The sequence below is a fragment of the Hyperoodon ampullatus genome (assembly GCF_949752795.1).
Source record: "Hyperoodon ampullatus genome assembly, chromosome: 7".
In the NCBI taxonomy this organism is placed as follows: domain Eukaryota; kingdom Metazoa; phylum Chordata; class Mammalia; order Artiodactyla; family Ziphiidae; genus Hyperoodon; species Hyperoodon ampullatus.
In genome coordinates this window covers 110,793,280-110,865,368 of record NC_136920.1, presented here as the reverse complement: position 1 = coordinate 110,865,368, position 72,089 = coordinate 110,793,280, and the positions used below count along the sequence as shown (strand labels likewise).

At 37.4% G+C, this 72,089-nt stretch overlaps 3 protein-coding genes across 3 annotated transcripts; all 3 read left to right on the top strand.

Moving 5' to 3' along the window:
* Positions 1 to 20,125: 20,125 nt before the first annotated feature.
* BIRC3 (baculoviral IAP repeat containing 3) lies at positions 20,126 to 30,081 on the top strand. The gene is made up of 8 exons (XM_079708839.1): positions 20,126 to 20,993; positions 21,105 to 21,204; positions 22,866 to 22,944; positions 23,738 to 23,786; positions 25,371 to 25,613; positions 28,757 to 29,011; positions 29,280 to 29,321; positions 29,437 to 30,081. The coding sequence occupies exons 1-8, from the start codon at positions 20,141 to 20,143 to the stop codon at positions 29,628 to 29,630; spliced, it is 1,815 nt and encodes a 604-aa protein (XP_079564965.1). The 5' UTR covers positions 20,126 to 20,140; the 3' UTR covers positions 29,631 to 30,081.
* Positions 30,082 to 44,475: 14,394 nt separating this feature from the next.
* LOC307055683 (uncharacterized protein) lies at positions 44,476 to 50,396 on the top strand (the record flags this gene model as incomplete). Its single annotated transcript, XM_079707860.1, has 3 exons — positions 44,476 to 44,501; positions 48,785 to 49,088; positions 50,328 to 50,396. The coding sequence occupies 3 exons, from the start codon at positions 44,476 to 44,478 to the stop codon at positions 50,379 to 50,381; spliced, it is 384 nt and encodes a 127-aa protein (XP_079563986.1). The 3' UTR covers positions 50,382 to 50,396.
* Positions 50,397 to 51,579: 1,183 nt separating this feature from the next.
* BIRC2 (baculoviral IAP repeat containing 2) lies at positions 51,580 to 69,705 on the top strand (the record flags this gene model as incomplete). Its single annotated transcript, XM_079707470.1, has 8 exons — positions 51,580 to 52,480; positions 52,576 to 52,675; positions 57,431 to 57,509; positions 58,085 to 58,133; positions 64,618 to 64,860; positions 67,873 to 68,127; positions 68,876 to 68,917; positions 68,997 to 69,705. 8 exons carry the CDS (start codon positions 51,580 to 51,582, stop codon positions 69,188 to 69,190), a joined length of 1,863 nt encoding a protein of 620 aa, XP_079563596.1. The 3' UTR covers positions 69,191 to 69,705.
* Between the last annotated feature and the right edge of the window lie 2,384 nt (positions 69,706 to 72,089).

Below are 72,089 nucleotides of genomic sequence, written 5' to 3'. Positions count from 1 at the left end.
CTTTAATAAAGACTGAAAGTAAAGAGACAAAGGAGGACAGTACACAGTGATCAAGGGATCAATCCAAGAAGAAGATATATCAATTGTAAATATTTATGCACCCAACATAGGAGCACCTCAATACATAAGGCAAAGGCTAGCAGCCATAAAAGGGGACACTGACAGTATCAAAATAATAGTAGGGGAGTTTAACACCACACTTTTACCAATGGTCAGATCATCCAAAATGAAAATAAATAAGGAAACACAGCTTTAAATGACACATTAGACACGACGGACTTAACTGATATTTACAGGATGTTCCATCCAAAAACAAAAGAATACACTTCCTTCTCAAGTGCTCATGGAACATTCTCCAGGATAGATCATATCTGGGTCACAAATCAAGCCTTAGTAAATTTAAGAACATTGAAATCATATCAAGTATATTTTCTGACCACAACACTATGAGACTACATATAAATTACAGCAAAAAAACTGTAAAAAATAAAAACACATAAAGGTAAATAATACACTACTAAATAACCAAGAGACCACTGAAAAAATCAAAGAGGAAATCAAAAAATACTTAGAAACAAATGACACTGAAAACACGACCACCCAAAACCTATGGGATGCAGCAAAAGCAGTTCAAAGAGGGAAGTTTATAGCAATACAATCCTACCTCAGGAAACAAAAAAAAATCTCAAATAATCATCATAACCTTACACCTAAAACAACTAGCGATAAAAGAAGAAGAACAACAACAACAAAAAAAAACCCCAAAGTTAGCAGAAGGAAAGAAATCATAAAGGTCAGATCAGAAATAAATGAAAAAGAAATGAAGGAAATGGTAGCAAAGATCAATAGAACTAAAAGCTGGTACTTTGAGAAGATAAACAAAATTGATAAACCATTAGCCAGACTCATCAAGAAATAAAGGGAGAAGACTCAAATCACCAGAATTAGAAATGAAAAAAGAGAAGTAACAACTGACACTGCAGAAATACAAAGGGTCATGAGAGATTACTACAAGTAACTATATGCCAGTACAATGGACAACCTGGAGGAAATGGACAAATTCTTACAAAAACACAACCTTCCGAGACTGAACCAGGAAGAAATAGAAAATATAAACAGACCAATCACAAGCACTGAAATTGAAACTGTGATAAAAAAATCTTCCAACAAACAAAAGCCCAGGACCAGATGGCTTCACAGGCAAATTCTATCAAACATTTAGAGAAGAGCTAACACCTACTCTTCTCAAACTTTCTAAAATACAAGATAGGGAGGAACACTCCCAAACTAATTCTACAAGGCCACTCTCACCCTGACACCAAAACCAGAAAAAGATGTCACAAAAAAGTAAACTACAGGCCAATATCACTGATGAATATAGATGCAAAAATCCTCAACAAATTACTAGGAAACAGAATTCAGCAGCACATTAAAAGAATGATGCACCATGATCAAGTGGGGTTATCCCAGGAATGCAAGAATTCTTCAATATATTCAAATCAATCAATGTGATACATCATACTAACAAACTGAAAGATAAAAACCATATGATCTTCTCAATAGTGCAGAAAAGGATTTTGACAAAATTCAACACCCATTTATGATAAAAACTCTCCAGAAAGTAGGCATACAGGGAAACTACCTCAACATAATAAAGGCCATATATGACAAACCCACAGCCAGCATCATTCTCAATGGTGAAAAACTGAAAGCATTTCTTCTAAGATCAGGAACAAGAGAAGGTTGCCCATTCTCATCACTATTATTCAAAATAGTTGTGGAAGTTTTAGCCACGACAATCAGAGAAGCAAAAGAAATAAAAGGAATGCAAATCAGTAAGGAAGAAGTAAAACTGTCAGTGTTTGCAGATGACATGATACTATATATAGAGAATCCTAAAGATGCCACCAGAAAACTACTAGAGCTAATCAATGAATTTGGTAAAGTAGCAGGATACAAAATTAATGCACAGAAATCTCTAGCATTCCTGTACACTAATGATGAAAAATCTGAATGACAAGTTAAGGAAAGAATCCCAGTCACCACTGCACCAAAAAGAATAAAATATCTAGGAATAAACCTACCTAAGGAGACAAAAGACCTGTATGCAGAAAACTATAAGACACTGATGAAAGAAATTAAAGACAATACAAACAGATGGAGAGATATACCATGTTCTTGGATTGTAAGAATCAGCACTATGAAAATGACTATACTACCTAAAGCAATCTACAGATTCAATGCAATTCCTATCAAACAACCAATGGCATTTTTCACAGAAACAGAAGAAAAAGTTTTACAATTTGTATGGAAACACAAAAGACCCTGAATAGCCAAAGCAACCTTGAGAAAGATAAACGGAGCTGGAGGAATCAGGCTCCCTGTCTTCAGGCTATACTACAAAGCTACAGTAATCAAGACAGTATGGTACTGGCACAAAAACAGAAATATAGCTCAATGGAACAGGATAGAAAGCCCAGAGATAAACCCACGCATCTATGGTCTCCTTATCTTTGATAAAGGAGGCAATAATATACAATGGAGGAAAGACATCCTCTTCAATAAGTGGTGCTGGGAAAACTGGACAGCTACATGTAAAAGAATGAAATTAGAACACTCCCTAACACCATACACAAAAATAAACTCAAAATGGATTAAAGACCTAAATGTAAGGCCAGACACTTTCAAACTCTTAGAGAAAAACATAGGCAGAACACTGTATGACAAATCACAGCAAGTTCCTTTTTGACCCACCTCTTAGAGAAATGGAAATAAAACAAAAATAAACAAATGGGACCTAATGAAACTTAAAAGCTTTTGTACACCAAAGGATACCATAAACAAGACAAAAAGACAACCCTCAGAATGGGAGAAAATATTTGTAAATGAAGCAACTGACAAAGGATTAATCTCCAAAATATACAAGCAGCTCATGCAGCTCAATATTAAAAAAACAAACAACCCAATCCAAAAATGGGCAGAAGACCTAAATAGACATTTCTCCAAAGAAGATACACAGATTGCCAACAAAAACATGAAAGGATGCTCAACATCACTAATCATTAGAGAAATGCAAATTAAAACCACAATAAGGTATTGCCTCTCACTGGTGAGAATGGCCATCATCAAAAAATCTACAGACAATAAATGTTGGAGAGGGTGTGGAGAAAAAGGAACCCTCTTGCACTGTTGGTGGGAATGTAACTTGATACAGCCACTATGGAAAACAGTATGGAGGTTCTTTAAGAAACTAAAAATAGAACTACCATATGACCAAGCAATCCCAGTACTGGGCATCTACCCTGAGAAAACCATAATTCAAAAAGAGTCATGTGCCACAATGTCCATTGCAGCTCTATTTACAATAGCCAGGACATGGAATCAACCTAAGTGTCCATCGACAGATGAATGGATAAAGAAGTTGTGGCACATATATACAATGGAATATTACTCAGCCATTAAAGGAAACAAAACTGAGTTATTTGTAGTGAGGTGGATGGACCTAGAATGTGTCATACAGAGTGAAGTAAGTCAGAAAGAGAAAAGTGAATACCGTATGTTTACACATATATATGGAATCTTAAAAAAAAAAATGGTTCTGTTGAACCTAGGGGCAGGATAGGTATAAAGATGCAGACCTAGAGAATGGACTTGAGGACACAGGGTTGGGGGAAGGGTAAGCTGGGACGAAGTGAGAGAGTGGCATTGACATATATATACCATCAAATGTAAAATAGATAGCTAGTGGGAAGCAGCGCATAGCACAGGGAGATCAGCTCGGTGCTTTGTGACCACCTAGAGGGGTGGGATAGGGAGGGTGGGAGGGAGACACAAGTGTGATGGGATATGGGGATATATGTATACGTATAACTGATTCACTTTGTTATACTGCAGCAACTAACACACCATTGTAAAGCAGTTATACTCCAATAAAGATGTTAAAAAGAAAAATAAATAAATAAATATAAGCATGAGTTTGCTGTCTGAATAGTTAGAATCCTCATAACTAATATGTCTTAAAATTTTTGATTTACTACTTGGAATGTTGTGATTTTTACTATGTCATTGTAGGAAATACCGACTTACTGCGATAATTGACCTCAGCCCCATTCAGCATTTTTGCACCTATCAGAGCAGCAGGAATAATTGCCCAACGTTGAAGCGCTCTTAATCATATCAGAGGAGAGCTATTTTCAAAACTCCTTTACTGATAAAACCTGACACCTCAAGTATTCTCAGTTTCTGAGTCAACATATTGTACTTTAACTTAATGCTTTTCATTTTATGAGAAAATGTTTCTCAATCTACCCAAAAAGCAAATTTATCTACTTTTTCCCTCCCAAATTCATGTTTTTTCAAGTATAAAAATAGAATAACATAAAGTCAGGTAGTTCTATTCAATTATTGAATAAAATTCTATAGACCATTTTGGAGAAGTCCATTGCATGAGTCAGAATTTTTTTCTTTAACAATGCCTTTTGCCATATATTAGATTAAATTGTGTTTTCCTAATTTGATCTGCAGACTAAAACAAAAGCAAGTTATATGAAATGAATAATAAGAATTTGGTTTATCTTGTAATTTCTGATCTTAATTAATCATAAATGAATATTACCTTTTAAACACTTAAAAATCATTTTATCAACATATTTGCCAAACATCCAGAGGAGTAGTCTCTTATTTATTATAAGGATTTTTCCATAGTACCTGATATGCAAATACAGTCTAGTAAAATATGTCAAAATGTTCTTCATAAACTCACTTTATCTCCACAATAGCTCCACATCTAACATTTATTCTCATTGTCATAATATACTTCTAGAGAAATCAAAGTTTTTATTGGTAGTTGTAAATGACTTTTCAAATATGTCTAAGGGATAATCTGTGATTGAATAATCACTGGTGATTCCTATTTGGTTATGGGCACCTTAAATTACTGAATCTGAGGCTAGGTGTCTTTCAACGTTTCTGGAAAAGACTCAGCCACTACCTCTCTATTGGATTTTCCTGTCTCTTTATTATCTCTTTCTGGACCTTGAATTACACAAACACAGGACCTGTACTCCATGTTTAACAACATTTTCATTTTTCCACTTCTTCATCTCTCTATGCTACAATCTAGTAGTTTCTACAGGCTGCTTATCCAGTTCACTAATTATTTCTTCATTAGCAGTTTGAGTATTTCATTAAGGTTTTAATTTCAATGATTATTTTTCAGCTTCTAGAAGTTCTATTTTGTTCTTTTACAGATATTCCTGTTTGTTTTTTTATAATCTCTTGCTCCTTACCCATGTTTTCAATTCCCTCTTTTATTTCTTTAAACATCTTAGATGTACTTCTTTTATATTTGGTGATTCTAATATGTCTTGTGACTTTTATGTGTAAGCTCATATTCGTTGGGGCTCCATCAATGGTTTTGTGAGACCTGGTATGAGGATGAATTCCTCCAGAGAGAAATTGAGTTTGCTCCTGCTTTGCAATTTATTATTTTTATAATAGATATGTAATGTTTCATGGTCTTAACATATAATTTATTCATCACTTCTCTACTGGCAGAGATCATGGGGTGGGGCATAAAAGTATTGTGTATTTCTTCTTCTTAGTATGGATTACATTTTGAGGTTTCTTTTTTCCCTCAGTTGAAGTGTTAGATGACTGTGAAACACTGATACAACCTAACACATTCCTGTGACTAATGATGTAAGATACTATCTTAGCCCGAGAAGCATCATTCCCCAAACTGTACTAATTACCCATTCTGAAAATGTAAAGAACTGTCATATCTTTATATCAGACAGCATCAACCTCTCATAAGAGCTAAACTTACTGACTCTATGTATCAGAAACTTTTTGAAGTACCCATAAGTATCAAATCATTTAATCTTCACAACACTCTTAAAAAGTGTGTACTATTATCCCAATTTTACAGCTGAGTTGTAATGGGTAATTTGCTCTAGACACTACTGTGTTAGGCTTTCTGGAAGCAGAAGCTAGCACAGGGATTCAGGAACATAATCTCCTGAGAGTGTACTTACCACTCTTCAAGAAAGCCTGTAGCAAATGTGGGCAGGGGGAATGAGCTGAGTCTAAGCTTGACCCACAGGCGAAGGGCAGGGGATGGTAATGGTAGCAGCTGTGGTAGTGGTCTCAGAGTCATGTCAACCAAGGGTAATGGTCTAAACTGGGTCACAGGTGTAAGCTGTTAGCAGCTCTGAACCATCTGGGGTTTAGGTGCAGAGGGACATAATGGGGATCTGGGTTGAGTACCAGCAGTGTCTGCTGCAGTCACATAGCTGGGAAGGGGAAAGTGGGGTTCAAAGCCAGATCATCTGGCTCCAGTTTTGCACTATTGCCGCTACAGGGCCTCCTGCAAACTCTGCTTCTGCTGCCTTCAAACACCTCAATACTGTCTACCAAGAAGCCTCTGACTTGCCAAGCCAAGCACTGCCTCCAATTTCCTAGACAGATAAGAGCTTTTTGACTGGAGAAAATTTTGTGCCCATTTAATTCAGAGGTTTCAAGACCAATTCAACAAGAGCCGTCTTGTTTCCATTGCTCCCAATTCAGAAAGGCCTATTAAATGCACATTTTGCCCTTGCCCAGGGCCAGGACTAGGGTACACAAACCTGAGAGGAGTGCCTCCTTAAATTTTGTGTCCTACGTGCCTCTCTTGGTTTGCCCCAGTGCCACTGAGAGAGGAGCTATGATCCTACACCCTCTCTTCAGACAACAAAGAGTCTACTAGACCATAAGTATCCTGGTACTTCCCTATGTTCCCTTCCTATACTTTATCCGTGGGGAAAATGGTAGAATGAGGGAGGTAGGCATCTTGATCACTTCAGTTTTTAAAGCTTCTGGGACTTAGGAATGTACTCAAACTTACATATGTACGGAGTCAGCCATGGAAGGCTGGAAAGCTTTCAGAATGGGGAAACAAGGCAACACCAGAGTCCTCCTATATTATCTCTCTTTGGATATCATCTCTCTCCTGCAACCTCTTCTGGTCTTCTTAGCCTGGTTCCTTTGCGCTAAAGAAGCTCCCCCAGGTCTGAGAGTGCTATTTCCTAGCTACCATAGGGAACTGCCCGTCCCAACATTTTCACCCTCAGAGGGATTATGCATTCAGCTGGTTTGGCTCCTGTAATAACTGGTCAGGTCCTAGGGCAGACACCTAGTGGTTTTCAGCCTTTGATCATGAATTGGCCTGCTTTATCTCTCCATGCACCAAACCCCAAATGCTGTGGTAGCTGTGAAGTGCTTTTTTACCTGTGACCTACTCCAGAGCTTGGCTGATGTTTGTCTGGGCCCACTACCACAGCTGTTATGGCTCTAAAACTCTGCTAGTAAGTAATATTTACTTCATGGGATCAAATGTAATAAGTATATATTATCATGTGTTTCTCTTCATTCAGCTACACAGTAATAGTAATTAAAATAAATTGTTGACTTTTAATTAGTTCTTATCTTCTCTACCAAATTTAAATATTTTGTTGTAGTTATATCCTACGTTCTCTTGGTATCTCAATTATCTTATTTCCATTTTTCCCCCTTATTGCTCTTCTTTTCCAGCCTCAACTCAAAAATCCTAAACAAAATACTAGTAAATTAAATCCAGGAATATATAATAAGGATATTACACCATGATCAAGTGGAGTTTATCTCAGAAGTGTAAGGCTTATGTAATACTTATAAATTAATGTATTTCTCCATATTAATGGAATAAAGGACAAAAATATATGGTCATATCTATAGATACAGCTTCCATTTTTGATTTTAAAAGACTCTTAGTAAACTAAGAATAGAAAAATACTTATCTATGAGAAATCTATGGTTAACATCACTTTTTCCCTAAGATCAGGAATAAGGCAAGGAGGTTGACTCTAATCAAGCCTATTCTCCATTGTACTAGAGGTCTTAACTTATACAATAAAGCAAGAAAAAAAAATAAAAGGAATAAAAATAGGAAAGGAATAAATATGATTGTTTCTATAGATGACATTATAATTTACTGAAGAAAATATAGAAGAATCTAAGAAATGACTACAGTATGTGAATTTAGCAAGGTAGATCCTGATACTAAAATCAATTTTATTTCCACATACTGACAACAAATAACCGAACATGGAATTTTAACATACTATTAACAATTCAAAATCTAAATTTAAAAAATAGTATTTAAAATAACATCAAAAATATGAAACACTTAGGAATAAACAACAAAAGATGAGAAGGATCTTTGTACTGAAAACAAAACAAAACAAAAAATTAAAGAAGACCAGATGGAGGGATATACCATGCTCATGGATTAGAAGACTCAATAATATTAAAATATCACTAATTCTCAAACTGATCTATAGATTAAATATAATGCTAATCAAATTCCCAGGAACTTTAAAAAAGATATTCACAAAATAATTCTAAAAATTATACGAATATTTAAAGGGCTTAGAATAGCCAAGACAATTTTGAAAAACAAAGTTAGAGGACTTATTCTATCTGATATCAATGCTTACTATAAAGATACAGTAATCAATACAGTATGTTATTAGCATAAGGACAGATGGATTAATAGACCAGAATAGAGAGTCCAGAAAGAAACCTCCACATGTAAGTCCAATTGATTTTTGATAAAGACATTAATGCAATTCAATGAGGAAGGGGGTCTTTTCAATAAATTGTGTTGGGACAATATTTAGAGGAAAAAAATGAAACTTGCCCTGAACTCACACCACATGCAAAAACTAACTCGATATAAATCATACTGCCAAGTATAAAAGCTAGTATCACAAAGCTTCTAAAAGAAAACACAGAAGAAAATCTTTATGATCTTGGGGTAGGTAAAGATTTCTTAAATGGGATATAAAATGCACTATACATAAAAGAAAAAATGTTAAATTAGATTTCATCAGACTTAAAATAGTCTACTCATTAAAAGAAACTGGTAAAAAATGGCAAAAGGCAAGCCACCAGCTTGGAGAAAATATGCACAATGCACATATCAAAGGACTCATATTGAGAATATATAAAGAATTCCTTTAAATCAATAATAAAGTCAATTGATTCAATTTTAAAATGTACAGAAGATTTGAACAGGCATTTCACAAATGATGATGTCTGAATCATCAAAAACATATGAAAATATATTTAAAATCATTAATCACCAGGGAAATGAAAATTAAAAGTATAGTGAGATACTGCTACATACACAAAAGAAGAGGTCAAATTTAAAAGGTTGGCAATAGTAAGTCTTAGAAAGGATGTTCAGCAACTAGAATTCTTATATATTGCTGGTGGGAGTGTAAGATGATGCAAACACTTTGTAAAAGTTTTTGGCAGTTTCTAATAAAAATAAATATACGTCTACCCAATGGCAATTACATGTCCAGATATTTATGCAACAGAAATGAATCCATAGATTCACAAAAAGACTTGAACTGAAATGTTCATAACTTCACTCTTCATAAGGAATCAAACCAGGAAATAACCCAAATGTTTATCAGCAGGACAGTGGATAAACAAACTATAGTATATTCAGCCAGTGGAATAATATTTGGCAATAAAAAGGACAAATTACTGGTACACACTACAATGTGGATGAAACTAAAAATACGTAAGTAAGCCACCATTTAAAAAGGGGCAAACTTCATCACATTGAGAACAGTCCTGTCTATATTAAATGATATTTCTTTGTAAATTTCTTCATCAGGACTTTTTCAAGGATGATCTAATTGTATTTTATTTGCAAGAAATGAAGTTGTCAACAGTCTAAGAAATTACCAGAATTTACAATGACTCTCATATTTACTTTGGAATTAGAATGGCATGTTCCCTTTGTTAGATTTCACTTTTACTTTCAGTTCTAGGTTCCTGGTTAGAAGCTTTATGTATTTCTTTAATTAAAAATGTAAAAACTTACAATAGCAGTAGGCTGGAACTGAAGTTGTTACATTAGTATTATGTGGAATTCCTTCCAGAGAAAGAATGTTTTTTATCATGATTACCCTCAAGGAAAAAATACTTTAAAGCTGATTATTTAACAATAGGATATTGAGAACACACCACTGTTAAGAATTATCAAAGTTCCAAACCAGGAATGGGATGGAAAACTCTTTCACACACTTCTCATACCTTGCTTGCACATTGCAAATAGAAAACTGGCAAACAAGAGATAGTAATAGCCATATGTCTGTCTACCTTGTCACTTTCCTCAAATATTTCCTTGCTTATTTCTGTCTCTAAAGAGTATTTGGAGAGAGAATATATTTAGGAAAGTTGGATGTTGGGAGGAAAAGGGGAGTTTTTACATAAAATATTTGGGATAGTCAAAGGGTTACAGGGAAAAACTAAGGTATTAAAAATTTGGGTGAAGGTTTAGTCTAGAGAAGCAGCTAGACTGACTGCATTTTTGTCAGTCGGTCAACAAAGATTTATTGAGCACCTTCTGTTTGCAGGTTCCCCACTAGTGCTAGAATAATGCGGTTAATGAAATACATACAGTCCTTGATCATATGCAACTCAGAATTACTACAGGAAAACAACTACTTTTAAAAAATCAGGGACTTCCTGGTGGCACAGTGGTTAGAATCTACCTGCCGATGCAGGGGACACGGGTTCAATCCCTCATCCAGGAAGATCCCACACGCTGTGGAGCAACTAAGCCGAGCGCCACAACTACTGAAGCCTGCGCACCTAGAGCATGTGCTCCGCAACAAGAGAAGCTTCCACAATGAGAAGCCCGTGAACCGCAACGAAGAGTAGCCCTCCTCATGGCAACTAGAGAAAGCCCGGGAGCAGCAATGAAAACCCAACTCAGCGAAAAAAAAAAAGAATCAATAATTAAAGTTGTGCAAAATTTTGCAAAGGAGACATATTGATCCACTTTAGGCCCTGGCAGGTCTGATCCCAACTTTTATTACTAGTTTGAAGAATGTGGGAATCCTAGTTAGTTCAGGGTTTCTTAGGCCATGGTCTTTAAATTGGGATAAGTGATCCCTTGGGCAAACTTACCCAGTATTTACAAAAATTTAGCATTGGGTAAGTGGGAACTCAAATAGTTTTAAGGGAATTAACAACCTGATCCTCAATTTCTACAATGTAGTTTTTCCTAAAACTGATCTGAGTGAAAACAAGAGCTGTCACAGCTGCCAGGCTTGTTCTGTCTTCTCACCAACCTTTTCACAATAGTTCTTTCTTCTTAAAAAAGACAGGCCCACCTCTCACCCACCTTGGGTTTTCAAATGGTATAGTATTGGCCATGGGTATAAAATATTCCTGGACAATTAGAAATAACTGGTGTTAATGTTGAGAAAATGAATGACTCTAATACCTGGGTATAGAGTTATCAGAGAAAATATAGGTCACCCAGTTAAATTTGAATTCTAGCTAATCAATGATTAATGTATTCAATGAATAATATATTGCATGGAACATACTTATACTAAAAAGTCATTTGGGGCTTCCCTGGTGGCGCAGTGGTTGAGAGTCCGCCTGCCGATGCAGGGGACACGGGTTCGTGCCCCGGTCTGGGAAGATCCCACATGCCGCGGAGCGGCTAGGCCCGTGAGCCATGGCTGCTGGGCCTGCGCGTCCAGAGCCTGTGCTCCGCAACGGGAGAGGCCACAGCAGTGAGAAGCCCACGTAATGCAAAAAAAAAAAAAAAAAAAAAAAAAAAAAAGTCATTTGTTGTTTATCTCAAATTTAAATTTAAGTAGGTATCCTGTATTTTAATTGCTAACTCTGGCTACCCTATCTGGGTAAAATTCCTGTGGTTTCTAAGTCACTGATTTCAACAAAATTGAGTTGTCTACTGATAACTAATTACATTTTAGGATTAAAGGTCACTAAAGAATTTTGGGGCTATAAAACAGATGTTAAAAAATTGTGAAAAAATCGATATAATAACATTTCTTCTAGGCCTATCTACTTATTTATGTGAAAAAGATTTTTCAACACTTACAATCTTTAGAAACTAAAAAAATGGAAGAGAATCTATGTTGAACCCTATAATATTCTAGTAATAGGTAATATTCATGAACACACACTTGAACAAATTGTTCAAATTCAAGCTGCCCCACTGAGATTGCATTTGTAAAATAATTTTACTTTTTATCTTGAGTAATCATTAACATTTATATTTAGATTGTTTTGATCAACTGACTTTCAATATATGTACTGAAAGTAATATATGATAATGAAATCAAGGAGAAATTTTTCTTTAAGTTACAGCCTTATGATCACAGGAAAAAAGTTAAATTTCTATTTATACATATGTTTGTTTCAGAAATATGTGCCAGAGGGATCATAAAGATGTCCATTATAAACATATATTAAAATTCTGTGGGAGAAGTAGAATGTTCAAGGACAAAAAGCATTGATATAATATTTCCGATGATTAAAGATGAGCTGATATATAATGATGGGGGGTATCAAATGGCTATGGTATTTGTAGTCCATTGAATACATTTAAAAGACTGCTGATCAATTTTATTCTAAAACATCTATGTCTACATTTTGTAGTTCTTTAGCAACTACAACAACTTTTTTGTTTTAATCTTAAGTTAAAAATATGCAGAGGAATATAGTTTTTCAAAATTATTTTGGTAGGTACATGATCATAAGTATATAAGGAGCACAAAATTTTTTCCACTATCTCAAGGGTGAGTTGAAAATGGCTTATAAGGTTTTGAACTAAGCAGGCTCAAAAATGAATTGAAATCTCCACATCAATAAACTTAATCTTTTTGATATATTTCCAATTGGAACTCTAACTGCTGTGGGCAGCCAAATCCACCTAATCCAGAAGATATCCCAGCTCATCCTGACTGTACTGCATTCTTGTTTCCATAGGATGTTGAAGTACTGAGTAATATTATGGGTTCTGCCTTTAGTGCTTGTTATCTTTGATTTACTGGAAGGCAGGAAAATCAGGTGAGCTCTCCGAAGCCATCTGTTACCCTGGCATGCACTGTCTTTAGATAATTGTGCTTAAATTTACTGCTTAGGCAGGAAATGTTGAGGAAAATATAGCAGTGCAGTTAGACTCTGACTTCAGGTTTCTATGAGACTGTCATGGCAATTTAGACATCTCCCCTGTGACACAAAAGGCTAAAAGGCGGAATTTGTTTTATAGCCACCTCCACCCTAGTTATAAAAACAAGCAACGAACCAAAAAAAAAAAAAAAAAAAAAGATTTCAATATAGCAAACTAAGATGGTAATCTCAATCTTTTAAAACACTAAAAATAAACTGAAAAGGAGAATCTTGTGATTTTTTTTACAAACCCCTACATTTCCATTCATGCTTTACAATTATAACAGAATTAGAACAAAAGGTAAAAATTATCAGAAAGAGTTCACAAAGTTTCGCGGTTTTTTTTAGTTATGTGGGAGATGGACCTTTTCCAGTCAGGCTGACCAATGCTCACCTTCCCCCTCGCAGATTATCAAGATTTCCTCTGACCCACGAACAAAGAAGCAAAGGTATTTCAGTAAATGCCACGCCGATACGCCCCGGTTAAGAAACAGTCACGCTTTTCGGCTCATGGAAATCCCCGAGTGGGTCTGCCAGGGCACTGATTAAGGGGAAGTGTGTGTGGTTATTACCGCTGGAGTTCCCCTAAGTCTTAAGAGGAAAGCACCAGAGAACAAGCAAACCGCTGGGAGGAGTGCGGGACAAATGGAGAGGGGTGGGGGTGGGGAAGGGGAGGAGCGGGGGGTGAGGGGTGGGGAGACGTTTAAAAGGCAGCGTGAGACTCCAGCCCGCACCGAACAGCGGGCCGACGGCTGTCACCCGCCAAGACTCGGCCGGCACAACCCGACTGCCGCGCACCTGCCGGGGTCGGCAGGCCGGCCGGTAGAGCTGAGGTGAGTGAGCCAGAGTGCGCGTGCGCGCGACTGTTTGTGTCTGTGCGCGTGTCCGTGCGCGCGACCCCCAACGTCTCCGCACTGAGTCCCGCGCGGGCGGGGGCCACGTCTGCCGCTCGCCTAGGGGCGCGCGGTAATCAGACGTGCTGCAGGACCCAGAGTTCGGCTTCAGGCCGGCTCTCGAGCCGACCAGGGACGTGAAGAGACGGGGAGCCCGGGCGGCCCTTCCCGGCGCGGCCGCGCTGGTCCGGCCGGTCCTCGCCGCCGCCCAGACTTGCCCTCCAGCCCGTGGGGCCGCCGGGTCCGGCGCTGCCTCGCCGACACTCACTTTCCGTCCGCCTTCCTGCCGGGTGTGCAGTTCCTGTTTTCCTTTTGCAGTGAGTCAGTGGAATGGGGAAGCTTTGACAGTTGGTTTAACTCGATTGCCAAGAGACATCACCGGGCCTTAGACGGTGCCAGATGAGCTTCAGCACAGAGCCTAAAGCAGAACTTGGGCATAGTAAGGACTCAGTAAAATCTTTTTTTTAATGGACAGATGGAGGAGTGTTCCCAAGTGGTGGCAGAAAGAGCAGATTTTTGGTGGTTTTCCTGGTGATCAGCATGGAAACCCTGTAGTGCTCTTAATCTAGTTAGTAAAGTGCTGGAGGTATTTAACCGATCCTAAACTAACAGTAATATTAACTTTGTTTGCCATTATTTGTTGCTAACATTTAGGTGTTTCTAATACCCACTATATTCAACGACTCCCTTAGAAGACTTTACATGTGTTTTCAGGTTTAATTCTCACAGTCCTAAGAAGCACTTGCCCAGGATCACACCCCTGGTATGCAGAGACTGAATGATATTGGAAACTCAAGATGTCTGACTCCAAAGCCTGGTATTAAACCATAACTGAGCAGACTTTGTAGTCATTAATGTAAAATTGATGTCCTTAATACCATGCAAGTGAGGGTGCTGCGGTCCTGGGGGGCTCAGTCAAGTTAGCGAAATTCACTTCTCAGCAAAAAGTCTTAGTGTCTACATTATATGCCAGGCTGAATGGCTGGTGGGAGTGGGAGGGCTGGTACAGAGCTGAAACAGTTCTGTTGTGAAGGAGCTCACAGACTAGGGGGAGGCAGAGAGAAAAGGCACACTTAAACTCCAGTGTCTGAGACATGGATGTGCTAAGTGCCCAAGAGGATAGACACACCCAACATCGCTGGCATCAGGGAGGTTGCCCACTGGAAATGATAGAGTAAGAAGAGATGAGGTTGGGGACTTGAGCCAATCTGAGAAGGAGCCACAAGAAAGGAAAGAGGAATCCCAAGAGAGTGGTATCAGAAGCCAAGGGACTAGAACATTTCTTAGAGGAAGTGGACCCCAGTGTCAGGTGTGAAAAATTCCACTGGTTTGGGGAAAGACAAGATTGGTGTTACTCATACTGAGAGTGGTTTTCTGCAGACACAGAAGACAAACATGGTTACCAAAGGGAAAGGTGGGGGATGGATAAATTAGGAGGATGGGATTGACATATACACACTACTATATATAAAATAGATAACCAACAAGGACCTACTGTACAGCATAGGAACTATACTCACTATTTTGCAATAACCTATAAGGAAAAAGAATCTGAAAAATAATATATATATATATATATATATATATATATATATATATATATACACATATATATATATCTAAAATTGAATCATTGTGCTGTACACCTGAAGCTAACACAACATTGTAAATCAAGTAGACTTCAAATAAAAGAAAAATAGAGAGCGGTTTTAAGTGATGCTGGCTAAAGCCAGTTGTATTGGGAGACCTTCACCATAGACAGTTGTTCATTTCATTTGGTTGTGAAGCGAAGGTGAGATACAGGGTAGTTGCTAGAGTGAAAAGTAGAGTTGAAAGAGGGTTTTTTGGTTTTGTTTTCATTTGAAAGCTGAGACAGAATTAAGCATGCTTGTTATATTGAAGGAAAAGACCCAGTAGAGAGAGTTGAAGAAATGAGGAGGATGGGGTTAAGAGCAAGGTTTCTGAGGCCAGTGGGGGAGGATGGGATTCTTTTAAGTGAGGCAGTAAGTGGGTTGTGAGCAAAAAGGGCATGGATTTGAGAATGTGAAAGGATTACTACTCAATGATGTCTCTTTTCTTTGAGAAATCGAAGGCAAAACAATCTACTGAAAGTGAGATGGCGAGTTGTGGAGGAGAAATTTGAGGAAGGTATTGAAGGTTTAGAAGAGTTGCATAGGCCAGTGGGCTAGGCTTAAGAAGAATTGATGAGAGATAGTGAAGGGCCAGCCAAGGTGGAGTCTGACGTCATGCTGGTCTCTGTCTACAAGGTTGTAGATCTTCCCCAACAGCATTTAGAATTCTAGGTGTTGGAAATGGTTAAGACAGAGTTTGAATGGATCCAGGGTTGGCATCTTGGCATATTTTTGTATATTTATTGTATAACTGTTGCCTAAATGTCCACAGACATGCCTTGTTTCCACATCAAAGCTTCTTTAGGGTAAGATCTGTGTAAGGGGTTTGAAATCTCATCTGCATAGGGACCAGGCAGGTGATATAAATGAACAAAACTAGGGGTGACTTTTTTAAACAAAAGCACACTTTGCTTACATATTTAACATGTAGGAATAGTCTTCCTTTCCACAAAGAAATTTGTTACTCTAATTTTTCTTAAAAAATGTCCCTCTTTGTCTACCTTTCATTTTTGTTACTTTTGATAGACACAGGTATTAGAACAATTCCACTTTCTTCATAATTCTACTGTGAGAAAAACAGCAGTGCCAGCTCAGTGACAAAAAGCAACTGACAGTCTCCATATCAGAGTGCCAAAGGGGAGAGCGTGTGCCTTCCCTAAAGGGTGCAGCCGCTGCTCGGCACTAGCTGATTGTTGCCATGCAGGAATATACGCCCGTTGTAGCCAGGTCTTCTGATTTTTCAGGATAAGGTTGGGATCTAGAATGTCATGGGAAATCTCTTACTTTTTTTTTGGCCCCTCCATGTGTAGCATGCGGGATCTTAGTTCATTGTCCAGGGATTGAACCCACGCCCCCTGCAGTGGAAGCACGGAGTCTTAACCACTGGACCACCAGGGAAGTCCAGAAATCTCTTACTTTTATTTATTATTTTTTTTACAGAAATCCCTTTAAAAATTTTTTTATTTTATTTTTGGCCGCATTGGGTCTTTGTTGCTGCGTGCGGGCTTTCTCTAGTTGCGGCGAGCAGGGGCTACTCTTTGTTGCAGTGCGTGGGCTTTTCGTTGCAGTGACTTCTCTTGTTGTGGAGCACGGGCTCTAGGCGCGCGGGCTTCAGTAGTTGTGGCACATGGGCTCAGTAGTTGTGGCTCGCGAGCTCTAGAGAGCAGGCTCAGTAGTTGTGGCGCACAGGCTTAGTTGCTCCGCGGCATCTGGGACCTTCCTGGACCAGGGCTCAAACCCGTGTCCCCTGCATTGGCAGGCGGACTCTTAACCACTGAGCCACCAGGGAAGCCCAGAAATCTCTTACTTTTAAAAAATGTTGGTAATTACCTAAAACATTTAAACGTACTGTGGTATTTTTCCAAGAAAAATCTTACTTGGAAAACTGGTGAAATTCAAATAAGGCATATAGGTTAATTAACAGCATTGTATCAGTGTTACTTTCCTGGTTTCTATGGTTATACATGGATATGTAAGTGCAGGATATGTGGGAACTCTTATTTTTATAAGTTTTCTCTATGTATAAATTAATTGCAAAATAAAAGTTAAAAAAATTAGTGAAATGCTGGAGTCCAATTCTGTGCAAGCCAAACATAATACCTCTGTTGACCACCAGTTTGAGCCTTCTGGTTTTCATCTGGGATTTCTTGGCCTCTTTAGTACCTAATACAGCACCTTGTATGTCACAGACATTCAGTAAATACTAGTACTCTGCTTTGGAAAAAATGTTTAAAAAGAGATCATGGTGTTACATCTATGAATTATTTGACTTTTAAAACTGTCTTTTTTTTTTTTTAACAGGTTTTACAAAAGAGACGAACTGTTCTACTTCTTCTAAGTTTATTCCAGTTTTTTCTATAAATCAAAACATCTCAAAATGGAGGCCTAAAACTCTTAAAAGGGACTTAGTCTAATCTCCGGGAGGTAGTTTTGTGCATGAATAAACAAAGTAGTTAACAGGAGTTTTTGATATCCAAAGAATGTTAATTTTTAAAATATGATCTGGTTATAAGAGGTATAACTATAAAGTAATAATAAGTTTGATTCTGAATTTGATTTGTGGATATAAAGAAATGATTGTAGCTGGGACATATTGTTGAACTACTTTTTTCAAAGTTGGCCAGGAAGTTTCCCACTGGCTGCTGTGTAGAATAGAAAAAAGTACCTGTGCTTGGTAAAGATTTAAAAATGAGTGACAGTTATCTGGAACAAAGAGTTAAGATTCAGCCCTCTGCTAAATTAGAGAAACATGCATATAAAACCTTTGGTATGTTAAAAGATTTCTGCAATGACAAAGAAATGTCAAGAACAAAACTTTTTGATAGGTGCAACAAATTTAGAGCAAGTATGAAAGATAAACATGATGATTGGTAAAGAAATTAACCATTTATAAGACTGTTGATATTTTGAAAGTCAAAACTTTAGTTTGTTCAAATAGGCTGTTATTTCTGAGAATAATTAGAATGAGAATGATGACTGGATGGTTACATTTTGGTAAATGAACAAACTTATTCCAAAAGAAAATTCACACAGAGACAGTAGTAACACCAAGAATGAAAGGAATACTGAAGTTAGACATAATAATTTACCTCTGAGGGCAATTATCACTGGTATTTAGATATGTTTCTACTCCCACCTGGAAATAAAGCATTGAAGTCTGCAGTAAAAAGCCCCAACATATGTGGGACCCAGGAAGCACGCTTGCAAAACACTTCTAGAAAAAAAAACCATGTTGACTTGTTTATTGGTTTTTACTGACATTATTGACACAGAACCTACTTACTAATAGCTACTTATAATTGAGAAATTCTGAACTTTGAGATCTCTGCTGTTCAAAAGAAGTGGATTGTGACAAAATAAATTTATTATTTTTGTCATGATAAATTCTGGTTCAAGGTATGCTATCTGTGAAATAATTTCTGACCAAAGCCAGATTTTTTTATTCTTTTTTTTTTTTTGATTATTTATCTTAGCTTGCAGACTCAGCACTCTGACTTTTGACTGTTTTTAAAAGTAAATCCATTATCAGGAGATTTGATGTTGGTTCTCAACAGCATGAAGCTGAGTCTAAAAGACCAAGTGAGCAAATATGTTCATCTCTGATAATTTATTTGAAATGCAATGTTTAATTTGCTAAGATCTAGTGGTATTGCTATGACTAAGCAATCCGGTACTGTCTATGGGAAGTAATTATTATTTAATAAATCTTGAAACCAGGTCTTGAGATGTATGAACCAATTCTGTTACTACTTAAGCTCTTTATTTGGAAGAAAATTTTGAATTGTTTTGTTCTCCCTAATAAAATTGTTGTAGGAAGAAAAATTAATTTGAGCAAGATTTTGGATAGACTGTATTTCATTGAATCTAAGATGTCATCATTTGTAAAGCACACCATTATTTTATGTACATCTAAGAAATAAAAATGCTGTTAATTAAAATGTGACATGCCATTCATTAATTGTAAGATACCTCTCTATAGCAGAGATATTAAAACATGCATCTTAGAATCAGTGAAATATGATAGTCCATTCTTCTCCTCTTTCGAGGTAGGTCTTATGCTTTTTTTTTCTGGCTACAAAATTTCACAATTTAAAAAAAGCAAAATAAACATAGTTTGAATATTTTTGTGTGTATAGAACACTTATACAGCATAGCTTTCCGCCAAAACAAACTAGCTATGTGAGACATTTTATCTTCAGGCTGACTGGGTGTCACTGAAGCATACTAGTGGAGAGGGTGACCTACCTGTGGAGATATCTGACACTAAATGGCATCTTGATGACCTAAAGCACTCTACACTTTTATGAATGGTTTTAATTTTCATCGCAAGGTACTGTGTAGCATCATGTTTACATTGTATGCAAGAGTATACAAAGGTGCAGGTACATAACTGGCCCTTAAAATGTATCAATATAAGATTTAGAATCTTGCCATGCTATAACCCTAAATGCATAGAAGAAAAAAGAATGAAAGATTTCCTGTTCTAAGTGTTCAATCTAGTACTAAAATTAATAAAAATCAAAACCCATGCACAAAACTACCTCCCCAGAGAAAGGCTAGTCCCTTTTCCTCCCCATCCATTTCATTATGAACATAGTAGAAAATAGCATATTCCTGTCAAATTTGATGAAAAGTGCCAACATATTTGAATTGAAGTATGACTTTTCATGTGAGCTGTACCGAATGTCTACATATTCGGCTTTCCCCGCTGGTGTTCCTGTCTCAGAAAGGAGTCTTGCTCGTGCTGGTTTTTATTATACTGGTGTGAATGACAAGGTCAAATGCTTCTGTTGCGGCCTGATGCTGGATAACTGGAAACAAGGAGATAATCCTATTGAAAAGCATAAAAAGTTGTATCCTAGCTGTAGCTTTGTTCAGAATCTAAATTCAGTTAACATCTCGGGAGCCACTTCTCAGCCGACTTCTCCTTCTTCAGTAACAAATTCCACACACTCATTACTTCCAAGTTTGGAAAACAGTGGCTATTTCAGTGGCTCTTATTCAAGCTTTCCATCAAATCTTTTAAACTCTGGACCAAATCAAGATTTTTCTACCTTGAGGATAAGTCCCTACCGTTGTGCAATGAATACCGAAAAAGCCAGATTACTTACTTTCCAGATGTGGCCATTGACTTTTCTGTCACCAACAGATCTGGCAAAAGCAGGCTTTTACTACATAGGACCTGGAGATAGAGTGGCCTGCTTTGCCTGTGGTGGAAAATTGAGCAACTGGGAACCGAAGGATGATGCTATGTCAGAACACCTGAGACATTTCCCCAACTGCCCATTTTTAGGAAATCAGCTTCAAGGCACTTCAAGATACACTGTTTCTAATCTGAGCATGCAGACATATGCAGCCCGCTTTAAAACATTCTGTAACTGGCCCTCTAGTGTTCCAGTTCATCCTGAACAGCTTGCAAGTGCAGGTTTTTATTATATGGGTAAGAAACTTAATCTGATAATAAAAAACAGATATTCAACATGTGTTATCTCATACATTTTAGTGGTCAAATTATATGTATTCATAAGTTTTGGTCCAAAATTAATTTTAGGTCACAGTGATGATGTGAAATGCTTTTGCTGTGATGGTGGGCTGAGGTGTTGGGAATCTGGAGATGATCCATGGGTGGAACATGCCAAGTGGTTTCCAAGGTAATTGTTTTGAAATTTTTTTTGCAAATATGTGTGATTATTGTGAGAGGATGTGTGTTTACCGTATAATCAACTGTTACTTTATTCTTTGCTTCAAAAATACATTTATGAATAAATTTAGGAGGCATTACTTAGAAAAATAATTACTTAAAAGGTTTCGATGGAAATTTAAGATAAAGAGGAAATAATTTAGGGTTTCTTTGTGTAATTAATATATATACATGTATGTTAAAATAACATATGCTCATTATAAAACCAAAGTTACACATTGTAGGAAAGTAGGAAAGTACAGAGACAAAAAAAATTTAAATGTCCAGAAATCTCACCACCTAAAGATGACCACAGTCACCATTTTAGTGAACATCTCTCCAGAGACATCTCTTTATGCATATGTACATATATACATAAACGTATACAATTTTACATGAATTAGATATATTTACTGTTTTGAAACGCTTTTCAGTCAACATGTTTTGAACATATTTCCATTTATTCAACACTCAATAATATTAACTGATTACCTATTATCAGGCAGTATTGTAGATGCTTAATATACTCAGTTGAACAAAACCAAGACTCCTGGTCTCATATGCTAAACTTACAGCAGGAGAGGACAGACAATGAATAAAAACTTAATAAATAAGTTATATAGCATGTTGGAAGATAATAAGTGCTATGGATAAAAAGAAAAAAGGGAGCTTGGGTAAGGGAGATCAGAGGCACCAGGCTGGTTACAATATTAAGTAGGGTCATCAGAGTAAATCCAGACCCATCTCATCTGTTTTGATCACTACATAGCATTTTTTTGTCATGTCTTACACTTTTGATTATTCTATACTTGTTTATGCTCTCCCTTTTTTTTACTAAAATCAGGTAGCCTATCATTTTTCATGGTCAACACTTTTAGTATTTTTAGTGTTGATTACTAAACTTAGTATCCTAACATTTGCATTATATAAGTTTTTATATGATACTATGTCTTCATTTATAGCAACTTTGCACTCCCCAAATATTTGAAATTTCAAAAATTATGAAGATTAAAAAGAACACCTTACATAGACATTTTTAAAAAGTGCTGCTAGCTTTCTATTGTGGTAATTTTGTGAATATATAAAAAGAACAGTAAATTTGCTTTGGTAGTGTCATGAATTCATTTTGTACTTAAATTTGACCATGGATATACATTATCTAGAAACTACCAAACTTGTGAATGTCTGACTTCTTAGAAAATGTGTTCAGCTTCCTCATTCTTTCTATGTATATTTTCAGCTTTTAAACATACAAAGCTTATGTATGAACAATATCATTTATTAGGGAACTTTCTACCTGTCTCCTTGGCTCATGAATGTTCAGAATGTTTTTAGGAATCTTAGAATAGTTGAAGAGAGCAGCAAGGACCTCAGAGTGGAGACAGCCTTACTTATCTCAGTAGACTGAGAGCCTCACAACCCTTATCCACATCAGCCTTGGCCGATACCAGTTACAGCCTTCCTCTTGCTTACATCATCTTACCTTTGAGTGCAGTATCTCTTATCGCTTCCTATATACCAAATGAATAGTCAAGTGGTTATAATTATGTTTATGTTCACTTGAAATATTTAACAGTCTACAAATGACCAGATTAAAGTAACCCCCCAGATTTAATTTCACTTACATTTTAGGTGTGAGTACTTGATACGAATTAAAGGACAAGAGTTCATCAGTCGAGTTCAAGCCAGTTACCCTCATCTACTTGAACAGGTAGGGACAGTTTTTTGGTTTTTTAAATCATTCATTAAATTCATTTTCTGATAAATTATTTTCTGATAATTACAGAGAGTAGTATTTTAGTGAAAAGACAAGTCAATTTAAAAATACATTTTCTTTTTTCAACACCCAGCATGATCTTAGAGAGTGCTATTCTTTGGATAACAGCAGATCCAGAATTAGAAACCTTCTGAAAATAATATTTAAGTTATGTTTCTGAGTATTTCTCCAAGAAAGTTGCAATAAATTAAATTATTTGAGGAAAAACATTGACTGGATAGTAGCATTTAATAGTTTTACTATATAAATTTTTCTTAAAAGGATTTGAGGAAGATAACTGTATTGCTCTTTCTAGTCTTCCCAGAAAAGCAAGTAAGAACTTAGAGAATAGTTTGAGAGTCAAACACTTCCTAGCCACAGTCAATGGAAATAAAGGGTCCAGCTTATCCCAAAGGAACACCCAGAAAATGGAAGATCTTTGGGGTGTTAGGCAAGCAGTGATTGTCTTACAGTCACTGAAAAGGTATAGCCCTTTTCCTGCCTTAATGAAAATGGATTTTATTTGTTAATACACACATACACATGCACACACGAAGAAACTCTATTAGTTTATGGCCTACAGAATTGCTGTTGAATGTAAATGAAATTCTGCTTTTGACATAAAAAATTATGTTGCCAATAAACATGTCAGTTTGTAATAAATTGAATAAATTGGGTCTCTTGATTAATTTTTATTGCAATGAACAAGATAAGATTTACATTTTAATTTATATACATTTTTTTGTAGCTGTTATCTACTTCAGACAATCCAGAAGATGAAAATGCAGAGTCACCAAGTATGTATACTAATAATAATTACTGCATTTAAATGTTAGAACCATTTGATACTGTTAAGATTGAAAGTTGATAATTATAACAATGTACATTTATATTATGGTTTATAATTTACAGTGAATTTTCAAATACATTATTGGTATTTTTCAAATTTTAGTGCATATCATAATTGCCTGAGGAACTCTAAAAAATATTACAGATTTCTAGTCTCCACTTTAACCCTACTGAATTGAATCATAGTATCTGAAGGTGGGGCTTGAGCATCTATAGTTTTAACAAGCTTCAGACATCCAGCCTAACCCTTGTTCTCAGACCAGTGTGGGAACGGCTGCACTATGACATTAGATTGCATACATATTCTTTCTATGAAACGGAGAGAGTAGAAAATAATATTCTCATTTTTCAATAGGTACTCAGAGGCTCAGAGAGGTTAAGTGACTTGTCCACCACCTTAAACTTGAAAGGTGATAGAGCCAATATTTGAACAAGCTCTTCTCCCTTATCTAGTGTTAAATTCAGTTCAATAAATATTTGTTGTGCTTCTGCTATTCTGGGGAAAGAATAGAAAATAGGATAAACATAACACCTGCTCTCATGAGCTAGTGGTCTAAGGAATACAGGCAAATATACAGATAGGAGAACAGTATGGAAAGTAAAGTGTGCTCTGAGAGCACATGCGGGACAATTAGCCCAGACTTGGAAAATCAGAAAAGCTTTCCAGAGGAAGTATTTGTCTTAGCACAGAATCAAAGGGAAGAATAGTAGTTAACCAAATAACAACGGGAGGAAAAGAATATTCTTGGCAGAGAGAACAGCACATGAAAGACTTAAGTGACAAAAGAGAACAGGCACACTTGAAGAACTGAACAAAATCCTGTATGGCTAGAAGTAGGATTTGCGAACAGGTAAATGAATGAAGCAGGCTAGCTTAAGAGTGGTCAGCCCTGTGGGCAGAATTTGACCCAAGAGCCATCAGTTTGTGGCTTCTGGGATAGAAGGCGAATGAGTAAGTGGCAAGAGATGAGGCTGAAGGGGTAAACAGGGTCCAGGTTGCATAAGATGTTGTAAGGCACAGTTGAATGTTATCCTAAAAGCAAAGGAATCATTGTTGGAATTTAAGAAGGAATGTGGCACATTCAGATTTGTGTTTTTAAAAAGTCATTTTGGTTACAGTGTTGAGAATGAACTAGGAGCAATAGTTTAGGAGGCCTTTGCAGTAATAGATATGAGTGATTACAATTGGCCTCTTTCAAAATTATGTTAAACATATTTGATTTAGAAAGCTCATTTGTTCATTCAACATGGGGAAAAAGGAATCTCAGTGCTGGTGGGGATGATCCCAACATTCTGTTTCTTTCTCCCACTCACATTTATGCCAGATAATGCATATTTTGAATCTGAATACAATATTCCATATTCCTATTTTAGTGACTGAACGTGTATATCATTATTTTAAATTTAAGAAAGGTAATACAAAATAGTACCTACACATTTTCTGGGCCTTATGTTTTTGATATTGTAGTAACTCGCAATTTAGAAAATATACAGACTATCCCAATATGTGTTAACTTCTTTATTCCGTATAGTTATTCATTTTGGACCTGGAGAAAACCATTCAGAAGATGCAGTCATGATGAATACGCCTGTTGTTAAAGCTGCTTTGGAAATGGGCTTTAGTAGAAGGCTGGTAAAGCAGACAGTTCAGAGTAAAATCCTAGCAACTGGAGAGAATTACAAAACTGTCAGTGATCTTGTATTAGATTTACTTAATGCAGAAGATGAAATAAGGGAAGAGGAGAAAGAAAGAGCAACTGAGGAAAAAGAATCAGGTACACATATTTACTTACAGTCTCCATTTCCGTAAGGATGTCACTGTACCTAAGTTATTGAAAATATTGTCAGTCCAATTGGATTTTAATTTCAATATTCTGCATTTGAATTCTGAAAACTTTCTTCACATTAAAATATATTTGAATTCCTTATTAGTAAATTGAAAATATAAGTACATATATTGAGTGAAAGCATTGTTTCCTGCTTTTTCTTAATTTCTATTTTTATTCTGGGTAATTGACTGTGTATGTAATTATTCATGGCACATTTTTGATCCCAGACTAGTTGTTCACTCCTCTTTGCTATAAATTGGGGTGGGATCAGGGACAATTATTAATTTTAGTATTAGCGTAACAGTGTGTCTCAGCCTGTGACTATAAATTAATGTACAAATTATGATTAAGTTTCCTATTTGACCACACAAGAACTGAATTCCCCTTTGGAGTGTCCCTGTGTTATTTAGGGGAGCTCTAAGACACTGTTTCACATTCTCCCAAGACAAGTTATCCATGCCCTTCCATGCTAGCCTTGTCTGCTCCCTGTTGCCTCTATTGTGTTGAGGCTTATCTCCTCCTCTGGATGAGCATGTTCATTCTCATCTGGTTGCTCCACTGCCATCATCACTCTGGCCTAGACAAAGAGAAATGTTGGTCTCTCCTTTGCCACTCCTTCTGAAGCATGGACCAGATCCAAGAGTCCTTTCAACACAGCTGAAAACAGATTACAACTTTTAACAAGCTCTTACTGGAGATTTAGGGATAACAGAAGGGCATTACATCACAGATGGCAGTTGACAGCTATAACTGTATGTGGCCTCTCTTGGTGCCCCTAAGCCAGTCCTCATGAATCTCTTTGCCTAGCTCCTGATTCATCTCTGTGTAGCTCTGGCCAGTTTTAACAAATGACTAGGAAAGTGCCAAGCAAAGCTCAGGCCCCCAAATATCCACAAAGCCCAGAATGAGAAAGCTTTGCCCCATATCCTTGTCCAAGGCTATCTGGGACCTCTTTCTTCCCAGGATGGTTGACGGTGAGATTGTCCACTCCATTCCCCGAAAAATCTACCCCTGGCCAACCCAGACAAACATATCAGATCCCAGTAATACAGCATCCTCTATTTACCAAAGTGTGAATTATTCAGTTCTACATGTCACCAATACAGCAGCAACATAGCCCAAGTTCATCTTTGCCCAGCCAAGTTCTTCTTTTCACTGTGAAGTGAAGATAGGGCTGCATGTCTTTCCTGTAGTCCTCTCAGTCTTACCCCACTGGTCATCAGTGAACAACTGCTCAAAGAAGAGAACACCCATTTCCACAATTGTTTATAGACCCTATGAAGTCTAAAGCCATCCAGCTATAAAATACTTATTTTTCTTCCAAAAAAAAAATATCAACAGTTTCCAGAGTTGACTCCAAGTCAACAGTATACAATAACTTGCATTGTCAAAAATATCCGTTAGCTTCTCAGGTCACTGTTGTATCCATACTACCTAGCACAGTATCTGTATATATATAGTCTGTGCTCAAGAAATATTTTTTTGAATGACAATGAAAATGCTTACGTTTACATTACTGATTACTTTATAGTTTCCCAGAACAGTAGGTGAGTGATTTCTTGACAGATGTGTAAATAAAGAGGCAACTTAGGATTTTTTTTCCAGGATAAAAGAATAATATGCTTCAAAGGTTTATTCAAGTCTTCACCTCTTATAAACCAGAATACAGTCTGTGACTTTGAAGTGAGACTATTTTCTGCAGCTACTAGCAATCCAATTTTAGAAATCTTAAGAATTTCAGAGAACTTCTTACATTAGTTTAAGTAAAATGTAATTAGAAAAATTAAAAATTAAAAAATTAATATACTTTAACATCAAGTATAAATTATATTTAAATTTTCTAAAATATCACTACTTCTTAACCATAGATTACTTAACAATATGTTAAGTTCTAATTCTCCCATCCCCTCTGGCTGTTATTTCTTTGTTCCTACTGCTGTTTAAATTGATGAGGCCTGATGGTTCATTTGTTCACCAGGTATTTGTGGAACATTGACTTTGTGCCAGACACTGTTCTAGGTCTTGATCCTTTTCTCATTTATTCTCAGAGCTTCAATTCTCTTCAATATGTATATCTCGAGCCTGGACTTTCTGACTAAGCACTGTTTTTTTATTCCTTATTAAACAGTTCTATTTATATGTCCTATTATTTGACAAAGTTAGAGTTTCTAAAATCTAACGATCATCTCCCCTCAAATAGAGGGGACAGCCCAACTTCTCTTTTTATTTTATAGAAAAGCTTTATGGATCATGGTAAAACTATATGATAGTTAATTAATAAACTTGGAATCATAAGTCATATTCCAAAGAGGTAATAAAATTGCAGAGTTTCAAATATAAAATATTTTACCACTAGATACAAAATCTAGATCTGGAAGAAGAATACAGAGATTCTATAGGACAGGAAGGTATTGACAAGTAGGATTTATTTTTCAAAATGCTGTTAGTGCCTTTCCGCCCTTACTATAAAGCATTGAGGTAATAGCAATATCATGTCTAATTTTGGGAAATAATTAATTAATAATTTCATCTTAAAATGGAATTTTAAAGAAGTTTTATGGGTGACTGATAATTTAAGAAAAAAATGTTCTATCATTTTAATTCCCTTGATTTTGCCTTTCCCCACTTTGACTAGATTGGATTAAAATTTCAATTTTATTTGGTTCTAAGTTTTATTTGGTTAAAGCATTGGCAGTATTGCAGAATGGTAGAGAGCATAGATTATGAAACCAAATTGCCTCAGTTTGACTTTTGCTAGTTGTGTGTCCTTTAGCAATTTACTTGCCTCACTGTACCTCTATTTTCTTACCTGCTAAATAAGGGTACTAGTACCTACCTCAAAGGGCTCTTGTGAAGATGAAATGAGTTAATATGTGGAAAGTGCCTACCACAGTGCTCAGTGTTAGTTCTTATTATAAGTAGAGTTACTATCAAGCACAGGGCATCAGGTACCCCCAAAGCTAGCAATCAACTTCAGTGCCAACTGATTATGAATTATGGTTGTTTTCATTCAGTTATATGTGTATATGTGGAAGGAAGTTTGTGGGCAGAGTTTGAACGTGATTGTGTTTGTGTTCTTTTCTATAAAGATGACCTATCATTAATCCGGAAGAATAGAATGGCACTTTTTCAACATTTGACTTGTGCGCTTCCAATCCTGGATAGTCTACTAACTGCCAGAGTGATTAGCGAGCAAGAAAGTGATGTTATTAAACAAAAAACACAGACATCCTTACAAGCAAGAGAACTGATTGATACTATCTTAGTAAAAGGAAATTTTGCAGCCACCATATTCAAAAACTCTCTACAAGAAATTGACCCCATGTTATACCAGCATTTATTTGGTGAGTGCTGGAAAATTACTTTTGGAACTTTCTAAGTCAATTGAAAATATGCTTTTATTAATGATTTGTGATTATTGAAAATAATTCAACCTAATTTATAAACTATTAATTGTACAAAAAGATTGAAGTCTTTCATTGCCTTGACATTATGAAAATTATCTATAGTATTTGGCCAGAGTCTAAACTGTTAGTTTAAAAATATATATTCTGTGACTAAATATTGTTAACCTTATTTGTCATAGTAATGCTTTTGCTTTTTCTCCCTTAGTGCAACAAGACATAAAATACATTCCCACAGAAAATGTTTCAGGTAAAATAGTATTAATAATTTAAATCAGTAGAAAACATTGTTTTTTATTTTCTTGGCTTTTCATTGGAGGAGAAGCAGCAAGTTGCCTTTTATTAAAATTTTTTTCTCTTCTTAGATTTACCAATGGAAGAACAATTGAGGAGACTACAAGAAGAAAGAACTTGTAAAGTGTGTATGGACAAAGAAGTGTCCATAGTGTTTATTCCTTGCGGTCATCTAGTGGTTTGCAAAGATTGTGCCCCTTCTCTAAGAAAATGCCCTATTTGTAGAGGTACAATCAAGGGTACAGTTCGTACATTTCTTTCATGAAGAAGATCTAAAACTTTGTCTAAACTTTAGAATTAGTGGATTACATATATTGTAATTTTAACTTTGATACTGATTTGGTTTCTTTAAGATTTCTTATTTATTTACAACAATTTTGTTTTATCTAAATATTTATCTAAAACATGAACATACATATTTTATGTAGCATGGGAATGATAGGCTTTTGTTTTTGTGAACAAAAAACAGGGATAGCACTATAAGCACAATACTAAATGAAAATTTCAGCACTATTGAAAATGTAAGTGAAGTAAAATTTAAGATTTTGAACTGAACTTTCAGAATTTTAAATATTTTGGAGTTGTATTAAGGATCAGGAACATGGATTCTCTTCCTTTTTCCATCAATGTCCTATACATAGAAGGTCTTGATGTTTGTTGAATGACTTTTTCAGGACATGATGTTTTTGTAAAGAATTCTGTGAGGAACATTTTAATAAAGCATTCAAAATTACGCTTGTTCTTAATACCTTCATTTCTATGATAATCGGATAGTTTACTGACTCCCAGCCTCCTTCCATACCTCCCTAAGACCTCTTGAATATTGAACTACAGTTTAGATCCCTTTCTGTAAGATGCTTCTTAATTTATACTTGTAGAGCACAGGGGTCAAACACACCTGGCTTTAATCTATAGGATTTTATAGGATGTCTGAGTCAAAATCAAATAATCTTCCCAGTAAATTTCTTTATTCATTTGTCTGTTGATTCATTCAAGGAAGTCTCATGCCTGCCCTACCCATTGGGAAAAGCCCCTAGTTTTATTCTAACCACTTTGGTATTAATTCTGGGACTTGAAAATACACTGGTTAGCAGTGTTTGGAACAAACAGCTTGTTCTCATAAATCAATTTGTTCTGTACTGCCAGTGCAGAAAAGTTTCCTCCTTTGCATTACTTTTTGGTACTCGACATGTTCAATTCATAATTCTCTATCCTTTGCTTCCTGTAGAGTTTTTAGGGCTTTAAAACCAGAAGTGACACTATAGTTGGGAATAGTCTGGAGAGACAAGTAAAGGCCAATCATCTAAACCAGTTCTAGATGTCTGCTGGAGTTCTACAGAAAGATTAGGAACCAAGCAAGAGGGGGAGATTCCATCTCTTCATTCTGATGCTGGGAGACTACTTAGGATGCAACTGATTTTGTCTCTTTGTTAGAAAATTCAGTTGGCTAGCCTCATGCTAACCACAGTGTCCTGCTGGGGTGCAAGGCTGAATCCATTGTATTATTGCTTAGGTGATTTGTAACTCAGCTTTAAGATAAATACTTAGATAGTATATACCCTTCTTGCAGCAGTTTTTTTTATCTGGTTCTTAGTTCATACTACACTTAGTATTTGAACTTTGCCATCTCCACTGTGAAACACTTGCTCATTTCTCATTTTGGTAATATATGTATAGCTAACATAACCAACGTATTTATCCAAATATTTTGTTATTTGCCTAAGTGCTAGTTAAATTGAAATTTTGTTTTGGAAAAAAAAAGTCATTGTAGATAATAATGGTAGCTTCACTTGTTGATGGCCTGTCAGGCATTAGGCATGTTTTTAGGTGCTTGACATGCATTCATTCATTTGATTCTCTCCAACTTCACCCGCCATCCAACCTGGCCTTCGGTCCCCAGAATTGGGTAGATAATTTAAACCTCAATATACAATATATAATAAGCGTTATAATTCAGAACTTTGCAGTGGGCTTAATTTCATACTTAGGTTATGCCCCTTATAACTTCCATCCATTCTTTTTATCCATTTCCTTATATTACTTGATACTATTAGCCATTAAATTCCTTTGCAGTCACAGGCAATGTCATTCAAACATCTTTACCTCCTTTTGGTGTCTTGCACATCATAGTAGACAGTGTGGATGTTTACCATGTAAGTTCTAGTCAAAACTATCAGATGGGATGTTTAAGAGACTTACTATTTTAGAAGCAACACTAGTACCCTTGAAACAAAGAGTATTAGTAGGTCAGGATTACTCATTCTTTTAAAAACTGTGCCGACCCCTACCCTTCTAGTAAAGAAGAGATAGGCAAGGTCCAACCTCTGGAGTTTGTACCGTGCAAATACAATAATAGGTATTTTGCTCTTTATCAGATTCTGACATGGCCCTATATAGTTTTCAGCCTCATTTTCTACCACTTTCCTCTTGTTCACTATATCTCAGCTACCTTGGCTTTCTTCAGTGTCTAAATAAACATGGCAAGCTCTTTTGCTTCAGGGTCTTTGACTGGACTGTTCTTTCATTCACTCCTTCCCTGACAAATTTCTACTCATTCTTCAGGTCTTACTTAGCTTAGATGTTACTTCTTCAGAGAGGCCTTCTCTGACTTCCTCCATCTAAATTATACCCCTTAGACTGTCTTTCTGATGGCCTATTTGTTCTTTTTCTTCATGACATTTACCACAATTTGTATTTATACATTTGTTTAATGTCATGTTCTATTGTCAAAATTTCCATGAGAAAAGGAACTATGTGTTTTGTTCACCAGTACGTGTCTAGCACCTAGCTCAGAGCCTGACATAGAATAGGCCCTTACTGAAAAAAATGAGTGAATAAATGAATTTCTATGAGTGGGGGTGGGATGTGAGAGGGAATTTCTTCCTCCTTAATTACCACTGTTGTTAAAGTAATAAGGCATAATCATTGGTGGAGAATCATGGGCCAAATTCTGCACTTCTTGAGATATCAAAGGGAATTTTTAGCAAAGAGCGATCAACTTAGTTAAAAAACGATTTATGTAGGAGATGGGACTTGGAATTATTTTCAGAATGATGAAGCAAGGCATTTCCAGTTAGGAAAGATCATTTTAAAAAGGTATAAATATGGGCATTAGAATCTTAATAATAACAATAATAAACTGACACTGAACTTGCATGTACTAAGTGTCTGTATGTATTATCTCATTTGAGAATCACTGTAACTTAAGAAAGACAGTATATAGCACGGGGATTAAAATTGCAGGTTTTGGGTTCAAATTACAGCTGAGTAATCTTGGACAAATTATTTAACGTCGCTGTGCCTCTGAGTGCATCTGTGTGGGATGGGGATAATATAGCAACATCTCATGGGATTGCTGTGAGGATTTAAAGAGCTGATGCATGTAAGATGCTTAGAGTGCTCAACAAATATTAGGTAGATACTGTTCTTGTTTTTTTAAAGATGAAAAAACAAAGGTTTGGAAAGTTTTAGTATATTGCCTAAGGTCTCACAGCTGGTAAGTAAGAGAGTTGGGAGAAGAACCCATATAAAATACTACCATCAACTGGAAGAGACCTTAAGAATTCTTTAACAGTCATCTTGCTACCAGGATATTTGAATCATATCTATAAGGAACCTCTCAAAAAGTGCTCATCTGTCAGTTTTATTGATCTTAATGTAATAGGGGTGGATACAATAGAACTTAGGTGATGCCTAAAAATAGTGATCTATATGTTCTGTCAGGCCAAAATCCAATTCAAATTAGCTTAAGCATATTATGTGATATCATACTATGATATGGGATGATATATAATACCATATCTTAGGGTACCATTTTTCAAACACATGTAGACACTGTTATACAAAATCAACATACATAGAAAAGCATTGTTAAATTTGCTCAAAAGAGCTTTTTCAATATGATTTATCAATTGGTGGATATTAAAAGTGTCAAACTATAATGTGGATATCCTCAAAGTATTTTGAGAGGTCTTCATACTTTAAGATATTGGGAACCATTAGTTCAAAACAGATCTGTGTTAGCTGATATATTAGTCCCATGTCAGGCCATTGAGCACTTGAAATGTGGCTTAGTTTGAATTGAGATGTGTGGTAAGTATAAAATACAAAATAAATTTAGAAAACTTAGAAGAATATAAAATATCTCAATAATTTATATTGATTACATGTTGAAATGATAATATTTTAGATATTTAGATATGTTGTGTTATATAAATATATTATTAAAATAAATTTCACTTGTTTCTTTTTACTTAATATAGTTACTAGAAAATTTTAAATTATGTATATCACATTACATTTCTGTTGGACAGTACTGATCTAGATAATATAATTGCTCTTAATTTTATCATTTCAAGACATTAGAGACTCATCAGAAATTATTAAAAGGTAATATGTAACTATAAAATATCTTCTCTAGAAAGCTACTCTCTCCATGCACCATCCACCCCCTTTTCTCTGGGCTGAGTTAAAAGTTTTCTTCATGCACCATATTTAAACATTTTTCATTTTATTGAAGTATAGTTGATTTTCCTTCATGATCGTTTATTGCCCCTGTACTTGACTTTATGCTAGTGCTTATCACATTGTACAGTGTTCATTTATTGGTCTCTTTTGCTAGTTTGTGAGCTCTTGGGAAGGGACTGTTTTTTATTTGCACTGTCCTTAGAATTTGTGCACATGGTATGTACTCCACGATTCTTTTTTTCCCCAGGTTTATTGAGATATAATTGACATACAGTACTATATAAGTTTAAGATATCCAGCATAATGATTTGCTTTACATACATCATGAAGTGACTATGGCAAGTTTAATAAACATCCATCGTCTCCTATAGGTGCACAATTAAAGAAATAGAAAAAAAAATTTCTTCTTATGATGAGAACTCCAGGAATTTACTCTAACTTTCATATATAACATACAACAGTGTTGATTATATTTATCATGTTGTATGTTACATCCCTAGTACTTAGGTATAATACATTTAATACCCATGACTCATTTATTTTGCAACTAGAAATTTGTGTTTCTTAACTTCCCTCACCTAGTTCTTTCCTTCCCCTGCTCTCCTCCCCTCTGGCATATACCTCCTTGTTCTCTGTACTATAACTCTGTTTATGTTTTGTTATGTTTGTTCATTTGTTTTGTGTTTTTAGATTACACATATAAGTGAAATCATATGGTATTTGTCTTTGTCTGTCTAAATTTTTTCACTTAGCATAATACCCTCTAGGTCCATCCATGTTGTCACAAATAACAAGATTTCTTTCTTTTTTATGGCTTAGTAATATTCCATTGTACATATATAGCACATCTTCTTTATCCAGTCATCTCTTGATGGACACTTAGGTTGCTTCCATATCTCAACTACTGTAAGTAACGCTGCAATGAACATAGGAGTGCATATATATTCTAGTGTTTTTGTTTTCTTCGGATAAATGTCCAGAAGTGCTGTTGCTGGATCATATGGTAATTCTATTCTTAATTTTTTGAGGAATCTCCATACCGTTTTCTATAGTAGCTGTACCAATTTATATCGCCATCAACAGTGTACAGGATTCCTTTTCCTCCAAATTCTCACCAACATTTATTTGTGGCTGTTTTGATGACAGCCATTCTGACAGGTGTGAGGTGATATTTCATTGTTGTTTTGATTTGCATTTCACTAATAATTGGCAATGTTGAACATTTTTTCATATGCTTGTTGGCCATCTGTATGTCTTCCTTGGAAAAATGTTTATTCAGATCCTCTGCCCATTTTTAAATGGATTGTTTGTGGGTTGTTGTTTTTTTTTGATGTTTAGTTGTATGAGTTATTTGCATATTTTACATAGTAACCCCTTATCAGTATATCGTTTGCAAATATTTTCTCCCATTCAGTAAGTGGACTTTTTGTTTTCTTGATTGTTTCCTTTGCTGTGCAAAGGCTTTTTAATTTGATGTAGTGCCATTTGTTTCTTTTGCCTGAGGAGACAGATCCAAAAACTATTACAAAGACCGTTGTCAAAGAGTGTACTGCCTATGTTTTCTTCTAGAAGTTTTATGATTTCAAGTCTTACATTTAAGTCTTTAATCCATTTTGAATTTATTTTTGTGCATAGAGTGAGACAGTACTCCAGTTTGATTCTTTTGCATGTAGCAGTCCAGTTTTCACAAATGTATTGAAGAGGCTGTCTTTTCCCCATTGTATATTCTTGCCTCCTTTGTCATACATTAATTGCCAATATAAGTTTGGGTTCATTTCTGAGCTCTCTATTTTGTTCCGTTGATCTATGTGTCAGTTTTTGTGCTAGTGCCATACTGTTTTGATGACTGTAGCTTTGTAGTGTAGTTTGAAATCAGGGAGCGTGATACCTGTAGCTTTGTTCTTCTTTTTTTTTTTTTTTTTTTTTTTGCAGTACGCAGGCCTCTCACTGTTGTGGCCTCTCCCGTTGCAAAGCACAGGCTCCGGACGCGCAGGGTCAGCACCCATGGCTCACAGGCCCAGCCGCTCTGTGGCATGTGGGATCTTCCCGGACTGGGGCACGAACCCGTGTCCCCTGCATCGGCAGGCGGACTCTCAACCACTGCACCACCAGGGAAGCCCTGTTCTTCTTTCTTAAGATTGTTTTAGCTATTTGAAGTCTTCTGTGTTTTCATACAAATTTTAGAGTTATTTGTTTTAGTTCTGTGAAAATGCCATTGGTATTTTGATAGTGATTGCATTGAATCTGTAGATTGCCTTAGATAGTATGGGAATTTTAACAATATTAATTCTTCCAATCCATGAACATAGTATATCTTTCCATTTGGTATCATTTTCAATTTCTCTCATCAGTGTCTTATAGTTTTCCAAGCACAGGTCTTTATTTTCTTAGTTAGATTAGTTAGACTTATTCCTAGGTATTTTATTCTTTTTAATGTGATGGTAAATGGGATTGTTTTCTTAATTTCTCTTGTTCATTTTTAGTGTAAAGAAATGCAACAGATTTCTATTTGTTAATTTTGTATCCTACAATTTCACCAAATTGTTGATGAGCTCAAGTAGTTTTTGGGGGGTGTCTTTAGAATTTTCTATGTATAGTATCATATCATCTGCAAAGAGTGACAGTTTCGCTTCTTTCGAATTGGACTCCTTTTATTTATTTTTCTTCTGTGATTGCTGTGGCTAGGACTTCTATTGATAATACTATGTTGAATAAAAGTGGTGAGAGTGGGCATCCTTGTCATGTTCCTGTTCTTAGAGGAAATGCTTTCAGCTTTTCACCATTGAGTATGATGTTAGCTGTCAGTTTGTTATATATGGCCTTTATTATGTTGAGGTATGTTCCATCTATACCCACTTTCTGGAGAGTTTTTATTGTAAATTGATGTTGTACTTTGTCAGAAGCTTTTTCTGCATCTATTGAGATGATCATATGATTTTTTATTCTTCAGTTTGTTAATGTGATCTGTCACATTGATTGATTTGTGGATATTGAATCATCCTTGCATCTGTGGTATAAATCCCACTTGATAATGATCCTTTTAATGTATTGTTAGATTTGGTTTGCTAGCATTTTGTTGAGGATTTTTGCACCTATGTTCATCAGTGATATTGGCCTGTAATTTTCTTTTTTTGTAATATCTTTGTCTGGTTTGATATCAGGGTGATGCTGGCCTCATAAATTAGTTGGGAAGTGTCCCTGCCTCTGCAAATTTTTGGAATAGTTTGAGAAGGATAGGTGTTAATTCTTCTGTAAACGTTTGGTAGAATTCACATATGAAGTCATCTGGTCCTGAACTTTTGTTTGTTGGGAGGTTTTTTTTTCTTTAATTACTGATTCAATTTCATTACTAGTAATTGGTCTGTCCTTATTTTCTATTTTTTCCTGATTCAGTGTTGGGAGATTGTGCATTTCTAGGAATTTTTCCATTTCTTCTAGGTTGTCCATTTTATTGGTGTACAATTCTTCATAGTAATCTCTTACAATCTTTTGTATTTCTGTGGTATCATTTGTAACTTCTCTTTTGTTTCTGATTTTATTGATTTGGGTCCTCTCTTTGTTTCTTGCAAGTCTGGCTAACAGTTTATCAATTTTGTTTATCTTTTCAAGGAAACAACTCTTAGTTTTACTCATCTTTTCTATTGTTTTTTCCATCTCTATGTACTTTATTTATGCTCTGATCTTTATGATTTCTTTCCTTATATTAACTTTGGATTTTGTTTGTTCTTTTTCTAGTTCTTTTAGGTGTAAGTTTAAGTAGTTATTTGAGATTTTTCTTGTTTCCTGAGGTAGGCTTTTATCGAGGTAAACTTCCCTCTTAGAAATGTTTTTCCTACATGCCATAGATTTTGGATCATCATGGCTTTTTCATTTGTCTCCAGGTATTTAAAATTTTTTTTCTCTTATCCTTTCATTGTTTAGTAGCATGCTGTTTAATCTCCACATATTTGTGTGTTTTTGCAGTTTTTTGTCTTGTAGTTGATATCTAGCCTTATAGAATTGTGGTTGGAAAAGATGCTTGATATAATTTCAGTTTTTTCTAAATTTATTGAGACTTGTTTTGTGGCCTGGCATGTGATCTATCCTGGAGAATGTCCCATGTGCACTTGAAAAGAATGTGTATTCTGCCATTGTTGGGTAGAATGTTCTATATATATCTATTAAGTCAATTTGGTCTAATGTATCATTTAAGGCCAGTGTTTCCTTATTGATTTTGTGTCTGGATGATCTGTTGATTGATGTAAATGGGGTGTTAAAGTCCACTACTAATATTGTGTTACTGTCAGTTTCTCTCCTTATGTCTGTTAATATTTTCTTTATCTATTTAGGTGCTCCTATGTTGGATACATATGTATTTACAATTGTTATATCTTCTTCTTGTATTGGTCCCTTGAACATTATGTAATGTCCTTCTTTGTCTCTTGTTACACTCTTTATTTTAAAGTTCATTTTGTCTGACATAAATATTGCTACCCCACTTTCTTTTCATTTCCATTTGCATGAAATACCTTTTGCCATCCTCTCATTTTCAGAATGTGTGCCTTTAGATCTTAAATGTGTCTCTTGTAGATCACATAAATATAGGTTTTGTTTTTGTGTCTATTTAGCCACTCTATGTCTTTTGATTGAAGTATTTAGTCCATTTACATTTAACGTAATTATCGATAGGTATGTACTTCTTGCCATTTTGTTAATTTTGGGGGGTTGTTTTTGTAGTTTTTTTTGTTGTTGTTCTTTCTTCTTCTTTTGTTCTCTTTCTTTGTGATTTGATGACTATCTTTAGTGCTATGTTTGGATTCCTTTCTTGTGTGTGTGTGTATCTATTGCAGATTTTTGGTTTGTGGTTACCATGAGGTTTATATGTAGCAATCTATCTATCTATCTATCTAGCCATATGTATATATATATAATCATATATATGATTATATTAAGTTGTGATCTCTTAACTTCAAATGCATTTTAACAACCCTGCATTTTTACTCCTCTTTCCCCCATTTACTCTTTTTGACATCATATTTTATATATTTTTATTTTGTATATCCCTCAACCACTTATTACAGATATAGATGACTTTACTACTTTTGTCTTTTAGCCTTCCTACTAGCTTTATACATGGTTGATTTCCTACATTTACTGTATATTTGCCTTTACCAATGAGATTTTTTCTTTCATAATTTTCATGTTTCTAGTTGTGGCCTTTTCTTTTTCACTTAGAGAGTCCTTTTAACATTTCTTGTAAAGCTGGTTTGGTGGTGCTGAACTCTTAGCTGTTTCTTGTCTGTAAAGATTTTGATCTCTCCATCAAATCTGAATGAGAGCCTTGAGGGGTAGAGTATTCTTGATTGTAGGTTTCTCCCTTTCATCACTTTAAATACATCATGCCAGGGACTTTCCTGACGGCCCAGTGGTTAAGAATCCATGCTTCCAATGCAGGGGGCATGGGTTTGATTCCTGGTTGGGCAAATAAGATCCCACAAGCTGTGCAGCACAACCAAATAAATAAATGAATGAATAAATAAATAAATAAATCATGCCACTCCATTCTGGCCTGCAGGGTTTCTGCTGAAAAGTCAGCTGATAGCCTTAGGGAGTTCCTTTGTATTGTTGCTTTTCCCTTGCTACTTTTAATATTCTCTCTTTAATTTTTGACATTTTAATTATGTCTTGGTGTGGTCCTATTTGGGTTAATCCTGTTTGTGACTATCTGTGCTTCTTGGATCTGTGTGCCTGTTTCCTTTCCCAGGTTGGGGAATTTTTCAGCTATTATGTCTTCAAATATGTTTTCTGCCCCTTTCTCTCTCTTTTCCTTCTGGGACCCCTGTTATGTGAATATTAGTGCACTTGATGTTGTCTTAGAGATCTCTTAAACTGCCCTCATTTCTTTTTATTGTTTTCTTTTTTCTTTTCAGCATCAGTGATTTCCATTATTCTGTCTTCCAGCTCACTGATTTGTTCCTCTATTGCATCTAATCTACTCTTGCTTCCTTCTACTATATTTTTCATTTGTTTTTGTATTCATCTCTGGTTCTTCTTTATATTTTCTAACTAACTCTTTGTTAAAAACGTCTAACATCTCACTCTGTCCATTCTATCTTCTCCTGAGTTCTTTGATCATCTTTATGTTCCTCTGTCACCTCATTTTGCCTAATTTGCTGTTTTTATTTCTGTGTATCTGATAGGTTGGTTATGTTTCCTAACCTTGGAGAAGTGGCCTTTTGTAGGAGCCATCTTACACATCCTAGCAGCACACTTCCCTCTGGTCATGAGAGCTTTACGCTCTAGGGGTGCCCCCAATGTGGACTGCATTGTTCCTCTGTTGTGGTGGGCTGACTACTTTTTGTGGTCTAGTAGGTGTGGCTGGCCCCCAGTTTGGTTGGTTGCCAAGTTTTCCCAGTGTGTAGACTGCTGGCCACTGGTTGATGGGGCTGGGTCATGGGGCGGCTGGCTGCAGAGCCTCATGGGGTTCCCAGGGCTAGTACAGGCTCACTAGTGCATAGAACCAGGTTACAGGACCAGGGTTTCTAGATCTAGTGTCAGCCTGCTGGTGGGTGAGGCCAGTTCCTGACGTGGCTTGCTGCAAGCTCTGTGGGCTGCTGGCCCACCTGTGAGTGGGGCTTGATCCCAGAGTGGCTGGCCGAGGGGTTCAAAGTCTCTTGGAGCTGTTGTTGGCCTGCTGGTGGGCAGAGCCTAGGCTCAGGATGTCCTGGGGCTTGTGCTGGTCACTGGTAGTCAGAACCATGTCCTGGGCTCTCTGGGTGCAAAACCCTAGGGTCCTGAAACTAGTGTCAGCCCCCTGGTAGGTGGGGCCAGATCCTGGGGCCACTGGCTGATAGGCCCAAGGTTCCCAGAATTGGTGTTGACCTGATGGTGGGCAGGGCCAGGGCACAGGGGGTCCTGGGGCTGGGGCAAGTGTGCTGGTGGGTTGGCTGGATGCTGACAAGACAGTATGCATGTTGTTGTGTTCCTGGGACTAGTGCTGGCCCACTGGCAGGCAGAGCAGTGTCCTGGGATTATTGGCTGTAGGGCCCTAGGGGTTCTGGAGCTTGTTTGGTCTGCTGGTGGGTGGGTGCTGCCTGCGGGGTCTGGGGTGCCCTGAAGGCTTGTGTCAGCCCACTGGTGGATGGGGCCAGATCCTGGGGCAGCTGGCTAATTGGCCCAATGTGTCTCAGAGCTGGTGTTGGCTTGTTGGTGGATGGGCTGGGTCCTGCTATGGCAGGCTGTGGGGCTTGTGCCCACCTACTCGTGGGTAAGGCCAAGGCCCAGGGGTTCCTGGGGCTGGTCTGACCTGGTAGATGGAGCTTGGTCCTGGTATCTCTGGCTGCAGGGCACTGGGGTTCTGAAGTTGGTATATTGACCCACTGATGGGTGGAGCCAGGTCCCAGGGGGTCCTGGGGCTGTTGTCTGCTCGCTGGCGGGTGGCTGGTTCCAAGGCTAGTGCCAGCTCCCTGGTGGGCAGGCTTGGAGATCGTGGGACTGGTGCCTGCCCACTGGTGGGTGAGGCTGGTCCCAAGGCTAGTACAGGCCCACTGGAGGGTGGAGCTGTGTCCCAAGGTCTCTAGCTGCAGGGTCCTGGGGTTCTTGGGGCTAGTGCTGGCTCACTGGTGTGTGGAGCCAGGTCCTGGACCCTCTGTTGGACATGACCATATCCCAGAATGTCTGTGGGCTCAGTGGGTCTTAAGGCAGCCTGCCTTATTAGTCCTGATGCTAAGAAGCTAGAGCGAGGATTCCAAAATGGCACTTGCCAGCACGTGTCCTAGGGGTAGAATGAGCTGCCAAAAGTGGTTGTCTATGTCTCAAGGGTGAGCTCCATTTGCTTCCTGCCTCTCCAGGAGGCTCTCCAAGAGCATCAGGTGGCTCTGACCCAGCTTCCTTTCAAATTACTGCTTTTGCCCTGGGTCCTGGAACATGTAAGATTTTGTATGTGCCCTTTAAGTGTGGAGTCTCTTATTTCCCACAACCCTCTGGCTCTCCCCAAAGTAAGCCCCACTAGCCTTCAAAGCTAAATATTCTGGAGGTTCATCTTCCAGGTATAGGACCCCTGGGTTGGGGAGCCCTATGTGGGGTTCAGACCCCTTGTTCCTTGGGGAGAACCTCTGTAATTGTAATCATCCTCCCCTTTGTGGATCACCCGCCAGGGGGTATGGGTCATGACTATACTGTGTCTCCTCCCATGCTACCCATCTCATTGTGGTTCCTTCTTTATAGCTTTAGTTGTAGACAATCTTTTCTTCTAGATTCCAGTCTTTCTTATGAATAGTTGCTCTGTAAATAGTTGTAATTTTGGTTTGCCCGTGGGACGAGATGAGCTCAGGGTCTCCCTACTCTGTTATCTTGGACACTCACCTCCATGATTCTTAAATGGATGAAAGAGTTAAATAATTTATTCAAAGGCATGTAACTCAAGGAGAAACAGCAGAGATTAAAGCAAAATCTGTTTCACTGTAATGCCCAAGTTTTTGTGACATATTGCACATATTTCAAAGATTAGAATGATTTTGCACTGTCATCTATAAAAGCGTATGTTTTCACTAACATAGTTTACCTATGTTGTGAAGAGAGCTCAAATTTCTAACTCACCTAAAGTTTTATTTATTTATCGCACTTTACTAAGGCTTTCAAATAATTCTACAGATTCAACTTCTCAGTTTCTCTCACGATTATTTTCAGGAAAACCACAGGAAAAACTTTCCCTAGATCTGCATCAGCTTTTTGGATTCTAGAAGTCTTTTATCTTCTCCTCCCTTGACAGGAAATACGCATAGAAAGAACAAGGTCCTCTATGCCTTGTGTTGTGACTATTTTTCTCCAATCCTAAGGCTTTTCCTTTTGTTAGGAGTTCGAGGATTTCGGGACTTATTAAAGAAACGACCACCAGGTGGCAGTAGCACACAACAAGCTTTATTTTGATGTGCTTGGCAGGTTCAGGCAAGGGGAAATCCCTCACAACAGGCGACCTTCCAGAGTCAGGTGTGGGGCCACCACCATAAGGGGAAGAGGACAAGGGAACTCCCAGGCAAGAGGGGAACCAGAGAAGAGTCTTACATAATAGCTAGGTGATGTTGCAGACAGCTTAGTCATGGATCTCGGAAGGGTAGCAGTGACTTGGGTTCTTAGGCTGAGGTTTGTCTTGCAGATGCTGGGCATACAAAACAGGCAGGCTCTAAATGGCTTAAAATATGGTTATTTAGGATACAGTTAAAGCAATTAGATGTGTAAAAATTTGAGTTTGGCAGAGGCAAGCTTTTGAGCTAGTGGTCCCAATCTGCTATGAAGTAAACAATATAGGGCCAATATGCAGGGGCCATTTTTAATCCATTTATGTAAACCTTTATCATCCTAACTTTTAACTCATTGACTTTTTCAATTAGAGCTGCTGAGATTCTACTTTATATTAAATAAAGTTCACTAATTAAGCTTTTAAATATTTCTGATATTTAAAAATTTTGACTTTTGCTACAGACAACAAAATTTTAAAGCTGTCATTATTAAGATAGATATATAGTGATTTTTTTTCAACAGATAGAAAGGTAATGCTTGGGATGTTTTAAGTAACTAGAGGTTGGGGAAGAAAATTGTGATGTGGCCAAAATTTCCAAGTTCTTAATGTGTTGGATTTTGTTTATTGAATTTTTTAAATAAAATACTTCAAAACTTCAGGGAAGTATACATTTCATTCATGTACTGAGGGGTAACAGAGTATGCCACTCCAAAATGTACTTTTGGCAAATGGATTATTTTGAGCTAAAGGGTATTGAGATCTATCATGAACAGCTCTAAAGTAAATTTCCATTTGTAGAGGTGTCTCCCTCTTCAGTATCTGAAAGAGAAGTACTCTTAAAACTCTTAACAAAGGAGAGGGCAAGGACTCAAATCTGCATAACAAACCTCACTAAACAGCTCTCACTAAAAGCTCATGCTTTTCTTTTTTTTTTTTTTTTTTGCGGTATGCGGGCTTCTCACTGCTGTGGCCTCTCCCGTTGCGGAGCACAGGCTCCAGACGCGCAGGCCCAGCGGCCATGGCTCACGGGCCCAGCCGCTCCGCGGCATGCGGGATCCTCCCGGACCGGGGCACGAACCCACGTCCCCTGCATCGGCAGGCGGACTCTCAACCACTGCGCCACCAGGGAAGCCCTCATGCTTTTCTTGATCACCTTCTTATAACTTGCCTCTCCCACCCAGAAGCTCCAAACCTGTTTTCCTTTGTTGGTATTAAAACCCAAGTTCTAACCCTCTCTTTAAGGTTACTCATCATTGAGGGTTCTTATTCGTACATGTGCAATGCACATGTTAATTAGCTTGTTTTTCTCTTGATAATATATTTTTGGCTAGTCTAGTTTACAGGAACCCAGCTGGAGAACCAAGATGGGCATAGGAAGAGATTTTTCCTTCCCTACGGAATATACTAATGTAGGGGAGAAAAAATTAATTTTCTCTCTACCTTTCTGAGTTCTTGGCTGACACCCCTGTAGTAAAAGACTGATTAACAAGAAAAACAAACAGAAGTTTCACATATATACCTCATGTATACATGGGAGATACCCAGGGGAAAATGAGTAACTCCCTGAGGTGGACTAAGCCACAGGCTTAAATACCATTTTCAGCTCAAGACAAAAGAGAGAAAGAAGGGTGTGAGGAAGCCAGTTATGCGGAAGTTACCAGGAAAAGCATGGTAAACCAGGGTAAAATTTGTTATGTAGATTTAAGTCAGTGCCTTCTCCATTTGTCACCCCCCACCCCATCTTTGGCCTCTCTAGCCCAGTCTTAGCAAGAATCCTGCTAAGTCAGGTTAGTGAGAATGCTCCCACCCTTGATACCTGACTAAATTCTTTATCTTCCACTTTTGATGTATAAGCCCTTGGCCAATCTTCAGCAAGAATCCACCTGCCCTTGATGTCTCCACTAAGTAATTTTTCTTCCACTGACCCCGTCATTCCATTGTTTGGCTACAAATCCTCAGCTATCTTTGCTGTATTCAGAGTTGAGCCTGATCTCTCTCCCCCATTGCAATGCTCTTATTGCAATAGTCTTGAATAAAGTCTTCCTTACTGTAGTTCCTTACTTGTTAACGTTTTAACAAGTGTCAGAATAATTTTTCTTTCATAATACCACATAATCAATCCTAACATTCCTTTATACTTAAAAAAAATAAACCATTACATATGCAATTGATACACTAAAAAGATTATCGATCTTATTCATAACACAGCAATGAAATTAAAACCACACTGAGATTCTATTTAACAGACTGGCAAAAATCCAAAAGTTTGACAACATACTCCCCTGATGAAGCTGTGTAGAAAAAAGGAATTTACATCCATTGCTGACTGGGATGCAAAATGCCAACAGTTCCATGGAGGGGGAGGGCTATTTGATCATACTTAGCAAAATTACGTATGAACTTGCTATTTGACCTAAGAATCCAACTTCTGGAACATATCCTAAAACAAGATATCCATAACTATTCATTACAGCATTATTTGTAATAGCAAAAGATTGGAAACCACCCAGATGTCCATCAATAGGGAAGTAGTTGAATACATTATGGTATATGAAATAAAATTATATTTTATGGCAAGACAAGAAAAATTTAAACATAAAAAAATTTTCTCTGCTCTTTGGTCCCCTCTTCCCACCTCTACTGTGCATTGTGTATCTGCATTATGCATCGACCAAACCTCTCCACTGGCAGGAATACCTGCTCAACAATAAAGAGCAACATTTTCCTAGCCCCAACAAGCCAACTCCTTACAAGATAACATTCCTTCTTAATCTTGTATGGGGCCACAATGACCCATGACCCACTACACGCTAGATTATATTAACTGTCAATAATACATCATTTAACATACAGCCCTCTGTCTCAAAGAATTATACAACTGTGCTTTGACCTGTAAAAGGCAGAACAGTTCTTGGAGCTTTCTGAGAGACTGTTCCTGGGTTATAACCCTCAATTTGGCACAAGTGGGCTTTCCTGGTGGCACAGTGGTTAAGAATCCAGCTTCCAATGCAGGGGACATGGGTCCAAGCCCTGGTCTGGGAAGATCCCACATGCCACGGAGCAACTAAGCCCGTGTGCCACAACTACTGAGCCTGCACTCTAGTGTCCACGTGCCACAACTACTGAAGCCCGCGTGCCCAGAGCCCGTGCTCCGCAACGACAAGCCACCGCAATGAGAAGCCCACGCACCGCAACGAAGAGTAGCCTCCCCCAACTCACCACAACCAGAGAAAGCCTGCATGCAGCAACGAAAACCCAATGCAGCCCAAAATAAATAAAGTACGTAAATTTATTTTTAAAAAATTTGGCTCAAGTAAAATTTCCATTTCTTTCTTAGATCAAATGATTTTTTCATCAACAGGGACTAGTTGAATATATTGTGCTACATCTACACAATGAAGTACTGTGCAGAAATGAGGAATCTCTCTATATATATACTAGTATTGAGTGATCTCCATAATTTATTAGTAAGTAAAAAAAGGTGGGAAAAAGTATGCTACCAGTTATCTAAGAAAAAGGGAGATATGGATAAATGTACATGAACTATATTTTTTAGAATAAAAAAAATTTTTTTAAATGATAAATCATTGCCTACAGGGCAGGAAGGGAGTACAGGTGAGAATAAGGATTTTTCAGTGTGCAGGAAGGAAGGAAGTTGTACAATCAATGAGGTTAAATAAAACCTTGAATTCCTGAATTTGAATTGGAAGTTAGAGTTCATGATGCTCTTTTATTAAAAAAACCCAAAAGGCCATATTTACCCAACTGTGTCCACAGAACAGGTTATAAAAACAATACAACTCAATAACAATTAGTATCACAAACATTCAGATTATGGTCTTTAAATACCATTTCCCACTAAAGGAGCCAGAGCAATTTGAATAAATGGCTAATTATAGGTATTCGGTAAGAAATGTACAAAGCCAGCCAACAAAGCAATCAAAGACTACTATGGCCATGTCAAAAGGACTCAGGAGCCAACGTGAATAAGCTCCCATTGGCCTACTGACAATAACTGCAATGGATTATAACTCAAAAAATATGTTTAAAACCCTGGATTCACAATCATAGCTGTTCGCTTTTAGGGTTTTCATCCATCAGGAATTTTTTTTAACAGTTAGGTGATTATCTAATTTTATTTTTCATTAGAATAACCATTCATTATTACTTATTGACCAGTTAATCCTTTTCTCACTGATATGTAATACCAATGTCATACATCAAATTCACATATACATATATATCTTTTCTGGGCTATTTATCTTGCTCCTTTATTTGTCCATCCTTGTGCTAATACAATACTATCTGAATTACTATGACTTTACTATATAACTCGTTATCTAGTGGACAAGCCCCTTCAGTCTTATATTCCTCCTCAAATTGTCTTGGATCCTGTAAACATTTTTCTACATAAATGTGAAAAATATTAGTATAGCAACCTCAGCAGAAAAACACAACTTATTTTTAAAAATCACCAGCAATTCTACACTGGAAATATGAAAAAGATTAACTGAATAAGTGGGTAACTGAATAGATTTAACACTCAACTACAAGGTTATACAGGATTAAAAGTTATAAAGTAGTATTTATTATACCTGAATGTTATTACGTGGTTTCTTGGGGAAAATATATAAGGACTTTGAGTTTTTGAAATATGAATTTTCCCCTATACTTTTTTGGTAAGGACAAGAACTGAAAAAGAGAAATAATTTTGAATAATCTTGAATCCAGAATGAACAATTCTTGCTAATATATATTTTCCCACACATAAAAAGAAAGTCCTGTAACTTTCCCAGAAATTGCAACTTGAACTACATACTGAACTACTATCAAAACTCATGTGCATATTTGGAAGTTTTTAGTCATTGGGAGCCATGACATTTCTTTTCTCTGTATCACAAACTGTTACAAATACTTTCTTTTTACTATTAACCCTGGAACAGAAGCCCTCCTATTCTGTGACTGATTGGCAAGCAGAAATGACAGGGACAGGAAATGGGAAACGGTTCAGGGTCTTGGAATTCCCCCGGCTGCCTAATTAAGTGGCTTGTTATTTGGAAGTTTTTGAAATATTTGCCCCCTGGAATTCCCCTGAAAGAAGAAAACATTTGATTTCATTGACAAAGAGTGTCTTCACAGAACATAAACTAAAAAATTCTCTCGCTGCAATGCAGCAAATATTTACTGTGCTCACCGCACTGCTAGGGAGGGGGGAGAAAAACGTCCCTGACTAGGAAAACCAAGATTTTGTATTTACAATTTTTCTATCAGTTAACTAGTTAAACATGTCATTGACACAGGGCTCCTCTGTGGTTCACGTATGATTTATATTTACACACGTATATGAGTGTATACACTCCATCCTAGTCACATTCAGGAAAAAAAAAAAAGGGGAGTGAAGCCTGGCCTGAAGCACCGTTCCCGTTGCTAGTGATGAGCTTCTGAAATGAGGACACTTTCGTCAGTGCATTCGCCTCCAGAACAGAAAAACGAAAGTTTAAAAATAAAAGATACGGTGGTTGATTATAAAAGAGATATACTCCCCAAAAGACTATAAAATCAAAGCTTCAAAATTAATCCTCTGATGCTGTTCTGCTTTCGAACACTCGTCTTTTTTCCATTTTCACAGCCAGCTGTTTAAGGTTGACATCACAGAACTGCTGAGGAAAACGGTTACAATCATTCACTTAATCGAGCCGAAACGCCGCCGGGTTGACTCCACCCCCGGACGCGGTCACCCACGCCGAGGGGAGGCCCCACTAGAGGAATCCGGCTCGGGTTAGACCCCAACCGGGTGACGCGGGGGAGACGCTCACCGCCCGCGCTGGGGCGTTTCCGCAAGGCTTCCCGCGATTCAAAACCTACGCCTCACGCTTCGCCACGTCCCCCTCAGAAGTATGTCAGGAACGGCGAGAGAAGGAAACGTCAAAAGTGCTCACGCGGCGAAATTAAAGGTTGGAACGCCGAGGGGACGCCCGGCCCCGCCGCCCCCGCGGGCTGACCGACTGCGTACGGCCTAGCGCGCGCTTCGGGCCGCGCTTCGCCTGCAGACTCCCCGGCGCCCTCGCGCGGCGTGACGCGATCCCGGCCGGCGCGCTGTCGTCACTGTGCGTCGGCGTGGGCCCTGCGCGGGCGGGGGGCTTTGGGAGCACGGGAGCCGAGCCGCCCGGCTTCTCGTTCTGTCGGCGTAGCAGCTCTTGGGGCTGTGGAGGACCCAGACTACCGCGCTGTTTCCGCGTTTGCTGCGCCGGCCCAGCGGTGAGTGCAGCTCCTTCCGGGCCCCGGCCGCGCGAGGCGGGTAGGGCCGCGCGGGCCGCGAGGGCCCGCTTCCCTGAGGCTGCAGCTGGGTGAGGGAAGACAGGGCCGGGGGCCGAGGCCGGGGTCGCAGTGAGCTCTCTGTTCTCTACTCTTCACTCTCGCCGAGGCTGTTTAATTCGGAAGCTCCAGCTCCAAGAATTGCGGTCGAAAACAATTTTTTTTCGATTGACCTGTTTGCAAGTCGGCTCTGGCCGCCGCCCACTTCTCCGGCCCTTGGACTCTGACCAAGATGTTGGTCACGTTTTTGCAGGGTTTTAAACTTGACCCTCGGTATTCCTTTGTTTAGTATGTTCAGACGGAGACAGTTGTGTGGCGGCAGATTTCCTATATCAGATAGTTGCAACCGCGCTCTGCCACTTTAGTGGTCTATTGTGTATTGTGAGAAACAGCTCCGGGAAATTAAGGGGTAAATTCCATAGTTTCTCTTATTTTCCTTTGCAGTCTGTCTCCCGCCTTCAACCCCCAAAGCCACAGTTTGCCTAAAGAGGGCAAATCCACCGTACGGTGCTTGTAGATAAAAATCTGTAAAGATAGGACACCAAGTTCTGGTGTAACGAAAGCATTCATGCAAGTCGTCACATTCCCAAGGCCAGTGTTTCACAAGTCATTATACTGTATATTGTTTTCACGTTGCTTTCTGTGGTTGTTGCTTTGGAATTGTGAGGGCATTGTAGAGTTGTAGGGTTGTATTGGTGGGTTCCTGATGCATTTACTCTCACTGGTCAGTTTGCCTAGTCCTGGAGAGACTTGACATTAAAAAAAAAAGTTACAGTCTATTATGCCATCTAAATAACTGCTGCACTGATGCTGATGGGTGCAGTCTCTTTTTCACCACTAGTCCCCCTTTGCCTCTAGCAAACTGCCAGAGATATTATCCTTAAACTATTAAAAGTTGTCACCAGAAGACGGGAGGAGACCAAGGCCAACATATGTTTCTATGTCCATCTGTCTTCAAAGTTGTGCATTAAAAAAAGTATTCTTAGTGCTATGGGGAGTATATTGCATTTATTTTGATTAAAAGCTTTTCTAATTAGTTTTGTTGACAAATAGCTGGAATGAAGCTGTATTTTCTAAAGTGTAAATCACTTTTAGAATTTACTAAATAAATTGAAAAGAATATAAATTGTATTCATCATGAAAATACAGTTTTCTAAAATAGCGTTTGTTTTTTCTTTTCAGATTTACAGCCCTGAAGAGTCTACTTTTTCCCCCTCATTTTTCCCCCTCCAGTAATAAATCCCATTATGGAGACTCAGAAACTTTATAAAGGGATATAGTTTGAATTCTGTGGAGTGTAATTTTGTGTATGAATTATACTTTTAAAATACGAAGCGTTTTCAGAAAGAAGGCTAGTAGAGTTAATTACTGGTTTATTATGCATGAGCAGTAATTTTGTTGGTAATACAGTACCTTAGGCATTTGTGATAACACTAGAAAGGACAAGCTGTATCTTGATAAGTTGATTTACCTTTAATTACAAAATGAATGATATTGTAGATGCATGATTCTTAAATGAAAAGCAAGCTATTTAATATTTTTGTAAGAAGTTTCAGCTGTGGAAATTTTATGGTTAACTAGTTTATGGAGAAAATACCTTCATTTGATCAAGTATACTAAAGTGGTATGCAAAGTTAGGAAGAAAGACAACATAATAATGATGCTGCAGGAAATGGAAACAAATACAGACAATATTTAACAAAGACAGAAGAGTTAGCACTTTGTGAGTTTTAAGCAAAATTCATTTCATTTGACATTGTACACAGTATAACAGGTTTAGGTTCAACAACACTTGTAGGTGTTGATATCTCCAAAAGTTGTTAGCTGAAGCTAGTTTAACCTTCTTAAGTAAATACTATGATGATAAACTTTGTGAAATTGGCCTTTAGATAATGTGACCATATGAAGACTTTAATTCTTCTTGTTTACTAGAATAAAAGAAGATTTTTAAAAAATATGTTAAAGTGCTCATAGGGAAAGAAGCCTGCATATAGTTTTTTCCTCTTGTAGCATAGTCATTAATTGGCTTGATATCCTGGCTTTGTAGCTTGTAACCGCAAGCAAATTAAAGGCATAATTTAGGTATTCTATCCTTGTTTAAAATTTTTGGAATATAAACGTCCTTGAAAAGTCAAGAAGTCTTAGCATATTTTTGGAGGTGTGTCAACTTCTTTCAGGCTATTAGGTCAGTATTACACCAAATAACAAGCAAATAGCATTTGAGTTAATATAATCCCAGAGAGTATTAAATAGTATCTTGGTAATTTAGGAGAGATATTCATCCTACCTGAGTATCAACTCAGGTATAAATCCAGTAAAGAATTTTACATAAGTAGGGGCCTATCATTTGATTCTTTTTTATGGAAAAAATCTAATGTGAAGGGAAGAGAATTGTCATGTGAAGGGTTTTAGCAGTCAAAAAGTAAAATGACTCATGCACAAAACTACCTCCCAAAGACTTTTCCCAGATCCCTTGTATCAAAAAATTAAGAGTGTGATGGAAGATAGCACGATCTTGTCAGATTGGACAATCGTCAACAAACAAAAAATGAAATATGACTTTTCATGTGAACTCTACCGAATGTCTACATATTCAACTTTCCCTGTTGGTGTTCCTGTCTCAGAAAGGAGTCTTGCTCGTGCTGGTTTTTATTACACTGGTGTGAATGACAAGGTCAAATGCTTTTGTTGTGGCCTGATGCTGGATAACTGGAAACAAGGAGACAATCCTATTGAAAAGCATAAACAACTATATCCTAGCTGTAGCTTTATTCAGAATCTAGTTTCTGTTACTAGTCTGGAATCCACCTCTAAGAATGTTTCCTCTCCAATGAGAAACAGTTTTACACATTCATTATTACCTACTTCGGAACATAGTAGCTCATTCAGTGGTTCTTATTCCAACCTTTCACCAAACCCTGTTAATTCTAGAGCAGTTGAAGACTTTTCCCCAATGAGGACTAACCCCTACAGTTATGCCATGAGTACTGAAGAAGCGAGATTTCTTACTTACCAGGTGTGGCCATTAACCTTTTTGTCACCATCAGAATTGGCAAGAGCTGGCTTTTATTATATAGGACCTGGAGATAGAGTAGCCTGCTTTGCCTGTGGTGGGACTCTAAGTAACTGGGAACCAAAGGATGATGCTATGTCAGAACACCGGAGACATTTCCCCAACTGTCCATTTTTGGAAAATTCTCTGGAAACGCTGAGGTTTAGCATTTCAAATTTGAGCATGCAGACACATGCAGCTCGACTGAGAACATTTATGTACTGGCCTTCAACTGTACCAGTTCAGCCTGAGCAGCTTGCAAGTGCTGGTTTCTATTATGTGGGTAAGAAAATGTATAGCTATACATTTTATCTAGTTCATTTTGATTTATATATTAGGACACGTACATATTCAGTTTTATTATTGTGTTTTCTTTAGGTCGTAGTGATGATGTCAAATGCTTTTGTTGTGATGGTGGCTTAAGGTGTTGGGAATCTGGAGATGACCCATGGGTTGAACACGCCAAGTGGTTTCCAAGGTAATTGTTTTGAAAGGTATTTCTACACAAATTCTGTGCTTAAAAGAAGTAAGCATGCTTACATGATTAAGTTTACATTTCAATATAACAAAGCTTCTTTATATCATTAGGGAATTAGCCTTTTTAAAACAAATTGTAACATTAATTGTTTTGGTACAAAATGTAGAATGTTGTATGATTTCTTCTTTTGTAAGCCATGTATTCAGGATATAGTTTAACTTATTCTTTTTTTTTTAAATTTTTATTTATTTATTTATTTTATTTTTGGCTGTGTTGGGTCTTCGTTTCTGTGCGAGGGCTTTCTCTATTTGCGGCAAGCGGGGGCCACTCTTTATTGCGGTGCACGGGCCTCTCATTGTCAGGGCCTCTCTTGTTGCGGAGCACAAGTTCCAGACGCGCAGGCTCAGTAGTTGTGGCTCACGGGCTTAGTTGCTCCGCAGCATGTGGGATCTTCCCAGACCAGGGCCCGAACCCGTGTCCCTGCATTGGCAGGCAGATTCTCAACCACTGCGCCACCAGGGAAGCCCCAGTTTAACTTATTCTTGATGACTCACTTACAATTATGGCCATACGTTTCATTTATGTTTTCCATTTTGCTTTAAAGAAGACTTAAGTATTATAAAAATATGTAAAATAGAACAAAAAGGAGATAAGTAAAAAAAGATAAGAAGGAAAAAGGAAAATAAGAAGGGACATGAAATGGATCTAGGAATAGGATAAATACAAAATGCATATAATAAAAGCTGATTGTACAATCAGTATTGTCTGATTATAATTGTAAATTATTTTTTCTCTGAACAATTTTATCTTGTCACGATATATCAGATATCTCCCTTTAGTCACTGTTTCTACCACTATGTCCTATTTTTTACTATAGCCTAGAAAGAATTTAGAGGCAGTGCTGTTGATGGAAATAGAATTAGAAATTAATTCTGTCTTTGTTACTGAGTAGCTATGTGAACTTGAACAAGTCATGTGACACCTTTGAGCCTTTCCTCATCTGTAAAATGAGGGAGTTGAAATAGATAATATGGTCTTTTAAAAAAAATCGTAAAGTGTACCTAACATAAAATTTGCCATTTTAACCATTTTTAAGTATACAGTTCTGTGACATTAAGTACATTCACATTATTCCTCATTCATTACCACCATCTACTTCCAGACTTTTTAAAAATCTTCCCAGACTGAATCTTGTACTCATTTCATTAATTCCTCATCCCTCCCTCCCTGCAGCCCCTAGCAACCACCATTCTGCTTTCTATCTCTGAATTTGACAATTCTAGGTACTTTATATAAAAGTGGAATCACATCATGTAGGTAATGTTTTGACTGGTGAGTGCCTTTCACAATAATGAGGAATCTCTTGAACCTCTTTAATATTCATAATGTATCAAGATAAATTATGACTTTTTTAATTCTCAAAAGTGATACATATTTTGTTTAAAGTATTTTTGTAGGAAAAAAGCATGTTCCATTGTCAGAATCGTATTTTCTTTTTTTCTTTTTGGCCTCACCACACGGCTTGCAGGATCTTAGTTCCCCGACCAGGGTTGGAACCCAGGCCACAGCAGTGAAAGGGCCGAGTCCTAACCACTGGACCACCAGAGAATTCCTGATTGTCAGAATTTTAAATGATTTGATTGTGCTTGGCTCTATGAGAGCATGTACATATAATTTGAAATTTAATACTGTATTAAAAAGACAGAAACAGCTTTCCAATTACAGTGTTCCAGTTGCTACATTTTGCCCTTTATAAAACAAAACCAAACAAAATCTTGGTTTACTTCTGTAATTTGTGTTTTGTTTTAGATGATTAAGTAAGGGAAAAGGCCAGTGTTGCTTTTTGTAAGCAACAAATTTCAATTGTGGATAATCTTTAATCTCAGAAAATGAAAAACCAAAGTGGATAATCATTATCACTGTATTTTAACATTCTTTATTTATTCATTTATTAAATATTTGTATGCCTACTGGATACTGTTTTATTTTATTTTTTCCCTCTTAACATTTTTAGTAATAATCATTCGAAAGAAGAGATAATAGGGTTTACATTTCTATATACAAAAGGAATTTCCTTTTTTCATCAGTATTGGTATTTACATGACAGTATGGAATCAAATAAAAAATCAAGCCAAAGCAAAAGAAAGAAGAACCAAATTAAAGTGAAAGGCAAAAATTGTGGTACCATTGCATATGAGGTTGAAAATGAAACTAATAGGCAGACAAATGCAGATTCTGCAGCAGACCAGGAAGAATACTGGGATTCATTTCAATTGAGCATGATAATTCATGACAGTAACAGCACTGTCTGAAGGCAAGAGTCCTAGGAATAAGTAGTTGGAAGTAATGATGGGAAATCAGACATCATCATGAGGATCTTTTTTTCCCTTCTAATATCTTTTTTTTTTAATTGAAATATGTGACACAATATTATATTAGTTTCAGGTGTACTACATGGTGATTTGATATTTGCATACATTATGAAATTGTTACCATGATAAGCCTAGTAATCATCTGTCCCCGTACAGAGTTATTGCAATATTATGACCATATTCTTTATGCTGTATATTACATCTCCATGGCTTATTTTATTTTATAACTCAGGTTTGTACCTGTTAATCCCTTTCACCTATTTCCCTATATCCCCCTGATAACTATTTTAGATGCTGGGAATATATCAGTGAATAAGACAGACAAAAATCTCTGTCCTCAAAGAATTTATTGGAGAAGGGGGAAATACGGGGCAGCCAATGTTCATTATACTTCCTGCCTGTAGTCATTATGAATATAAGTTAGTCAGTCCCAGAATAAAAATACTTTAGAACTATATTAAGATCATGAACAATGACAAGCTGTATTCTCTGCATAATGAACTTGAGTCTTGAGCATGCTTACATGATCTCTACTAAATCTACCCATTTATCAGTTGAAGGACATTTGGGTTGTTTCCAGTTTGGAGCAATAATGAATAAAGCCACTCTAAACATTAATAAACCTTTGTGAACATATGTTTTTGTTTTGCTTAGGTAGATGTTATACTTAGGAGTGAGATTAGTGGGTTGGATGGCAAGTTTTGTTTACTATTGTAACTTTAGAATAAACTGCCAAATCGTTTTCTGAAGTGGCTGTACCATTTTAAATTCCCACCAGGAATGTATGATACCTCTAAGAGTTCCACATTCTTAATGACACATGGTATTGTCAGTCTTTTTGATTTTAACCATTCTAATAGATGTGTAGTGGTATTTCATTGTGATTTTAATTAGCATTTCCTTAATGATTAATGATGGTGAGCTTCTTATTTGCCATCTATATACAGTTGTCCCTCAGTATCAGTGGGTGATTGGTTCCAGGACACTCCCAGGGATTCCCCTCAAGAAACCAAAATTCATGGATGCTCAAGTCCCTCATATGACATAGTACAGTCAGCCCTCTGTATCTGTGGGTTCTTCATCCTGGAAACTGTATTTTCTTTGATGAAGTGTCTCTTTAAAAATTTTTTTTTTTGATTACTAAGTTCCGAGACTTCTCAATATATTCTGGATACAAGTCTTATATCAGATGTCTTTTGCAGCGTTTCAGTCTGTGGCTTGTCTTTCCTTTTTTTATTAGTGTATTTGATGAGCAGAAGTTTTTAATTTTGATGATGTCAGTTTATCAATTTTATCTTTTATGGATTGTGCTGTTGGTCTCTTAGCTAAGAAATCTTTACCTAACCTAAGGACAAAAAGATTTTCTCCTAGGGTTTCCCTGGTGGTGCAGTGGATAAGAATCTGCCTGACAATGCAGGTGACACAGGTTCAATCCCGGGTCCAGGAAGATCCCACATGCACGAGCAGCTACGCCTGTGCGCCACCACTACTGAGCCTGTGCTCTAGAGCCCATGCGCCGCAACAAGAGAAGCCACCGCAATGAGAAGCTCATGCACCGCAATGAAGAGTAGCCCCTGCTCGCCACAACTAGAGAAAGCCCAAGTGCAGCAACGAAGACCCAACACAGCCAAAAATGAATAAATAAAATAAAAATTAAAAAAAGAAAAGATTTTCTCCTGTGTTTTCTTCTAGAAGTTACATTGACAGGTTTTGTATTTAGGCATATGATTCATTTTTAGTTTGTTTTTGTGTATACTATGGACATAAATCAAGGCTTGTTTTTTGCATATTATATCAAGTTGTCTAGCACCGTTTGTTGAAAAAACAAAAGGTAAGAAACAGAAACAGATGTTATTATGAACTTCCTGGAACACCATTGAGAAATTCTAGTAGTTTGAAAGCAAGTATTTGGGAGACACTATCACATTATGTATAGATGAAAATACCTGATTCTCTATTTTTTAGAGAGAGGGTTTGTGCTTTAAGTATAATGGTAGAGTGGACAATGGAGATAGATTAGTAGATATTTTGTGAAAGATCACATTTTAGGATAGCAAATTACAGTTTCTGAAACTATGTTAAGTCCCCAAAGTAAATTATCTAGAACAGTATTTTTCAAGCCTTAGCTTGTGCTCCTTTGAGGTCCAGACCTTTTTATTGTTGTGATTGTATTAATGCAATCAAACAAAATATCACAATGCATCAGTGCATAGTAAGAATTTGTAATATTGTATGAGAATTTTGTTCCTGTTAGATGTGTATATGTACTAGGTTGTGATGTAAAATGTATGTACTATGGGGTACAATCAAAGAACATTTCTAGAATAATCAGTTTATATTTTTGGTATAAAAGAATTTTAAAAATTTTCCTCTAACGTTTTAGGTGTGAGTTCTTGATACGCATGAAAGGGCAGGAGTTTGTTGATGAGATTCAAGCTAGGTATCCTCATCTTCTTGAACAGGTAAATATGTTTTTATAATTGGCAACATTGAATTCTTCTAAATAATAATTACAAAATATGATTAGAAGTGACAGTTACATCTGTTTTCTCATTAATTATAGTTACATGCTTTGTGTCCATCTTAATGGACATGTTTGTTCAGGGGCTTTTAAAAAAAGACTTTTTTCCTTTTTTTTGAAAAATCACTCAACCTGCCACTGTACAAATTTGTGGTGGTGTTGGAGAAGAGTCTTCAGTGTCTCCTCCATATTTTTGAGAAAAACAAAATAATTTGTTAGCAGTTTGGAATCTCTGAGAGTGATTCAGCTGAAATATGACTTTCTAATTCTAAGTGGAATGAGAAACCATTAATACTTTTTCCTGTTTTCTTAAAACTAGAGAAATACTTGAATTCTAATTTGGAATTGGGTGATGTATAAGGAAATGTTCTATTATGATTAAAGTAAAACATAGCAAATTGAAGTATGTTTTCAAAAGCATGTGTACAGTACTTAAGATAAACTTAATGTTGCTATGTTCAGGTTGTAAAATCAGATTTCTGATTTTACCTATTATTTTTTTCTCCTGTTTTATAGCTATTGTCAACTTCAGATACTCCTGGAGATGAAAATGCTGATCCACCAAGTATGTATGAAAATACTCCAAATATAGAATAGGATTTTTTTGTAAGAATATTAAGAATGAAAGTATGTAAACAAAGGATTTCTGAGGTCATAGAAAAAAGTGCTAGAAAGTTAATAAATATTATGTATCTACTAAGATTCATGACATTTTTAGAGGATTCTTGGAAGTATTCTAGTTTTTGTTCTTAAAGTGCTGACATTCTCACTGGAGAGACAAGACAAGTGCAAAAGAAAAACAACTTCAGGGAATACCAAATGAGAAGAGCAAATAATAAGCACTCCAAAGAGGAAATGTTTGTATAAGCTAGCATGTTTGGAAAGGCCCAGTTCACATGATTTGAAAATTGGGCTAGATATTAAGTATTTGCCAGGTATGTAGTAGTTTAGTGCAAGGATAGGAAATATATCTTCTGGTTATAATTTAATTTTAGCCACATCTGGCATTTAGTGTATACTGTTATTCAGGTCTCCTTTTTCCTTATTAACTTTCTGTCTGGATGATCTAGCCAGTGTTGAAAGTGGGATATTGAAGTCCCCTACTATTATTGTATTGCTATTTCTTCCTTTAGTTATATTAATATTTGCTTTAAATATTTAGATGCTTCAATGTTTGTTGCATATAAATTTATAATTGTTTTATGTACTCTTAATGAGTTGACCCCTTCATCACTACATATAGTGATCTTTGTCTCTTGTCACTGATTTTGACTGAAAGTCTATTTTATTTTATGTAAGTATAACCGCTCCTCATTACTTTTGATTACCATTTGCATAGAACACCTTTTATATCTTTTCATTTTCAACCTTTCTGTCTCCTTAAAGCTAAAGTGATTCTTTTATAGGCAGCATACTGTTGGATCTTATGGGTTTTTTAAAATCCATTCAGCCATTCTTTGTCTTTTCATTGGAGAATTTAGTCCATTTACATTTAAAATAATTATTGGTATTGTAATTATTGATATATAAGGAGTTTTTATTATGATTTTATTAATTGTTTTCTGACTGTTTTTTAGTTTGTTCATTTCTTCCTCTTTTTCTCTCTTCCTTTCTGATTTATTTTCTGTAGTAGTGTGCTTTAATTTCTCTATTGTATTTTCTGTATGTACTATAGGTTTTTTCTTTGTGTTTACCATGAAGCTTATGTAAAATATCTTAGATACAGTAGTCTATTTTAAGCTGATAACAACTTACCTTCAATCATTTACAAAAACTCTACAGTTTTACTTCTCCTCACCCCATGTTTTACACTATTGATGTCATACTTTTTATCTTTTTATATTCTGCATCCAGTAACAAGTTATTATAGTTATAGTTAATAATATTAATGTTTTGTATTTTTTATTTTTATGTTTTTTTCTATAAATATTTCTTTTAACTTTTATTGGAGTATAGTTGTTTTACAATGTTGTGTTAGTTTCAGGTGTACAGCATAGTGATTCAGTTATACATATACATATATTCATTCTTTTTCAGATTCTTTTCCCATATAGGTTATTGTAGAATACTGAGTAGAGTTTCTTCTCTAAGTCCTTGTTGGTTATCTATTTTTTTTTTTTTTTTGCTGTATGCGGGCCTCTCACTGTTGTGGCCTCTCCCGTTGCGGAGCACAGGCTCCGGACGCGCAGGCTCAGCGGCCATGGCTCATGGGGCCAGCCACTCCGCGGCATGTGGGATCTTCCCAGACTGGGGCACGAACCCACGTCCCCTGCATCGGCAGGCGGACTCTCAACCACTGCGCCACCAGGGAAGCCTTGGTTATCTATTTTATATATAGTTATGTGTGTATGTTAATCCCAAGCTCCTAATTTATCCCTCCCCTCCCCCCCACATTTCCCCTTTGGTAACCATAAGTTTGTTTCTGAAATCTGTGAGTCTGTTCCGTTTTGTAAATAGGTTCATTAACTCATTTTTTAAAAAATAAGTTTCCATATATGAGTGATACCATATGATATTTGTCTTTCTCTGACTTCTCTTAGTATGATAATCTCTAGGTCTATTCATGTTGCTGCAAATGGCATTATTTCATTCTTTTTTATGGCTAATATTTCATTGTATATATGTACCACATCTTCTCTATCCATTCCTCTATCAGTGGACGTTTGGGTTGCTTCCGTGTCTTGGCTATTGTAAACAGTGCTGCAGTGAACATTGGGTGCATGTTTCTTTTCAAATTATGCTTTTCTCCAGATATATGCCCAGGAGTGGGATTGCTGGGTCATATGGTAGTACTGTTTTTTAGTTTTTTAAGGAACCTCCATACTGTTCTCCATAGTGGTTATACCAGTGTACATTCCCACCAACAGCGTAGAAGGGTTCCCTCTTCTCTACACCCTCTCCAGCATTTATTGTTTGTAGACTTTGATAATGGCCATTCTGACTGGTGTGAGGTGATACCTCACTGTAGTTTTGATTTACATTTCTTTGGTAATTAGTGATGATGAGCATCTTTTTATGTGCTTTTTGGCCATCTGTATGTCTTATTTGGAGAAATGTCTATTTAGATCTGCACATTTTTTTTTTTTCTTTTTTTGCGGTACGCGGGCCTCTCACTGTTGTGGCCTCTCCTGTTGCGGAGCACAGGCTCCGGACGTGCAGGCCCAGTGGCCATGGCTCATGGGCCCAGCTGCTCCGCAGCATGTGGGATCCTCCCGGACCAGGGCACGAACCCGTGTCCCCTGCATTGGTAGGCGGACTCTCAACCACTGCACCACCAGGGAAGTCCTTCTGCACATTTTTTGATTGAGTTGGTTTTTTTGTTTTTTTGTTTTGTTTTTTTTGTTTTTTTGCAGTACGCTGGCCTCTCACTGTTGTGGCCTCTCCCGTTGCGGAGCACAGGCTCCGGACGTGCAGGCCCAGCGGCCATGGCTCACGGGCCCAGCCGCTCCACGGCATGTGGGATCTTCCCGGACTGGGGTACGAACCTGTGTCCCCTGCATCGGCAGGCAGACTGTCAACCACTGTGCCACCAGGGAAGCCCCGAGTTGTTTGTTTTTTTGACATAAAGCTGTATGTGCTGTTTGTATATTTTGGGAATTAAGCTCTTGTTGGTCACATCATTTGCAAATATTTTCTCCCATTCTGTGGGTTGTATTTTCATTTTGTTTATGGTTTCTTTTGCTGTGCAAAATATATTGTTGTTTTTTAACTTATGCTAGAGATACAGTATAGGGTGTTATGAATTTGACTACATATTTACCTTTACCAGTAAGTTTTATTTCATGTTGTTACTTAGCGTCTCTTCATTTTAACTTGAAGAAATCACTTTAGTATTTCTTGTAAGGCAGGTTTAGTGTTGATGAACTCCCTCAACTTTTGTTTGTCTGGAATGTTTTTATCTCTCCTTCATTTCTGAAGGACAGTTTTGCCAGTGTTCTTGGTTGGCTTTTTTTTTTTTTTTCTTTTAGCACTTTGATATATTAAGTCATTCTCTTCTGGCCTTCAAGGTTTCTGCAGAGAAATGTGCTGATAGCCTTAGGGGGTTCCTTTGTATGTGAGGAGTCATTTTTTTCTTGCTGCTTTCAAAATGGTTTCTCTGTCTTTTCGCTTTTAATATTTTGACTACAATGTGTCTTGGAGTAATCTTTGGGCTGATCTTACTTGAGGTTCTTTGAACTTACTGTTTGTGGATATCCATATCTCTCCCAAGATTTGGGAGCCGAAGTTTTCAGCTATGATTTCTTTAAGTTTTCTTCCCTTTTTTCTGTCTTCTGGGATTCCCATGATTTGACTGTTCATTCATTTGGTTGTGTCCTATAATTCATGTAGGCTTCCTTCACTCTTTAGTTCTCTTTTCTTTTTGTTCCTATAACTGACTAATTTCAAATGATCTCCATTTGAGTTCTCTGATTCTTTCTTCTGCATGAGCAAGTCTATTGTTGAAGTTCTCTATTGATGTTTTTCAGTTCTGTCCTTGTATTCTTCAGCTCCAGGTTTTCTGTTTGATTCTTTTTTGTGGTTTCTGTTTCTTTATTAAACTTCTGATTTTGTTCATGCATTGTTATCTTCATTTCATTTAGTTGTTTATCTTTGTTCTCTAGAATTCCGTTGAGTTTTTTTTAAGGTGACTCTATTGAGTTCATTGTCAGGCAAATCATAGATCTTCACTTCTTTGGGGTCAGTTCTGGATCTTCATTGGTTTCTTGTGATGGTGTCATATGTGCCTGATATCTATGATATTTGTATGTAGCCTTGCCTTGGTGTCTGTGCATTTGAGGGAGCAAACGCTGCTTGCAGTCTTTATTGACTGGTTTTGGCAGGTAAAGACCTTCTCCTTTCAGTCTTGATGGATACGGAGCTGTTTTTGGGTTTGTAGCTGGGACCATGGTCAGGAATTCAGGTGCCTGGTACAGGCCAGTCTTCTCAAAATGGCTCTCCTTGGTCTTGGAATACACTGGGGTTTCATAATCTTATACCTAAATCCCAAAGCCTCCCACAAAGGCACTTTTGTCCTTGGATGGATTCCAAAATGTTGTTGAGTGGGGATACAAGTTGGGGGCATCTTAACTGGCAATCTTGCTGTCATTAGTTTCCTGCATCCTTCTTAAGGTATGTTCCTCACTTGGCTTCCTGGACACCACATTCTTGGTTTTCCCCTGTTTCCCTGGTTGATCATGAACAATTGCCTTTGGTGGTTACTCCTTTTTCAAACCTCTAAATGATGGAGTACCTCTCCACATTCAACCCAAATGTATTTCTCCATTTCCTGAGCTGCAGACTGGCATGTTCAACTACCTGTTTAAATCTCTACTTGGTTATACTGGGTGTCTCAGACTTAATATAACCAAAGCAAACATTTTCTCCCCGTCCTTCATCCCTCATATTTGCTCTTTCTCTGGTCTTCCCAATTCAGTTAATGGCACTCACTTCCTAAGGTCAAAAGTTGACTTAAGTTAGACATCATCCCTGATTCCTCCTTTTACTTTGTATATTTAATCTGTTAGAAGTCCTTCCACCTCTGCCTTTATAATATGTCCTAAATCTTACCGCTTCTCTCCATCTCCACCACCATTAGCCTGATTCAAGCTGCCATGAGTGCCATAAAGTCATTTGATGACTTTTTGGTCATAAAATCCTAACAGGTCTCCCTGATTCCATTTTACCTCATTAAAATTTATCACAGAGCTGCCAGAATCATCTTTTGAAAAAACAAATCAGGTTTTATAAGTACCCTACTTAAAACCCTCCTAGAATACTGTAGCAAACTTAGAATAAAATATAAACTCCTCAAAAGGCTCTACATGATCTAGGCATCACCCTCGTCTCTGACTTTGCATCACCTTTCTGTTTCTTGAATATATCAAGCTTTTCTCTTGACTTGAGGCTTTTATACTTGCTGTTCTCTTTGCCTGAAAGACTTCTTTCAGATATTTCCGTAGCTCACTCCTTATCTTTCAGGTGTTTGTTCTGGCGTGTTCTCTCTTCAGACAAGGTTTCCACATATGTTTGAGCAAGGGAGCACATGCACATTGTATATTTATTTTTATTATAAAACAGTTTTCCAGCAGATGGCAGTAAAGTGTCTTGAAGAATGATGTCATTTTGTAATTTTCACAAAAGTGCCATATTGGCTAGCATTGACCCTGTTCTCAGAAAAATGCTTCTCTGATCACCCTTTCCTAATTGTCCTTCTGCTTCCTAGTTTGTTTTAATCACCTTATACTGCTTTATTTTTTTCAGAACATCTGTCAGTATCTGAAATCATATTACTTCTTTTTTTTTTTTTTTTTTTTTTTTGCCATACGCGGGCCTCTCAGTGTTGTGGCCTCTCCCGTTGCGGGGCACAGGCTCCGGATGTGCAGGCTCAGCGGCCATGGCTCACGGGCCCAGCCACTCCGCGGCATGTGGGATCTTCCCAGACCGGGGCACGAACCCGTGTCCCCTGCATCAGCAGGCGTACTCTCAACCACTGTACCACCAGGGAAGCCCCCATATTACTTCTTTAATCACATTTTTTACCCATTTTTAGACGTATTTTGTGTGAATTAGTCTTCCACTTTACTGTCCTTCCCATCTTTGTTTATTTTATTCTGTTTCATCTATCCACCTCTCTAGGTCTTGTCCATCCTTTAAGTTCAAACTCTAATGCCATCTTTTCCATGAAGTTTTTGATTTCCCCCACTTTTCTAGCTGAATTGATAAAATTTTTCACATCTAAATTTGTGTAGCATCTCAGTTTCCAAAATTGACTGTACATCAGAATCATTTGAGGAATATTTAGAATATTCCTATGCCCCATCCCTAAGAGTCTCTATTAAGTAGGTCTAGGATGTGGGAAGTGGTATTTTTAAAAAGTACAGCCTATTACTACACTCTCATTTGATGCTTATCAGGTTCAAACATTTGTTGGAGTTATAGGTAATTGGTGTATATAGCTCATCTCCCTTACCAGGATATAATCCGTGCCAGAGTAAAGACTGTATCATAGTCATTATTCTCTGTATTTTTATATTTATGGAATTTATACAAATACATCTCTTTTAAACTAGTTGTTCATTTTGGACCTGGAGAAAGTTCTTCAGATGATGCAGTCATGATGAATACACCTGTGGTTAAAGCTGCCTTGGAAATGGGCTTTAGTAGAAGCCTGGTAAAGCAGACAATTCAGAGTAAAATCCTAACAACTGGAGAGAATTACAGAACAGTTAATGATATTGTGTCGGCACTTCTTAATGCTGAAGATGAAAAAAGAGAAGAAGAGAAGGAAAGACAAACTGAAGAAACAGCATCAGGTATTTGGGAATGTTAGTCACCTGCATTACTTCCATTGAGGGCTCATAGGACTGTCTCACATGTTGCAGTACAGTGAGCATCCCCCTCTGTCCACTAACTGCTGGTGACAGCCACCAATCATTTCCAGCCTCACATCCCCTTCTCCACTGTGGGCAGTGTATCACCCTAGTCGAGAAGCACTGACTACGGTTTTTTTTTTGAATGTTTATTTTCCAAGAAGATTGCTGATTTATGCTAATCAGAGGATTTTAGCATAATTCCTTTCTTGAGTTACAGTGCATTTCTTCCTCATACATTAACAATTTTTTTTTTTTTTTTCCTGTACGCGGGCCTCTCACTGCTGTGGCCTCTCCCGTTGCGGAGCACAGGCTCCGGACGCACAGGCTCCGCGGCCGTGGCTCGCGGGTCCAGCCGCTCCGCGGCATGTGGGATCTTCCGGGATCGGGGCACGAACCCGTGTCCCCTGCACCGGCAGGCGGACTCTCAACCGCTGCGCCACCAGGGAAGCCCTACATTAACAAATTTAAACTATTTTGAAAAAGCAAGATTTTATAGTTGGGTGCCTGTCTTGTTTCTACTTTTTTTTTTTTTTTTTAAGTTCCTTCAAATCATATTCTTAACATGGTATTTTACTGTCTAATCCTTGCTTAGTGATCCTTACACAAAAAATAGAACCCATGATGAAATCCTAGGCTTTCCTGAGAAGCACCTGCCCAGTCCAAAGATAGTAGAGAACTGATTTTGGTGTTCATCCAGATTATGTTAAGCCTCAGACTCCCAAAACAGGTCTTTTGAGTAATCATTCCTTTAATAAATGTTAATTGAGGATGAGCACCTGTGCCAGATACTGTGCTATTCATGGTGCTTACTTTCAAGGAGCTTGTAGACTAGCTGTGGAAACTAGCATGCAGAAGATAGGGTTAAAGGGCCAGCAGAGGTGAAGGTTGCATATATAGTGTAAATTGGGGCATTTGGGTTGGAAGACACTTCCTCGGTTTAAGCTTTTAAGTAATGTTAGGAATAGTTTGAGAACCTCATTGTTTGGCCATGTTACACAGTGTTTGAAGTCTGATTTCTCATTGAGACAGGTTTGTACTTAAACCCTGGCTCTGTCGGTTACCAGGTTGGCAATTAATTTAACCAGACCTTAGTTTTTCTCATCTGTAAAATGGGGATGATAACAGTACCAATTGCATGGGGCAGCTATACGAATTAAATGAGATGTTACAAGTAAAACAGTTTAGCACAGTGCCTAGAACATCAAAAAAAATTTTTAAGTAGATTTATTTGGGAAATGGGAAGGGCTTCGTGAAAGAAAGGGCCTGAGGAAAGTGAAAAGATTTAAAGATTGTTAACCAGTAATAAAACACAGGTTAAATGAAATCACTCTAATAAAACTGGTCACCATAGTTTTGTGACTTTCTTGTTCTTTGTAAGGTTCAACGAATAGCCTTAAATTATGGATTTTTTGTTGTTTGTTTTGTTTTTGGCCGAGTGGCATGTGGGATCTTAGTTTCCTGACCAGGGATCGAACCACGCTCCCTGCAGTGGAAGTGAAGAACCTTAACCACTGGACTGCCAGCAAAGTCCCTTGAATTACAGATTTGAAATTGTTTCTTAATAAGCAAACAAGTCAGAAAAGGAATAGGGAGGAAGAATTTAGGATGCTAATAAGAGAAGATCATTGAGACACCTGACTACATCTAGACTAGAATGGGAAGTAAGCAAAGCCAGGAGACAACTCTTGTGTTAGTAGTTGGGAATGACATGGAGATTGAAGAACAAATGTTAGTAGTGAGGTGAATTATTAAGGTAGAAGGATCTAAGTTGTGGTCAGAGAAGGGAATTCCATAATTTTGAGATGAATAGAGCGTTTGACTTCTAGAAAGAAGTAAAAGGGGAAGGAAATAGTCTTTTTTTTTTCTCGCAACTTTACAATAGACTTCTTTTTTGTTTCTCATTAAACTTGTAAATATAGAAATGTACTTTTTTTTTTAAAGTTGAAAGCAGGCAATTAAATGTTATGGTGATTGTGGGCATCAGAAGAGGAACTTTTTGAAAAATACTGTAGGAATTTATGCCCATATTCCATAAATGTAGGAAATTTAACAATGGATTTTTGTGCTTTTTAAAAAAGATTAGGCTTGATTCGTACGCAGTCTTTTTTAATTGCTATAAACCTAGACCTTTATAAGACAATATTGGTAGCTAATTATGTGCCAGATATTGTGATAAATACTTCACATGTATCTCATTTAATCCTTACAACTCTTTGAGAAAGGTACTATTATTATCTACATTTTACAGATGAGGAAACTGAGGTGTATGGAGGTTAGGGCACATAGCTAGTAAGTGGCTAAGCCAGTGTGGGGCTCTAGGTCTGTCCTAACTCTACAGCTCAAACTCTTCAACACTGCTTACTGCATCTTAAACATGGAGTTGAAGACACTAATCTAGGAGACCTGATTCTATAACTGATTCTTCCTGTGACCTTGGATAGGTCACAGTTAATGATATTGTGAGTCTTTCTCTCCCTATCTGAAAATGAGAAGCAGTCATACCTGCCTTGTTTAATTGATAGGATCTTTTTATCAAAGGAGACAATTCATATGAAAATGCTTATAAAAGTAAAGTGATATAACGCAAAGAGAAGTCAGTATTAATTCCATGTGGGCAAAGTACAGAGGTGGCAAATTTATACTGCCCTCTAAAATTCTCTGCTTACTTTCAGCAGGATAAAGCAGGGTTCTAAGACAGGTAAATATATAGACTTTAATAAGTTACAAAAAACAGAGACCATGTGTGTACTTGTATAATATGCCTTAGCTACATCTTCTGAAAGTTTTCCAAGTGACAGACATTAAACTGCAGAGGAGTAATTTTGTCCTTCTTTTTCCAGCTCCTATTTATTTAGTGTCTGAATTGTTCATAGGTTGGTTGTTAGTATATGAGTGTAGTTGGAGTAGTTTATAATCTAATGGATTTCTTTCTTTCTTTTTTTTAACATGAAGATGATTTGTCCTTGATTCGGAGGAATAGAATGGCTCTCTTTCAACAGTTGACGTGTGTGCTTCCTATCCTGGATAATCTTTTAGAGGCCAATGTAATTAATAAACAGGAACATGATATTATTAAACAAAAAACACAGATACCTTTGCAAGCAAGAGAACTGATTGACACCGTTTTAGTTAAAGGAAATGGTGCTGCCAACATCTTCAAGAACTGTCTTAAAGAAATTGACTCTACATTATATAAGAACTTATTTGGTGAGTTTGTTGGTAAAGTTATTTTAGAAATTCTTGGGATTATGTTCATCCTTGTGTTTGACAAACCAAACGAATCCAGTTAGCAAACTGTATACATTTAACTTGTTCTAAAAAAGTGAAGTCTTTTATTACCCAAGTAGCATGACTAAATAATTTCTGATGATATATAGCTAGAATCTGTGTTGTTCAGGATATAGTAGGTGAAAAATAATAGGTAGTAGACGAAGCAGTCTTGTATTTGGTAGAGTGATGCCTTGAAAAAAAATTTTTTTTAATTGAGGTGTAGTTGATTTACAATATTATATAAATTCCAGGTGTACAGCACAGTGATTCAAAATTTTTGTAGATTATACTCTCTTTATAGTCATTATAAAATATTGGCTATATTCCTTGTGCGGTACCATAAATCCTTGTAGCTTGTTTATTTTATACATAGTAGTTTGTACCCCTTAGTCCCCCTATCCTTATCTTCCCCTCAACTTCCCTCTCCCCACTGGTAACCACTAGTTTGTTCTTTATATCTTTGTCTTTATCTTTTTGTTATATTCACTAGTTTTATTTTTTAGATTCCACATACAAGTGATAAAATAGAATATATGTCTTTCTCTGACTTATTTCAGTTAAGCACAATACACTCCAGGTCCATCCATGTTGTTGCAAATGACAAAATTTCATTTCTTTATGAAAAAAAAAATTTTTTTAATGAGTTATTAGAGTGATGTTTTTTGTTATGTTTTTCTTTCCTCAGTGGAAAAGAATATGAAGTATATTCCAACAGAAGATGTTTCAGGTAAACAAAATTAAGACTTAGGACCAACATGAAATATTACCCTTTCATTTTTTTTAATGGAAGTTTCTGTTGTTACTAGGTCTGTCACTGGAAGAACAATTGAGAAGGTTGCAAGAAGAAAGAACTTGTAAAGTGTGTATGGACAAAGAAGTTTCTATTGTATTCATTCCTTGTGGTCATCTGGTAGTATGCCAGGAATGTGCCCCTTCTCTAAGAAAATGCCCTATTTGCAGGGGTATAATTAAGGGTACTGTTCGTACATTTCTCTCATAAAAGAAAAATAGGCTATATGTTGCCTATATATAAAAGTCTTTAAAATATTGTTTGAACATTTGAATCTATCTGAAATAAAAAAGGAATTATTCGTTCTTTAATTAGTAACATTGTTGTTCTACTCTGCTTTCTTTGGTACTAGTAATCTTGTTTCCAAAAGAATATCATATATAATATTTAATCTTAACCTCTGTTTATATGAAAGGTAAGATTTATGTTTGAGCTGTATTAGTGTACATGTATGAACACAGGAGGAGTTAAAGGAGCAATCTTAATGCTATTATATATCATTTTAGGAGTGACTAGGTTTGGTATTCTTTCTGAAAGCTTTGAGTACTACTTTAGAGTGTAGTTGAAAGAAATGGAAACCAGGAGCTCTGGAGTTTATCACAATTATATTGCCAAATTCTCATTCGTGTTTTTTCAGTTGTGTTGTAAAACAAGGATTTTTCTCTTACAGGTAAAAAAGCTTTTCCCTAATTTGTGAGAAACGTCTTAATAAAGGCCTTTAAAAAGACTACATCATCAATTTTTTTCCTCTGATTTAAAAAGTAATTTCTGTAAGCCTTCACAGGGTTATATAAGGATCAGATAATGTACATAAGCATAGTATCTGTCACACTGTAAGCACTTCAGATGCTAGTTATTAAGTTAAAAAATTGAGGGCTTCCCTGGTGGCGCAGTGGTTGAGAGTCTGCCTGGCGATGCAGGGGACACGGGTTCGTGCCCTGGTCCGGGAAGATCCCACATGCCACGGAGCAGCTGGGCCCGTGAGCCATGGCTGCTGAGCCTGCGCGTCTGGACCCTGTGCTCCGCAATGGGAGAGGCCACAACAGTGAGAGGCCTGCGTACCACAAAAAAAAAAAATTGAATTCATGAAACAAATTATCAAGAAGTGTTTTTTTAATAGTAATGGGATTTATGAGAATTTCCTTTAGATGGTACTATCTGTCTAGTTGCTTTGTATATTATAGATATTACTTGAATTAAAAATTCATATCAAAAATTATTAACAGAATTATGTAAATCTTCATTGGAATTTAAAAAAATAGTTTAATCATTTTGTTGTTGAATAGGTGTTGGTGGGATGAGGAGGTGGAATACAGGCAATGGTAAGTATCTTTTTTGAGTCCAGTCATATTTGACCTTTCCCAGGTCTGGGTCTATGGCAGACTTCTGAGGCCAGGTGGAAAGGAGGTCTAATATTAAAAACTCTTCTTATCCCAAAACTCCTTTAGATCCCTTTAAATAGAGAATATAGTAGGAAGAAGGAAAATTTATCCCTTTTTTTTTTTTTGCCACAGAGCATAGGTGCTCTTTAATGCTGGTTAAATGAAAATAGGCAGGAGTTCTATAGAAAACAGTATCCACAAGGCCCTGGCATGCATCCCAAGGGCCATGGGGGTGGGTCCTGTGCCACCCTGGCTGCAGCATGGCCCCTTTCTTCTGTGACTTGTGGGACGCTCACCACTTTTGGCCTGGGCCTGGGTCCCCAGAAAACCTGAGTCCTGTGCTGGGCAGAGAGCTGCCCTGCAGGCTCCACGAAACTTGCATGGGCCCAGGCCTGGCCCTATAAGAAACCTGAGGCTCTGTGTCTGTCACGGAGCTGCAGCAAGTTTTCCGTGATGCAGGAGAGGTCCTGGCTGATGGGGGTGTGTGTGTCAAAGCCAGGAGCAGGTGTGCTTGTGAGAGTCTGGGGCCCCCCAGCCATGCTCTTGCCTTTGTTTCCATCCTGATGTGTTGATGCATTTATTTAAGTCCAAATGCATGTCTCGGTGCAGGACCTTATGTCAGTGAGAGAAAGTTTCTCCCTGCCATCATAGAGGGAATCAAATCATTTTTGACACTGGTCTTTAATAAAACCTATATATTGAGGATTCACCGTGTACCAGGCACAGGGCTACTAGATTCTTTTAATAATTAACATGTGTTGTGAGCTGAATTGTGTCCCCCAAATTTGTATGTTAAAGTCCTAATCCTGAGTATCCCAAAATGTGACTGTATTTCAAGATTGGGCATCTAAAGAGGTAATTAAGGTAAAATGAGACCATGTGAGCCCTAATCCAGTACTATATGACTGGTATCCTTATAAGAAGAGATTAGGGCACAGACATACCCAGGCAGTGGACCATGTGAAGATACCTGAGGAAGACGGTCATCAGCAAGCCAAGGTAAGGACTTCCCTGGTGGCGCAGTGGTTAAGAATCTGCCATCCGCCTGCCGATGCAGGGGAAACGGGTTTGTGCCCCGGTCTGGGAAGATCCCACATGCCGCGGAGCGGCTGGGCCAGTGAGCCATGGCCGCTGGGCCTGTGCGTCCGGAGCCTGTGCTCCGCAACGGGAGAGGCCACAAGAGTGAGAGGCCCGGGTACCGAAAAAGAAAAAAAGAATCTGCCTGCTGATGCAGGGGATATGGGTTCGAGTCCCTGGTCTGGGAACATCCCACATGCCGCAGAGCAGCTAAGCCTGTGCACCACAACTACTGAGCCTGTGCTCTAGAGCCTGCGAGCCACAACTACTGAAGCCCGCGCGCCTAGAACTGTCCATGCTCTGCAACGAGAAGCCACCACAATGAGAAGCCCATGCACTGCATTGAAGAGTAGCCCCCGTTTGCGGCAACTAGAGAAAGCCTGCACGCAGCAATGAAGACCCAACATAGCCAAAAATAAAAATAATTGATTAATTAATTTAAAAAAAATCTTGGGGAAAAAAAAAAGCCAAGGTAAAAAAGCTTCGAAAGAAACCACATCTTCCAGCATCTTGATTTCTGACTTCCAGCCACCGGAACTGTGAATAAATAAATTTCTGTCGTTTAAGGCACCCAGACTTGGTACTTTGTATGGCAGCCCTAGCAAACTAATACAAGGTGCTAAGTAATTCAAAGCACGTTAGCTGTAATC

Bases quoted from the DNA above. Each gene is read 5' to 3' on its own strand.
- BIRC3 (XM_079708839.1), top strand. From the start codon at position 20,141: ATGAACATAGTAGAAAATAGCATATTCCTGTCAAATTTGATGAAAAGT. The intron at 25,614-28,756 runs GTACACATATTT...TTTTCTATAAAG, and splicing joins AACTGAGGAAAAAGAATCAG to ATGACCTATCATTAATCCGG. The intron at 29,012-29,279 runs GTGAGTGCTGGA...TTTCTCCCTTAG, and splicing joins GTTATACCAGCATTTATTTG to TGCAACAAGACATAAAATAC.